The sequence below is a fragment of the Manis pentadactyla genome, chromosome 2 (assembly GCF_030020395.1).
Source record: "Manis pentadactyla isolate mManPen7 chromosome 2, mManPen7.hap1, whole genome shotgun sequence".
Classification (NCBI taxonomy): domain Eukaryota; kingdom Metazoa; phylum Chordata; class Mammalia; order Pholidota; family Manidae; genus Manis; species Manis pentadactyla.
The window spans coordinates 156,155,870-156,216,817 of NC_080020.1; the positions used below are offsets into that span (position 1 = coordinate 156,155,870).

The window sequence follows — 60,948 nt, forward strand, 5'->3', positions numbered from 1 at the left end:
TTGACTGACAAGTAAGGGGCAGACCAGGAGAAAGCCAGAGATGCGTGGGGAAAGAATAGATAGTGTGTCCACGGGGATTCTTCCCATTGCATGGTTTAGAATATCCTACTCCAACTTGAGCAGTGAAGGGAATTTATTACCTCAGGAGAATAAGAAGTCCAGAGGAATCTCACTTCAGGTGAGGCTTGATCCAGCAACTTAAACAATGCCACCTAGGACCTAGATTCCCTGTTTGTCAGCGTTGTCTGACACTGTCACTTCAGTTGGCCTCATTCTTACCCTTACTGGGTACTGCCCGCAGGGAACACACAACTCTAGCTCTTCCCTCCTGGAGCAGAATGGCTTCACATGCAGTAGCTCCAGCTCTCACCTCCCCTACTCCACTGGGCAAGGAAGGAGAGATTCTGGTGAGCAAATCCTCTGGGATGTGCTCTCTGCTTGCTATTCCCAATCCAATCACTGTGACCAGGGGAATGGGATATGCCGGTCTGCATGAGCTGATCAGAGCTGGGATAAAAGGTGTGTATGTGTCTGTGTATTTGTATAAGGGGGTTTCATCCAGAAAGGGGAAGAGAGGTGAAGCTACCAGGAGACAAGTTTCTAGATGTTGGACAGCAAAAACTCCAGATGCTCCAATATCTTTCCATTATAGAAAGAGTATTCCAGGCCCCCACTCCCACCCCTTCAGGCCACAGGGACACATACATCCCACCAGCTCTAGCCTGCTGATACAGACACAGACGGATTGTAGCAACCATCTGTACAAACCAAGCTCACTTTGATTCCCAAGTGGGGAGTTAGGACGCACACACCGACAGCTTGGGCTTGGGGGAAGGTTATGGTTGCTGCAGTTTGTGGCCATGGGGCAGAACTGGGTCTGACTCCCTGCGTCTAGGGGGTCTGGGCAGGCATAGAATGCTTCAGGGTCAAAGACAGCTGCCAGGAAAGATGAAAGACTTTGTGGGATAATGTTTGGGTCATCCAGAGATGAGAGGAGAACTCAGAAATCTTGGAGTCTTTGTTATCCTCCAAAGTGGCCTCTTTGAAAGGACAAAGTTCTGCAAAGTTAATCTTTGCTGGCAGTCAGATCTGAATGAGCAGGGTAAGGTCCAGTCTGTTACCAGAGCCTGAGAATGGGCTGAACAACAGACAAGCTATCAAAGTCCTGAGTCGAGCTGTGTCCCATTCATGATCCCTGTGTCCCATTCATGATTCCCCTGTCACATTGCGGTGCGCAGGCCTGCACGCTCTCATTCACTGTGTCACCACCCATCATCAAGACAGCCCAGCCCTCCACTCACTGTTCACTTATGGCTCCACCCAGCCCTTCCTGTCCAAATCTATATCACTACTGTGTTCAAATATCAGGGGTTCACTAGCAAGTCTGGATGTTGAGTGGTACCAGGTTATCAGTCTATGTTTTCCTGAGTTTAAGAGAGTGAATGGCTGGAGTTCAGATATGTTGAACTCTGCATGTTGATGTGACTCCAGTTGGTCCCCAGTGCTAGCGGTGGAGCTGGGGAGGGAGAGTGGGGGAGGAAGGATACAAGCACCAACCGGCTACTGAGCGTTGCTAGGCCTCCGTTCCTGTGCCCTGTAAGACAGGACAGGGGTCATGTCAGGGCTGCTCCCACTGTATCCTCAAAGCCAAAGCTGTGCCTGGAGCATAGTAGGTGCTCAATGAACACATGAAGAATAGATGAATGAATAAGCGGACAATTATAAACCTCAGATACACAGGGCCTTAGGTAAGTAGGGTCCTGAATCTTTGTTTTGAGGAAACAGAACACAAAGCAGCCAGGTGTCACCTAGCTCCGATCACCTCCATACCCCGAGAAAACCTCCCACCTTGGAATACTTCATGCAAGAGGAAGCTGAGCCAGTCCCCAGCAAAGGACAAAGCTGCAAACGGACAAAGCCCCCACCTGGTAGGTGACCCTTCTAGCTACCTCCCTCATTACTGATGGGTTTCCCAGATGCTTCTGGGCTGACAAGCCAAACCTGCTCCATTTGTATGTGGCATTTCTATATATAGTGAGTTGCTCTGGCCTCACGCCTCAGACCATAAAACCACTGAAGACAGACTGTACCTGCTTTTTAGCACACACCCTTGTCCCCTTGCCATCCAGGTCAGGGAATCAAAACATTTCTCACCTCCCACAGACCCAGAGTATATGACTCAACCAGTGAGAAGAGGCTGGGAGGCTGGGGGCAGTGGGCTGCGGAGTTACAGGCTGGAACCCTCCTGCCCCGGGCCCATGGCCCTGGTGTGGGAGTCCCCGTCCTTCTAGGTAGGCCCCGTGTATATCATCCCTCGGTGGGGGCCTGCTGGACGCCCGTTGCTGCTCCCCCGCTGTGGCTCTCACGATTAAGTCAGTGTTGCCAAGGCACACTCCTTGACACAGACCCCCCAGGGCTCATTTCCAGGATGTTTTTGGCTCCTCAACAAGCTCTTCCCGTTTTGGAAGCTAAAAAGTGGCATTTAAGAAGCCAGAGAGGTTTCTTTGTGTAAAAAAAAGAGACTCCACTGACAGAAGAGAGAAGATGGTTTCTCAATGGCAGAGACGCCCTCGCCTCCTGCTGCATGCCCCCTCCATAGAGACTCAATGCCTTCATGCCTCACTTTTTGGCCTCAGGTTTCCTGAAACTGTTTTCCCTCATGTCCCATATTTTATGCATGTGTCAGAAACTATGAAGTTTTGCCCACGTTTGTGAACCATGACACATTTCAAATGAACATGAAAAAGTCTGTGAAGACATTCTAAAGAAGGTTGCCTCTCCTCATGCTGTAGTCATTGAAAGGAATTCATCAGCAATATTTTCTGTATTCAAAATGCTCTCCCCACCCGTCACTGGCTTCATGCTAGGAATAAGCTAAATGATTTAAAAAATAAACAGGTGGAACTTAGGAATTAAAAAGTCTACAGAATAATGACCTTCACCATGGAGAGTGTCCTTCAAACAAGATTACAGGGGCTGAAGATAGTGTAACTCAGGAACTGAATGGGGAAGAGTCCCCGTATGCGCTCACCACCTCCATTTGGACAGGTGGAAGCCTTTCCTTTGGAGCAGGAGCCAGGAGGCCATGGTCCCAGAGGAAGGGGGCACTGCCCCTGGCGAAGGGGCTGGGGCAGTGGCATCATGCTGGACATACGCATGGTACCCGAACACTCGGCTTCCCACATGTCACCAAGGGCAGAGGGGATGTACAGGGAGAATTTCCAGGAATCAAGGATCGGAAACAAGAGTGGAATCTCTTTTGCAAGGCCATGTTCTCTTGTCACATTTGTGGCTGGGAGCCCTTTTGCATCATGCTGATTCTGAGATGAAGGCCCATGTTAAGTTCAGATTAAGGGTTTAGAGTAAGCTACATAAGATGTAGCCCAGCAGTTTCATAATATTATGGATGTCTAAAAGTAAATGCCTCTTTTAAGGCATGCCTTAAAAGCACCTTATGTGCAAAAATATACCTCAGTTGGTACTCTGATTATTTAAACTCTCGTTTGATCATATTTGTCTTTAAATAAGCTTCTCATGTTTTATTTTCACATGCAACTCTAAACTGCGTGTATCTTAATACATGGTACACCAATACATATGCAGTAGTTTATTAGCCATGCTACATTCTAGCTCTGACCGTAGCCAGTTCCTTAAACTGCCTGGCCCATTTCTTTAGCAGTAATATAGGAAATCCAGTACCTACCTTCTGCAGTAGCTGTGAGGGCTAACCCAGATAACAGAGCATGTGCAGTAGGCAGTAAATGCCAACTGTGCGGTTCTTATGAATAGTGAAGGGTTGGGACAATTTATCAGCAGTCACAGGTTTCCTGAAAATGCAACAAAACCACTAGTCTTTGACACAGAGTTGGGTTAACTCATTCTCCAAAGTCTGAAAGTTTTTTTGAAAGTGCACTTATGATATGGGCTTGAAGAGGCAAAACTAGATTCTGCTTTTATATCTAATTAAGATAAATCACATTATAAAATTAGACTGAATTAAGTGATTAATAACAACTTTCTCCAACTAATTACTTTGATTTTTCCTTCATTTCACAACATATTTTTTAGTAGCAATAGTCAAACATTTATATATTCTGAGTACTAGACTCTTATCAGATATATGATTTGCAAATAGCTTCTCCAATTCTAAGGATTATATTTTCACTTTCTTGAACAATCATAACTTCAGCTTTTGATAAAATCTTGCTTTTATGCAAATCTAAACTGTCAACTTTAAGTTTGTTTTTGAAAAATATTTATTGTATGATATTAAAACATTCAAATTATGAGAAGTATTTCTTATGCAATGTGGTCTGTAGAAAAAAGAGTCAAGCCTAAGTTATAATGTGAGTTACTCTTGGTTTTGTCTTTTCATTCAGGTCATCATGGAGGATTCCTCAGATTCAGTGGAAAGCTAAGGACAACCACTGTCAGGCTGCATTCTTTCTTATTTCACCCAAGAAGTCATAGGTCTGCTCCGAAATGTCAAAAGGTTCATGGATTGCATCTGGTGACAGCAGAGCCTGGAGTGCACCCTCATTGTCCCGGTTTTGCTTAAGGAAATCAGCGATGACCTTCCAGCGGGCAGCCTCAGTCTCTTCCTCTGCCCACCTGAATGGAGGCAGGACTGTAGAATGGAGCAGAGGCAGTGCGCAGTCGTGGTAAACCAGGAGAAATGCAGCCTTCAGGAACTCTCTGTCTCTCTGGGGAAACACCACCACCGCAAATGACTGTGTGACATCATTACTTTTCAGGTGTTAAATTCTATGAACTCTGTTAACTAAGAGCCATCTGTGGGGTGGGATGCAAGGTGCTATTAGCAGGTAAGCAGTTCTGAGCCAGCTACTTAGTCAGGACACGACACTGTCCAAAGTGGAAGCAAGCAAGTCTCCACGGGGGAGAGCTGAGCAGTTCTCCCTGAGAGTCTGTGAGTGGCAACTTGAGAAAGGGTGTCTCCTAAGCTCCACTGAGGGTGTGTCACACATTCCATCAAGGACATTGGGGTGTTGAAATCTAATTCTGATGACAAGGGTGTGGTTCTAGGTAAATATAACTAAAACACAATGTGAAGTCTTCTGTATCCACTTAATTCCTTACAGAGTATCAGAGATGACTGTCAAGTTGTTATGAGAGAACGGTACAAGTATCTTACATGACATCTGCAGAAGACAGGCTCAAGGAGTGAGATTTGCTGTGAGACCCTCCCCAGATAACAAGATACTGCCATGTGGATATTAGTTGTGTACCACTGACACAGCCCAGGGTGGGAGCCACAGTGGGCGCAGGAGGTGAAGGCAGAGATGTCATAGGCCGCAGGGGCTGCACACCGGCACTGCTCCCATGTGTCGGGGCAATTTCCCTGGGCCTGAGGCCCAGCTCCTTGTGCAACTGCTGTGCCTGGATAGCATTTAACCTGCCAATTTTGCAAAGGTCAAATGTGGATGGTCCTGGTCAAATGGAAGCTCAAATAAGGATATGCTATGCATACAATTTTTTTTTCAATTTTTAGGGCTCTTAATCTGCTTGTTCTCCTATATTCCTTGTAGATAATTTATTAAATTAGAAGCCCCAAAACCATGGACCATGGGCCCACTGTGGCCCGCCACCTCTTTTTATAAATAAAGTTTTATAGAAATATAGTTGTGCTCAATTGTTTACGTATTGTCTATAGTTGTTTTTGTATTACAATGGTAAAGCTGGGTACTTGTGACAAAGGCCATATGGCCTGCAAAGCCAAAAATATTCACTATCTGGCCCTTTACAGAAAAAGTCTGTCAATCCTGGATCAGAGTCAAGCCACCTCTCACTGGCTGACACATGTTTGGTGAAGGCCACGCTTCTGACGTGGTGCATGAGCTGTACATTTCTTCAGTGCATGACACCCAGGCCATTTTATTTTTCCTTCCCCTTTCCTAACAAGGACCTTGAAAACTAGAGGACTGTTTTGGAAATAAGAGAAATTTAATGGCCAACTGGGAGACTTTTGGTTTAGAAACTCCTCCCTCAAATGAAACTTAGATCTGAATGGTCACCTGGATCAAGTGTTTCTTTTCACATTAGGAATCTGTCACCCATGCTCTTCTGGGAAGGTGTCTTTGCAATCATAACGACACAGCTTAACTGGTGGAGAGAAATGCTGATGAGGGCTACTTCAGCTACAGAGAGGCATTAGGAGATGGTGCACACAGCCAGCACTGTAAATATAAGCTCAGTGTGGAGAATTACCTTCTCTGATCTCTTTAATGTGCTTTCTTTTTCAGCCCATGAACTCTAAAAAGCAAACAGAAATACTATATTAATCCCAGTATTCACAAATCTTTGCCACACTTCTGCAACCTCCTCTGTAATCAGACTTATGGACAGGTTGAAAATGCTGTACAGACCCCACAGATGTATGACATGAATGTGTAATTAGGCATCTCTTGTTCACAACCCAGAACCAGACTGACTAGACAGGACGTTATCAGTGGAAGAGACTTTGAAGCCCATGACTCTACAAGTCAAAATTAATTTAAGAAAAGAGTAAGTGAAACACTACTACATCCACGCAAACTGCACAAACACAGCATCTGAACAATAAAATACTAGTAAGCTTTTAAGGTATGACAGGAATGAAAATAGAAAACTCCGTGAAATACCGTACTTCCCTACTATTCTGTCTGCCATGATGACTGTCTGTGATCAGTGTAGTAAAATGAAGCACAGCTTTGCAAGTAAATATTTCAAATCTGTCCCCAAAGCTTCGCAAAAGCTTCTTGAAAGAAATGAACCCCACAGAAGTGTGAATCAAAGACCTGCACAGGGCCAGCTGGGGCAAACTGAGCGAGTGGCAGTGTGCCCGGTCTCCCAGCTGCTTGTTCCAGGGTCTCGCTTTTGTGCCTGTTTGCAGGCATCCTTCTGCTGATGCCTGATTTCATGGCTTCCATGAAAGTACCAGCCCTTTTTCAGCAGGGAGGCCCTGGAGTGACAATGACATATAGCACCAAGAAGGAGATTCTCCATGAAATACAGAAGTTTCCCATCAAAAGACCACAGGCTGTGCCCCTCAGGAGCTACCCTGGACTATTCAGAGTCATTACATGAAGGAGCTGCCTTACAGGGTCGTGGCCCTCCATGCTGCTTGCTGTTGCTCCTGTGGGTCCTGGAGAGTGTGAAGAGGACCTTTGCCATTATTATTATTATTGAAATGCCAAGGATACACTGGACTTAACTAGAAGGCTCACACACTTCATCATGTAAACTTTAAAAGGTGTCGGGCTTCTTCTCTCTCACTTACCAACTTTACATTTCCCTGTATGGCCCCGGAAAATGACTGGTTAGCCAGAGGCGGATAAGATTCCTTAAGGGAGGAACAACCTAAGACAGGCACAGTCGCAGGGGGGCCATCAGGTGAAAACTTGGGGATCAACAGAGGTGAGGCTTAGAACCTCATCCCCCATTTTGAGATAAATCTTCTGCATCCGTGGATGTTTTGTTGCCCTTGTCTAGCTTGGATTAATACTTAGCCTATAGGCACACACCTGATCATCTACATTTGCTTTCTTACAGCACTGAACTATGTTTTCTACCTTTATCTTGCATCTACCTACCACTTCAGCATTTTATTTAAAAAAAAAAAAATAAATAATAATAATAATAATAAGGGAGAAATGTGGGATTCACATATAAATCAAGTATAAAAATCAAATGAATATTCATATCTGACCTGATTGTTTGTAGTTCATAATGCGTGATCAAAACTGAAAGTTTCTTTGATGACTGCCCTTGCACTGTTCACCATGTAAGAACTTATTCACTATGTAAGAATTTGTTCTCCATGTAAGAACTTGTTCGTTGTGCTTCAGAAGATTGGAGACTGATGAGAATTAGGCTTGGGGTGGATTAATGATTGTGCATTGAGTCTCCTGTACAGAATTTTATTGTTGTGAACTGTTAACAACCATTTGATCAATAAATATGAGAGATGCCCTCTCAAAAAAAAAAAAAAATCAAATGAATAATCATAATTGACCTGAGTGTTTATAGTTCATGATGCATGATCAAAACTGAAAGTTTCTGTGATGACTGCCCTTGCACTGTTCACCATGTAAGAACTTTTCACTATGTAAGAACTTGTTCACCATGTAAAAACTTGTTCGTTATGCTTCAGAAGATTGGAGACTGTTGAGAATTAGGCATGGGGTTGATTAATGACTGTGCATTGAGTCCCCTATACAGAATTTTATTGTTGTTAACAACCATATGATTAATAAATATGAGAGATGCCCTCTCAAAAAAAAAGGTGTCGGGCTTAACAAGAATATTGCTTAGCAACTTCAGACTTATTGTCTGGTAAAATTTGCCAATTGTTTTTTAGTTAAGTGTTAAGGTCCCACCTCACTTTTATTATGCCTCAAATGGGTTCTTTTTCACTTAATAATATGTGTTGACAGCTTTGCCCATACACCTTTTCCTGCAGTGTGTGGCATATCTGCAGGCACCCAGAGCTGACCTGCTAACAGCCTTGGCCTGGCCTCTGCTGAGCTCCCTGGCCAGCTGGGCCGCTGAGTAGTCTGTTCATCCCGAAGTGCAGACATTAGATGGCTTAGCCTGAAGGTTCATCCTAATACTAATGTCCAGATTCTGTGGCTGGTACACACCTAGAGGAATATGCCAGCGCCCAGCCCAGTGCCTTAGCCCCATGGGTTCTTGTGAAACATTTGTTGAATGAGGCAGTGCCTGTATGCTCTGTATAATTAATAAATATCATGACATAATGACTTTATAGGGGAAGGAAGAGACATTTTGCATTATCTCACGATAGTGTCTGAAATTATGGGTAATCATATGTCATGAACATTTTAAGTGTTTTTGCTGAAAACCTTGTTGTTACTGTTGACATGCCCAGCCCAGCCACACTGGCACATGCAACCAGTTTTGAAGCCTAATAAACCCCCTGTAGATGGCTGCTCCTCCTTCCGTTTCTCCATTGGGCCAAGTCGGCTCCTGACAAGCCTGCATGTGTGTGTCCCCCTCTCTGTGCTGTCAGGAGTTTGCCTCCAGCAGTTTTCACGGATCACCCATTCCCTGCATACTCTTCACCCACAGCAAGAGACCCAGACCGACCACCTGCAGGCAACATCCAACAAGCCAAACTGGATCAGTGCTCTTCTCAAGGACACCCTCTGGTCCTCCTGCCTCGGTGCTCCCTTCTCCTCGATTGTCCTCCCTTCCCTCTCGGCGTGTCAAAACCCAACTTGGCCCCCAGCCTTTCATTAGGACCCCTTCACTCCCTCTTTCAGGAAACACGCTCTGGGTCCTCATCTGCTGTCACTTAAATGCCACAGGCAACGTATAATCCAGGTATTGCAAGGCATATGGGTCTTCCAATATTTGTTGACTCTGATAATGAAGTTGAGCTCTATGAAATTGTCATTTTTAAAGGCTAAAAAAATGGCTGAAAATGAGATTTCATATGGTTCAACCTGATATGCAGTTGCCATTTCATACAGTAGACAGTATATGCTGAATTAAAATAAAAATGATATGCATGCTCTGATTCCCCCCCAGAAACTAAGTTAGTTTATCTAACAAACCATTTTGGGTTTTTGCTCTTAGGACTACCAGTGGCCATCTTAAAAGTCAAGAAACAAACAACAGTCAAGAGATTACAATAGTGCATAGCAGGCATTCCATCTGCCTACTGGGTCAGGGAAGGCAACCATGGGGAGGTGACTTTCAAACCAAGTTAGCTAGACAGCAGACAGGGGCTGGGAGACACCACCCAAAGAAGGAAAAAGAAACGCAGAGCAGACATCAGAACTCCCTAGTGCAGTGTGTTGAGCCATGTTCAGACCCCATCAGGTTCCTATGATGATGCATGCTACTCACCCGCAGGGCATCCATCACGTCAGGCTCCTCCAAGAGCTTGGGGAAGGTGGCCAGCACTGGATTGCTAATTAAATCTGAAATACAAAACAAAAAGGATTTTATATATAAACTTCATCTGATATATTTTAATGCAATAGACATAAAAAAATTCATTCACATTAAAATTATTGTGCCACATGATTTGTTGGTAACACATTCTACACATTTTAACCTCTGGGAGCTCAAAATTGTCTCTTCAACCTACATGTGCCTCTACCTCCATACCCAGGGAGCTCTGAAATGAGTCTTGTACCAAGTAGCTAGAGCTTTTATAGTGGGAGTAAAGTGGCTCTGAACAGAATTAGACTAGAAAACTTTGTTCTTCTTCCTCTCTTTCCTCCTTATGACATAACTGTGGTGTGGTAAAAAGAATCTTCCAGTTAGGAGGCTCTTGGAAGGCTGAGCAGGAAGCGCCAGGGGGAAGGAGGCACAGGGTGGGCTGCTCGGGCATCTGGGGTCAATGGATAGGGGTGGATGAACCTGGAAGGAACCAGGAGTTGGGGATTCTGGCCACATACCTAAATACTATTTGGGGTAATACTGATATCCCACAATACATGCTGGCACATGAAAGGCCTGTGCAAAGAAGCTCACGAGAAAGGACACCTCTGAAATGTCAAGGGCAATACATGCTGTAGTCCTGTGCCTTCAGCAGAGAAAAATTCTTTCTGTAGATCTTACTAGGCTTATTCTGATGGCCAGATTCAAACGAAAGCAACAATTCTGAGCAAACTTCCCCTTACGTACAGGAAAACCAAGCTTATCCTCTTTAGGAAATCACGGCATTTATGAAGTTTTTCTAGAGTCATTAAAATAAAGTTAAAGGCAAATGATAATTAAAAGGGTTAAACTGCCCTTTCCTTAGAGTTATAATTATTCCTTGAGAAATGTTGGTGTTTCTCTGCCTTTGAATTCCATTTCTACCTACCTATCCAGGTGGTAAGTTCCCGGAGAGGACCATGAACTCTCTTTGTCTAGAGTGCTTAGACCTGGTAGGGCTCTCCCTCTTACTCACTCTGCTCCAGCTGCACTGGCCTGCCTTCAACGCAATCCCTCCCGCACCCTTAGGTCTCCTTGCCTTGGGTCTAAAACATGCCTGTCCCTCCATGCAGAGAGGACGCTCTCCCATATCTCTAACTCCTCTCTGAGGTCTTACCTTAAATATTTCTTGCCCAGAGAAAACCTCCCTCATCCTACACATCAGTTCACATCTTCCTATGCTTCTTGTTGTGTATTTTCCTTCAGAACACTTATTTTAAAAAGTTGGAAAAAATTATTCATGTGATTTTGTGTTTGAAGTCTGTCACTCCTCAGAGTAGGGAAGGCCATGCCTGTCTCATTCATCCCTGAGCCTGGCATATAGTAGGTACTCAATACATATCTGCTTACTGATTTATTGAATTCAAGGAATATCCAATAAAATAAAACTTTTTTGGGAGGCAATTCTTGTAATACAAGCATATGTCTTTGCAAGTTCAACATGTGTCACAATTCACTGATATCTTAAAATTTTTTTTTTAACATTTTACTTGGAAAAAATTTCAAGCTTACAAAAAAGTTGCAAGAATAAAAATGGAACATGTGAACCTCTTACCTGGATTCATCAGTTTTAAATAGTGCTTTGATATTTAAACTTCATGCATTAAAAACCAGTTATTTTGGGTGATTTTGGTCTCATCCCAAAAAAGATGATGTACACACCAAACACACAGTTAAAAACAAGTTACTCATTAAGGGAAAATACGATTATATCTGAGTTTTAGGATTGCAAGCTATAGAATTTGAAATGTGAAAATACATATATTATAAAGAACTGAATACACACTGAGCTCACAGAGGATACATGCTAAGCACAGCTTTGCATCTGAAGTAACTTATTGACAATGATGCTATTCTAGATATTTTATTCCAAATGTCACTTTCAGAAGCAGAAGATGAAGGTTCACATAGATTACATTTACGCAAAGCATGATGCATTCTTTTTTTTTTTTTTTTTAAATAATTATTTTTTATTGAGGGGTAGTTGACACACAGTATTACATTACATGAGTTTCAAGTGTACAACACAGTGGTAGAACATTTATATACATAATTCTAGGTTCCAGCTATCACCCTACCAAGCTGTTACAATATCTTGACTATATTCCTTATGCTATACATTACATCCCGGTTACTTATTTATTTTACCATTGGAAGTCTGTCCTTTTTTTTTTTTTTTTTTTTTTTTTTTTTTTGTGAGGGCATCTCTCATATTTATTGATCAAATGGTTGTTAACGACAATAAAATTCTGTATAGGGGAGTCAATGCTCAATGCACAATCATTAATCCACCCCAAGCCTAATTTTTGTCAGTCTCCAATCTTCTGAGGCATAACAAACAAGTTTTTACATGTAGAACAAATTCTTACATAATGAATAAGTTACATAGTGAACAGTACAAGGGCAGTCATCACAGAAACTTTCGGTTTTGCTCATGCATTATGAACTATAAACAGTCAGTTCAAATATGAATACTCATTTGGTTTTTATACTTGATTTATATGTGGATACCACATTTCTCTCTTTATTATTATTATTTTTAATAAAATGCTGAAGTGGTAGGTAGATACGTGTGATGCATTCTTATACATAGGAAATTGCAAAGACACCTTACCAGCACTTTGCATGCTTGGTCTGTCTTTCAGGAGTACATCTCCAAGAATTTGGCGATAAAAGATCAACAAATGAATACAGGACATACTTCCAATTAATGTTTCGGGCAGTAGACTATTAAAGAAGAAAAACATGTACTCATTAAACAGTCCCCTACAATGCAATCTACAGTGTTTTTTAAATGTATACTTATTATCCTAATGAAGAATTCAAATTGCTTCAATATTGGAAAAAATTTCACATTTTAAGGAAAATTTACACTCTAAGTTGGCCCCATTAAACTTCAGAAAATTTATATTTTTATGTGTATACTTTCAAGTCTCATTCTGTGTGTTGTCATTCCTATGTTTCCATTTTAGCATATATAACCATGTTAGTCAAATGAAAAAGAAAAGTTATCAATCACGTATTTTAGAAAGAAAGGGACTGGTCAGCTACAAGTTCTAACAAAGCCATATGGCCACCCAACCTGTGACAAACACAGAGGAAACATGAGTTCAGACTGTTCATGGTGGGTGGAACTTGACTTCCTAGATTTATAACTTCAGATTAACTAATTATTCTCCTTGTGCTTTGGTTTCTTCATTTGTAGAATGCAAATACTAACATCTGCATTTGAAAAGGTTATTAAAAGGATTAAAACAGGGTACATGTGGAATGCTTGATGAAATGCCTGGTACATAGTATGGGCTTAAAAATCAGAAAAATGTTTCAGTATTGAGGTTAAGTTGGTATCAATTTAAAATAGGCTATTATAACTTTAGGATGTTATATGTAATCCCCATGGTAACCACAAAGAAAAAATCTATAGAATACACATAAAAGAAAATAATAAGGGAATAAAAGTGTGTCACTACAAAAAAGTAAACACAAAGGAAGAGAGTAAGGAAGGAAATGAGGGACAAAAGAAATCTGTAAGACATACAGAAACAAATAAAAAAATGGCAATAACAAGTCCTTCCCTATCAGTAATTACTTTAAATATAAAAGGGTTAAACTCACCAATCAAAAGATAACAGATTGGCAGCAGAATGGTAAAAAAACAAGATCCAACCATATTCTATGTACAAGAGATTCACTTTAGGTCTAAGGACACTTTTTGGTTGAAAATGAAAGGACAAAGATAATCCATGCAAATAATGAACAAAAGAGAGCAGGATGGCTAAACTACTATCAGACAAAATAGACTTTAAGCCAAAAAACCGTTATAAGAGACAAAAAAAATATTATATAGTGATTTAAAAAATGGGTCAGCAAGAAGATATAACAATTAGAAACGTGTGCACCAAATATTAGAGCTCTTAATTATATGAAAGAAACATCAGCAATAATACAAGTAGGGGACTTCACTATCCCACTTTCAGTAAGGACAGAACAAGCAGACAGATCAATAAGGAAATAGAAGATTTGAGCATCACTGTAGACCAACTGTAACTAACAGACATATACAGAACACTGTCCAATAATAGTGGAATACGCATTTTTCTCAAGTGCATGTGGGACAGTCTCCAGGATAGACTACAGGTTAGCCACAGAACAATTTAATAATTTAGAAGACTGAAACCATACAAAGTGCTTTTTCTAGTCACAATGGAATGAGACTATTAATCAATAGCAGAAGGAAAACTGGAAAATTCACAAATATGTGGAGTTTAAACAATATGTTTTTAAATAACCAATGGCTCAAAGAAGAACTCACAAGGGAAATCAGAAGATATTTTGAGATAAATAAAATGAAAACACAAGGTACCAAAACATAAGGGATGCAGTGAAGGCAGTGTCAAGAGGGAACATTTACAATTGTAAATGCTTACATTAAAAAAAGAAGTACGCTCTCAAATTAGCAACCTAACTTTATACCTTAAGGAATTAGAAAAGAAAAACAAATGAAACCCAAAGGTATCAGAAGGAAGGAAATAATAAGGATTAGAGCAGTAATGAATTAAACACAGAATAGAAAAACAACAGAGAAAAATCAATGAAAGCAAAGATGGTTCTTTGTAAAGATCAACATATTTACAAAACTTTAGCTAGATTAAGAAAAAAAGAAGATTCAAGTTACTAAAGTCAGAAGTGAAGGGAGATCTTACTACTGATTTTACAAAAATAAAGGATCAGAGAGTACTATGAATAATTGTATGCCAACAAATTGGATAATCTAGATGAAATAGACAGAATTCTTAGAAACATACAACCTACCAAGACTGAAGCATGAATAAACAGAAAATATGAACAGACTTATAGTTAGTAAGGAGATTGAATTAGTAATCAGAACCCTCCCAACTAAAAACCCTAGGACCAAATGGCTTCACTGGTGAATTATTTAAAGAAGAATCAATACCAATCCTTCCCAAACTCATCCAAGACATTTAAAAGGAATGAAGAACAACAAATGCTGGATGTGGAGAAAGGGGAACCCTCCTACACTGCTGGTAGGAATGTAAACTAGCTCAACCATTGTGGAAAGTAATATGGAGGTTCCTCAAAATGCTTAAAATAGAAATAGTATTATGCTCAGTGAAATAAGCGAGGCAGAGAAAGACAAGTACCAAATGATTTCCCTCATTTGTGGAGTATAACAACGAAGCAAAACTGAAGGAACAAAACAGCAGCAGACTCACAAACTCCAAGAAGGGACTAGTGGTTACTAAAGGGGAGGGGTTGGGGAGGGCAGGTGGGGAGGGAGGGAGAAGGGATTGAAGGGTATTATGATTAGTATACATGGTGTGGGTGGGATCATGGGGAAGACATTGCAGCACAGAGAAGACAAGTAGTGACTCTGTGGCATCTTACTATACTGATGGACAGTGACTGCAATGGGGTATATTGGGCGGGGGGGACTCGAAAATATGGGTGAATGTAGTAATCACATTGTTTTTCATGTGAAATCTTCATAAGAGTATATATCAATAATACTTTAATAAAAATTTTGTATAATAAAAAAATAAATAAAAGGAACGAATACTTCCCAATTCTGGAAGGCCAGTATTATCCTATACCAAAGCCAGACAAAGACATAAGAAGAGAAAACTATCTTATCATTATGACTACTGATGAAAAAATCCTCAGCAAAATACCAGCAAACAGAACTCAATAACACATTAAAAGGTTTATATACTATGACCATGAGTTTATATGTAGAAAACCCTGAAGAGTCCACAAATATATTGTTAGAACTAATACACTCAGCAAAGTTGTAGGTATAAAATTAGCATACAAAATCCATCTTGCTTTTATACACTAACAATGAACAATTTGAAAAGGAAATTAAAACAATTCCACATACATTAGCATCAAAGACAAGAAAACATTTAGGAATAAAAACATAGAATCACGACTTCAATATTGAGATATCAAAATAATGAGCTGCAGATATACAAATGAGTTGAGTACTTTAAAATCCTGACACTTGACCCACACTAAATACTTACTGGGAATACACTGAGCACAAGAGTTAACCTTAGAAGATACTCAAGAACATGTCTTGAATCATTCTAAATTTACATTTTCTCAATGCTAGTTTTAGAAATATATGAACTCTGTCATTAAGCATGAAGAAGGACCACACAGGAAATCTTAAAGACCTTGTAAACAATGTCCTCCATCAAAGAGGAAAAATGTCTTTGGGTTCCTGAAAGTGCAGGAGCAATGGATCCACATGGTAGTTTCAAGGAATTTAGATAAGTATCCTTGATCACTCACTAACCCTGCATTTCTAGAAACATACAAAAATGTAAGACAGGTTTTCTTACCACACTTTTAAGCATTTGGTACACAGAGTCAGAAACCATCATTTTCCAACCTTGCTAAAATTCTAATGCTGTATACATCCGAACGAGATTTCAAAGACTGACTATAGGGGGTCCTTTAAGCTACCTTGATGCCACCACTTGCCTTCTCAGGGTTCACGCTCTGATTCATAAGGGTTGTTCTACATCCTGTCCTCTGGTTTATAGCCCATGTGGGCAGTTTCAGTGCGTAGCTCAACTCATGTCTCATGCTGAAGAATAGCCATTGATTTTGCTAGGGGAAAGGGTAGATCCTTCCTTCCCTTTTCCCCTCTGCTAAACCCGCCCACTCTGTCTGTCTGGCAGGCATGGCTTCCAGCCTCAGAAGAGGCCATCCATCCTCCCACAATGCAGCACCTCTTTCTTTCTGGCACCTCCCAACAGGGACAATGCTGCTTGCTCTCTATTAGAGTTTTCTTTAGGGAAATCCTCTGATTTTCCCAAACCCAAGATGACCAGAAAGGTCTGAGCTACTAAAGGTAGGCTGAGCTGAAGAAGTAAAAATATACTTCTTTCTGATTTCATAGATAGACCATTTAACTCTGGTGGCAAAAGTGCAATGGATGTAACAATGGGCCCCAGGTAAGTAGCACTAGTGCCTCATTTACTTTTAGCAAAAGTACAGTGGAAGTAAAAAAGAAAAAAAAAAGATGGAATACATCAAAAAGGCAAAGGAAAATAAACAAGTTCACAGCAAATTTATATATATGCACACAGCCTACTCTACGGACCAGGGTTTCTTGATGTTCAGAACTCCTGTACTGGAAATCTGCATCTAAATTCAGGGCTTTCCCTCCTCAGGGGCTTATAAGCATGTCTTTGGCCAAATCACATCAAGTTAAACCCCACCGGAAGACAGCCCAAAGTTAGGAGGGCAAGTCTTGGTGAAACTGAAGGATCAATTGGCTCCCTCTTTTGTCTCATGCTGAGGGGGTCAACATGATCACAGCTGTTTCCACAAAAGGGAACCCACAGCAGGATTCTGGTGCTGTTGGGTAAAGGAGATAGATGAGTCTACATGGATTCATTCACATTTTCACAGGTCTTCTAACAGCCAAAGGGCACACACACGTAAGACTGCTGGCTGGTGAAAGGGGAGTATTAAGCCAACTAGCAAGGACGCTGGGTAAAAGTGGACACTGATGCAGCTCTAACTGGGCCTCCTGCCCAGGGCCCTGCCTGCACTGTTGTACATCCCTGGGTATATCGGAAGGAGCCTCTGTCCTTTCTTCTTTAAGCAGAGAAGTTTGGCTAAACAAAGGTGAAATTTTCAAGCAAGGGAGAGTAGGGCTAGAGGTGGGGCTAGAGGTGGGACTTACTTTAGAAGGAGAGGAGGGCTGTTGGTACCAACTGTTTGCCTCCCTCTCCCATCCAGTGAAGGGGGCAGGTCAGGGGATGAGAGGCGCCAGGAACGGATCAGCGCGGCCGCAGTCTTCACCTCCAGGTACACAGGCTTGGAGCAGTTATGACCCAAAGCACCCCTGCGGGTGCCCAAGGCCTCACTCCAGGGCCCCACACCAGGGCCCACGGCTCTGCAGTTAAGCCTGGGGCCTCTGGCTTCATCAGGCCCGTGGCCTGGGCTCTGTGAGAGGCCCTGAGCTGGGGCTGCACCAGCGGGTTGCTCCAACCCACACTTGACACTACTGGGAGTACATATTTCCAGATGATACAAAGTGGAGTGGCAATTCCAAGACAGTGGCCAGGTCCCTCTCTGGGCTCTGGGACACACCAAGACAAGCCAGGGGGAAGCTAGACGACAGGCGCAGAGCAGAGCTCCTGGGAAACACACTTTTACACCAGCAGGAAGATCTCTATTTTGAAATTATTTAACAAACATTTTGGGTGTCTACTATGTGCTGTAACCAAACAAGTGCCTCAGTTTCTGACTATCTGACCTCTGCCCCACCCACTCAGATTTGATCTCTAGATTGTGAAAAATATCTGCAAACCAGTGTTTGGGGCCAAAGACACATTATTAAGAGCTGTACCTAAAGGACATGCTTGGGAGTGATTTGGGACTCCTGGAGGCTAGTCAGCGAGATGAGTGGTGGGAGGCTGAGAAGCAGGAAGAATGAAGCCAAACAGGATTTTGGCTTTCTTTGACAAAGACTGCTACTGTGCTTTTTTTTTTTTAATCTTGAAAAATAACAATTTTCTAAGGAAATATTGACCAGGAAAGGGAATTTGCAGGCTCTATGAACATCCAGGGAGAAAAAAGCCAAGAGAATGAATAACTATTACTATTAATGGTTGCTGAAAGATTTCACTGCTAATACTATTTTATTAGATAAAAGAACAAGGGATATTAAATCACAAGCATGACTTAGAATGAGAAAAGCAACCGCTGAGAGCAATGTGCCAAGCCTTCATTTATTACCCTACTACCTGATAATCTGCAAGCAAGGTGCAGGTCACAGTGAGACAGTTCAACTGCGTCAGTCCCTGCCTGCTTCCCCCTCTTGTCCACTGTGTGCCCTCTCGGGACAGTTCCTCTCTGACACATCTTCACATCCTCTCCAATCCTTTAAAGCCTACTTCAAATACCCCCCAGTCTGATCAGCTACATAGCACAGTTTCATTTGAACAAATTATATGACATATAGTACCATCTACATATTTGCATTTATTTATGCATGTAACAATAATTTTGTAAATAATTATAGCTAACTCTTAACTGTGTTTTACAGTGTGTCATGCTCTATAACTACAAGGCTAAGAGTTTTATATGCTTTCTTTTCATTAAACTTCATTGCAGCTTTAAGAGGGTGATATTATTATTATTATTATTATTATGCCCATTTTAAACATGTGGACATTGTGACCCTGAGCAAGCTGGTTAAATGACTTGTCCAAGAGATTACTGAGTTAGAAATTGATAGAACTGGGATTCTACTCATGCAAAAGCTCCCTGAAGAAACTGCAAATTAAAACCACCATGTGACACTCCCTTAATAAAATGGCCAAACAGAAAAAACTGATTATAGCTAGTGTTGTCAAAAATATAGAGCAATTGGAACTTTCATATATTGCTGGTAAAAGAGTAAAATGGCATAGTCATTTTGGAAAACAGTTTGGCAGTTTCTTATAAAGTTAAAAAAATACCAGACGACCCAGTGATCCCATTTGTACCCACAAAAAATGGACACCCACAAAGATCTCATGTGCAAATATTTAGAGCAGCTTTATTCATAACTGCCCAAACTTGGAACAACTCAGATGCCCCTCAACTAGTGAGTGTATAAACACATTCCAGTATATCCATCAAATGGAATACTATTTAGAACAAAAAAGAACAAACTGCTAACACATGCAGCACACATGACTCTCTAATGCATTATGCTGAGTGAAAGAAGCCAGATACAAAAGGTAGGTACTGCATGAATTCTATCTGCATGACATTCTGGAGAAGGGATAAACTGTTGGGAAAAAAACTCAAAAGAGTTGTTGCCTGAGGCTGAAGCCGGGGAGCTGACTGTAAAGGGAAGAGAGAGCTGTTCAAAGTGGTGGAAATAAGGTCTATCTTGATTGTGGAGGTAGTCACATGACTGTATACATTTGTCAAGACTCAAAGAACTGTAAGCCAAAAAGAGTAAATTTTTTTGCATGTAGATTACACCTCAACAAACTTGACATTAATATAAAGTTCCCTGAAGATAGGATCACGGATGGTAAGCCCCTTTTAGTCAAAAGTTTTCATAATATTTCTGACTAAATCTATCAGTCAAGCTAAACTAGTAAGCAGTAGAGTAAGCTAATTTGAACCTCATTACTTCCCTATTTCTCTCCTGATCTTTGCCAGATGAATGAATGAGGAATAAAATAACTCACAAAAGATTACAAAACAGGGGAAGAAGCCAGAAGCAGAGATGGTTCACAGATGCTGAGTGACCTCAGGTTCACTGGACAGGTAAAAGCGGGCACCACCAACCTTAGTATGTTTCTTGATCCTCTGTTCAAAGATCTCAGTTTCACTAAAAGTTGAGGCTGCCTTCTCATTATCATAATCTGCTGGAAAACACTCCCATGTGCTTTAAAAAAAAAGTCAAAAAGCTAAGTACTTGGGACAGTGAGCATTTTTTTATAATAAAACAATCTCTTTATAATTTTTTTAAAGCAGGAAAAGCAGGAGTCACTCACACATGCTAAATGAGCTGATAGAGACATAAAGTCAGACATTAATGCCTATTGACTTTCCTAAGGGCACCAAATTGGGCCGTGAAGCTGCCACTCCACCAAGTGCTTTGACAGCATCAACCTTACCAATTAGGAAGGAAAACAGGGAGTTGAGAAAGCACATCTGACTCCAGGAAGAGCCGGCTGCTCACTTCCCAGACCCTAGACACATCCTGCTACAAGAAGGAACCACTGGCACAGCAGCGGCGTGTGCCCTAAGCCATGGGCAAGGGCAGGGACTAAGGGGAAAGGAGAGCTTCAGAGCTGTCAGGCTCTGTGCTCCGTGAGGCAAGGACCGTATCTGTCTTAACCCCATTTTCCCATCATCTAGCACAGTGCCTGATCAGTGAAGATATTAAAAGATGCTCAATATTTTTGGAAGGCAAAGTGGCAAGTTTATCACAATTTGAAATGTTGACACCCTTTAACCTAGCAATAGGCGACCTCTGAATCAGTCTACTGGATTAATCCTGTGGTGGTCACGGTATCAGCCTAGAGAGCAGTGAAAAGGAACCAAGGCAGTGTCCTCAGGCTTCCTGATTCCCTACCTTAGAGTCCATATGTACCAAGAAAATAAACACTTAGATAACAATGATCAGACTTTAATCTCAAATGACATATTTTACAAAATGTGAATTCATGGGAAAAACGTTATGCTTACTGGAATATACAATCTTCTCATGCACTTTCTGTTTGTTTACTTGTAAAGGGAAGGAAGGCAACACATAAGAGCTGTACCTCTTCTGGATACTGCAGGGTCCACTTCCACACCTTTCTCATAAGGGGTGCCACCATTCAAGAGGAGTTCATAAGTTCTACAGAGACCAATACACATGATGATATAGATTAAGGACATTTTGAAACACTGGAGCCAGTAGTGGAATTATTTTTAACACATACATTCCCAGTCATTTTACTTTTGTGTCATTGGTAAATGAGAATGAAAGCTGATTCCTCCATGAGGTTTTATCTCAGTAAGTAAAGTCTCTTTCTCAACTGTGAAATGCAGAAAATACATTTTTCCATATTAAAATGAGAAAGATTAACTGATATCATTAAAGTGTTTTGATTTTAATGACTTGTGTTAATGAGTTTATTACTGATATATTTTTTAATATATTTTTCAAATGTTTTGAATAATCTGAAATACAGCTATTATGAATTTACACTATTTTTAAAATATAAATAATATGTAGATTGTTATAAAAAGTTTGAATGGCATAGAAAAGTTAAGTAAAAAAATGAATACTCCCTCCCTATCCCATCTCTCCTTAGTTTCTTGCCCTATCCTTTTCTATGAAAATGCAAAGAAATATTTATATACACAGTAAATCTCAAAACTAACACATGTTTTCTTTTAAAGTTCCATGCTATCCAAGTGTTGAAAGTAGAAGGTAAAAAGGTCACCTCTTTACCAGTTTTGCTAGAGGCAAGCTCTGGGAACTGTTTACATAGACCCACCCACATACGCACACACATACAGTTTTTCATGAACAGAAGTGTAATTACCATATATATACTATTCTGCAACTTGCTTTTTTCATATAGTAATATACATTGGAAAGGTTTCTGTGTCAATACATATGTTTCCACCTCATTAAAAAATAGCTATGACTCCACTTTTGGAGAGATGGAGCAGACATACTTTTCCCTCTTACTGGGTACAACTTAAAAACCCTGAACATATTTAAAAAACAAGGAAACCCCAAAGCACAAGAAGCCTGGGCTTCTACATCCCTGGGAGAGGTGGGGGAATGAGGTGCCCCTCCTTCCTCCTATGGGGTAGCATCAGAGGACAAGTGGAGATAGGACTTTCACCTTGGCCCTGTGTGAGGATGCCACACCACCCCTGGGATCTAAGGTGACGTCACAGAAGGCAGGGAACATTCTCTGAATTAATCCTCACAATAACCCTCTGAGGTACGAACTATTTTAATCTCCCATTTTAAAAATGGGGGCAACTGAGGCTTGGAGACATTAAGGAACCTGCTTAGAGTTATACAGACAGAGCCAAGACTAGAGCCTAGAATCTGAGAATTCCAAAACAAACAATATCATTAACCACCATCCTGCTGACTGCCTGTTTGTAGCGCTTCTGTGAATTTCTTATTTATATTCTAGACTTAGATGTGTATGAGTGTGCGCCCACTTAAAAATTTGGATGGTCATCTTCTTATTCATGTTTGAAACCTTTTTATGGTAGGGATAATAATCTTCTATTATGTATATATTGCAAATATTTGCTACCAGTCTGCTTTTGGGCCTTAAACTGGTTTACAGTGGCTTCCACTATGATTTCAAAGTATCACCTATAGAAGAAAGGTGGAGTCACAGAAGACCCAGGGACCCAGACTTAGCTTTCCCACTCTTTGGAGAGAATTAGGCTCTGTTTTAGCACTGTGACATGTGCTAATACCACAGAAAATTACTGAAAGAATATTCTCAGCAGACAGCTTGTGTGAACACCTTTTAAAATACCTATTCTATATGTGGCAGTTCTTCCTCCCTAGGATGAGACTGTGCATGTTGTTTTCATATTCCACCCCTTTAAAGAATATTAAAATCAACATTAAAAGCTCTCTCCCACAAGTCATTTAAATGCTAGAACATACACTCTGGTGCAAACCTGAGGTAACCAGACTCTAAAAAATGAATCTCCACAAAAATACTCATCTGGAAGGAATATATAGCTGGCTTACTTTGCTGGGATAGGAATTCCACTGGCATCAAAAAGTTTAAGAAACACCCAGCCACAGCTTAATTCTCCTCTTTCACCGGTTGACTAGGGAATAAAAAGGTATATGAAACTTAATGTCTAAACCAGTTGAATTTATAAACACATACCAAGTCCTTTTAAAAGAGAAAGTTAGTATTCACCTTTAGAACTAAACGATTCTTCACAAGAAAATCAAGCTCAACAGTGGCACCCCATTTTGTTTGTGGGCTGGAGTAAAGGTGGTATAGAATGTGACAACCCCGTCCTGTCAGTTGCTCTGAGAATCCCCCAACCTGGTGATGTGGCAACCGCTGCTATTGTTTCCTAAGTGATATGTTTTGTGGAATCATTTCAAACCACACCAGTTCTACATGGGATTAAGAAGCTTTGTGCCAATGAAAGATGGACTACACGAATGAAATACTTCAAGGGTCTTCTTGCTCAGAACTTTTCCTCCACTGTCAATTGCCAAAGGCCACTGGAGCTTGCCTGGGCGACCTGCTCCCCTCTCCTGTCCTACCCACTCAGAACACAAATGGATGAGTTTGCCTTAAAGAAATTAAAGAAGAGTGTAATATCATTAATGTAATAACAACTGGTTCTCTGGGTTACCTTGAGGACAAGGATACTCACTACACCCATCCAGGTACTATTAAAATGTGGAGACAGTTAATTACTGTCACAGACCCATACCCACTGGCTCAATAGTTTATATTAGATAAGTTAACTCAGGTTTCTGGTGTTTCCTTTATAAAAATTACCCCTCTAACGGGTCCCTTAAATAGAACCCTCAGCCACAGGGTTGAGTGTACTCTGTCCACTAGGACACAGGTAAACCATGTTGGAGGGCCACTCAGCACCTTTTATCACTTTCTGCAAGTCCCGTCCTTTTCAAATACTCATTCTTTCAAAGCACTGGAGTTCAATCAAGCCTTAAATATAAAAATATAAAATTGGTTTTATATTTTATTTTAAATGCTACCAAAAAAACAGCAGTATATATAAATGTAGAATCACTGCCATTCTCATTCAAGAGACTAAAATTCATTACAAAGAAAAACCTCAATCATTTTACTTAAGTACAGACTTTTACAAAAACAACTTCCCTTTGAACTGAAACATTAGAAAGTTTTATCTTTCACTTGACATACATTGCGAATGTAAGAAATTCCAAGTTCAAATAATATTCCAAGATCTGGAGATGAAGAGTTAGACCTGATAAAACAATCACCATCAAGCAAGCATGGCAGGATGCCAGTAACCTGAAACAAAAAAAAGAACTAAAGTTACTAAGAAAAGTAAAAAATGGGAGGGAGGTTTTCAGCTCTCTTCATCTGTAAATGGTTTATACCTTTGCATCATAATTAAGGTCTTTTAAAGGAACATAAGAAGATGGGTTGGACTCGTCTATACCAATAATTCTGAATATAACACTTTAACTTTTGTGTGACAGAGAAATAACCTTTCCCCTTAGAAGTAGAGTAGAGGCTTAGAGTAGAGGCTAATGTGAGAAAGCACTGTACCTGGTCCCAGAGGTGTCACAGAAACAGTTTGCATATACAGTAACATATTTATATTAACCATTGCTCTTTGTAAACAGAATTAAAATTAAAGACTTCATGCGCACATTTGCTTGGCTTTCCTGAAGCTTGCCTGCTAAATTTCCCCTTCCCTCTCCCTGACATCCACATCCCTCTTTTTTTACCTGTAAAATCCTACCCATCCTTCAAGGTCTATTTTCTCTTCTGTAAAACCTTCCCTGAGCTTAAAGACAAGGGTTAACTTCACCTGTCTCTGTGCTTCTATAGCACTTGGGGCCCCATACGCATTACATCCTGCCTTGGTGACAGTAATCAACAGTACGCAACCCACTGGGCCACCAAGGACAGAAGAGGCAACGCACAAGGACCCACACCATAGTGCCTGGTGCACGGTTAGAGCTCCATAAAGAGAGGCTATGGCTATACATGTATATGTTTCTTCTCTACTAATCTGTAGTTCCCACAATACCTAGGAAGAACACCTCACACCTGACACAGAGGCTTAATTTCACCCAACAAGATGACATTTTCTTATTATTCATCCTTCCAAGCAGTTCATCTTTATATCTGGGGAGACATTAGCAAATCTACCCTAAACACTTCCCATGCACCTAGATGCAATGTCAGAATTGTTCAGTGTTGTGTCACAAGAGAAGCAGTGGTGCTCAGGACACCAAAATGGACTTGAGGGAACTGTGCTCTAGACATGGGTGGAGGCGTGCACACACACGAGGTGGCTGGTCCACTGCACACCCCATGCGCTTTCACTGACCCTCTCTCTTGTTTGAAGATCTTTTGGTGCAGTAAGAGGATGGCTCCTGAAGGGCCCTAGGGTGCAGTGACACAGGAGTCAGCTGTGCGGGCAAGTAAGTGCTAAAGTCATGTCACTCTGGAGGCAGAGAAAAAGTAAAGTAAAATCAACTATAGATGATTAAAGTCATGAAGAGAACATAAAGCCATCTTCCTCTTCACTGGCATCTAGGTAAAATCACTCAGGGGTCTGAAACCACTGGACCTCATGCCAGTCTTTCTGTTCCGATCTTGACAGCACCAGGCTATTAATGTACCAGTTTCCTAGGCGTCATCCTTCATTTTATCTGAAGAAAGCACAGCTCTTATTAGCACAGTTAGAGATTTCATTTTTGAAAAACACTTCCTAAATTAATCCTTTTGTTTTCATTTTTCATCAGAGGGCATTTCCTAGAATTGAACCCTGAAATCCATTGAGTGAGATGATTCATAGGAATTACAACTTTGGTGAGTCAGAAGCATGAGTCATTTTTATAAGTCCTACAAGAACATTAAATAATCTAAAGATTCAAATCTGGCCCCATATAGTCTGTGCTAAACCTAAATATATTATTTCAGAGATACACTTGGACAGCCTCGCCTTAGAACTTAATTGTGTAACACTTAACAGGTAAAGAACTTCATGTTTCATTCCTTCACACAGCAGCTTCCTTACCTGGGGAGAAAAGGTCCATGTTTTGGGTTGTTTAGGTTGCCATGTGGCTCTGACTGTATGAACGTTGCTCAGAACCTGAAATGAGATTCTCCCATTTGAAATCATGTTGTGGAAAGCTCCCTGAGCTATCAGCACTTCCAGGCCCCAGCAAGTTAACAGTTAAGTGAGGAGCAGAAGGAGAGGGGGAGCTTTCACGTCTTACTTTGTGCCACTCTGTAACATTTTTTCTTTTTACATCAAGTACATACCTAATTTCAAAACGATTAACAAACAAGTTTTATAGCAGTTACTTTGAAAGCACTGATAAAATGAACTCAGAATCAGACCTTGGTGCTTGTAGTACATTATTTTAAATGAAATACTTCATTTCTGAGATAGGTTTACCAGACAAGAAAGTGAAATTTCAGGCACAAATGACCTTTTAAGAAATGGGCCCTATAAGAGCATTTGTGTGTAGTCCATTACCCTGCCACTAAGACAGACATGCAGATAATATTAGTAGCGCAGACACATGCTTAACAGTTTTCTTTAAGATCTCTAGGCCCATAAATTATACTCTTCTTGCAATTGAAAATCTTATAAAATGCTTCACAAGAAGTTAATCCCACAACACACATAAAGCAGTGAAATACACAAGGAGCAAAACTGTGACGAGGAGTTCAGATTCTGTAAAGTTATGGCCAAACCAACATCATCCAAAGGAAGAGGTAAGAAACCATTTTTACTTTAGACACAAATATGTCCACACAGCACTTCTAGAACTAAGCTTTGAGAATATTTAGAAATTAACCCAAACCTGTCATGTTAGGTCAAATTCCCTTCGCTGCCCTCTGGGTCCCTAGTGGTAGGCAACTAGGAGTACCTTCTGGGCAGCCGCGCTGTTTTTCACATGGAAAAACTCATTTCCTTTAACAACTAGTACATTTGAATTTATTTAAACTCTTTCTAAGATAATAATACTCTCAGCCTGGACTCTTGGAGTACAAACTCCTTTCGATTATTACCTGCTATTTAATCTAAGACTGCTTTTTATTTATTTGAAAGTCTTTCTTGGTTTTTCAAGAAGTGGTAACTGCTCTTAATGTCCCAGAAGTTCTTGGCAATCATCAAAATTGAGATCTCATATTATCTCTGCTTTTATCTTTTCAACTTGGAGAATCTTGACTTTGACAAGTAACTTCTGCTTGATAATTTTACATCTTTCTTGATTTATAGACTCTGGGGGCTAAAAAGGATTTAATCTAAACATCTCATTATACATATGAGAAAATTGCACCTATGGAGATAAATGATGGGCTCAGAATCATTCTGTCTTCTGCACATAACCAGGACACAAGGGGTGAAGTAATCAAGGATTCGAAAAGTTTATAGAGATCTTTCTACTTACCAGACCACATTAAGAATGCATAAGGACATCTGCTCAATATGGCACACTAGATTTACACTTCAACAAAGCTGCTGCTCCAAACATAAAGCAGGTTAGTGAAAACACAGAGTAGGATTCAAAAGTAAGATGAATATTTTAATGGACTATAAATAGAACAGGAAAGCAAAGGAGGATTAGAGTAAAACCAGGTGTCTCCTGAGCTCTGAATCTAGTAGTAGGATGTGTTGGCAAAGAGTTGGATTTGTATGTTACAGGCTAATGGTACCCAATACATGATAGAGGAACAGAAACAGCCTTGCTGCTTGAAGACAGGAGGATGAAAAAAAATGGTGTCCAACCTTCCTCCTCATTGTAAGTGGTGAGCTGAAGCAGGTAGGACAAAGATGGAGCCATGACACCAGATCGGAGCCAAGTCAACAAACAGATGGGCCTTGTAGTGAATCAGTGACATCCCTGACATCACCTTGGATCAAACCTCTAAACTCTGTAAAGTCTAGCTCTAGACAAAGGTTTGGTAGGAGATGAAACTGGGTAGCAGCCACAACACTATTAGATAGTAGGGGGAAGAGAGTAATATTATCAACCACATGTAATGTGTCTTTAAAGATTGAAGAAGAAATCAAATCCTAATAACAGAAGAAACAAACCTGAGCATAGAAATTAATAAAATATGTGTATATGAAATTAAATATTGTTTTAAAAAAAGCCAAATTTGATTGCATAAAAATAAAGCCTTCTAGACAACAATAATAAGATGGGAGCAGGGTATTCAGCTGGTTGCTAAAGCGCATTGGCATCTTTGGTGTGTTAAAGAGGAAGATAGAATTATTTTAGATTTATGAGAATAATTTATACCTAAATAGGTATGTTAAAAATTTAAAGGTAACAAATAATGGAAATATATTCTATAGATTCCAAGCCAATAGTAGGAAAAAAGTGGAATGCAGACAACAGTATTTCAACAAACAGCTGAGAGAAACAAAAGCAGCAAAAAAAAAAAAGGTGATAAAGAAAATAAACATGCACACACATACAAATGGGGGAAATAAGTCCAAATGTATGGGTAATTATAATAAATGAGGCTTATCTAATATTATTTATTCAATCCAGATTTGGACAATACAAAAAGAAAATTATAAGCCTATTTCACTCATGAATAGAAATGTAAAATCGCAAATAGGTATTAGTGAATCTAATTAAGCAATATTTTGCTTTTAAACAAAATAAAAATATATAATCAAGAAGAGATTATTTCAGAAATATTAAGGTTGTTTCACTATCAGAAAATTATTGTGGAACACCACATCAACAAATTAAAGGGGAAAAAATCTTAGGACCATCTCAATAGATACAGAAAAGAATGTGCTAAAATTCAACATTCACTTGTAATAATCTTGGAGCAGAAGAAAACCTAAGTGTCTATCAAAACTTGCAACTATCATCTCAATAGTGAACCTTTAGAAGCAATCACATTTAAATTAGGAAGAAGACAAGGCCATCTCTCCTGGCAGTGCTTGCCAAAACAGTAAGACAAAGAAAAGACATGTGGTATAGAAATGGGAGAGATGAAACAGTATTTTTTGCAATACAACTATATACATAAAAAAAAATCTAAGAGGCTTTATATAAAAGGTCTGAATACAAAAAATACTACATTCAAGAAGTATTAGAAATAATAGGCAATTTCAGTAAAGTTTTGGGATATAAGATCAACTTCCAAAGAGTAACTTTCTATTTATCGATCATAACCAATCAGAAAATAAAAGAGGAAAAAGATTCCAATGCATTATACCTACCAGAGCTAGCTAATTTCAGGAAATAATGTGGTGTGGGGAGAGTACACCGAGAAATTAAATGATAATATGAAGATCTGAATAGACATATCCCCAAGAACTATAGTATCCAATTCAGTAGTCACTGGACACATGCAGCTATCTAAATTTCACTTTAAATCACTTGAATAAAATTTTAGTTCTTCAGTCATAGTAGCCATGCTTCAGGTGCTCAACAGCCACGTGGGGAGAGTGGCTACCATAGTGGACAGCACAGAGGTAGGATATTCCCATTACCCCAACAGTTCTACTGACAGTGCTACTCTAGACTGTGAGACATCCCATGTGACAACTGACCCAGGTTCTCCAACAAGTCAGGGGCACAGAAATTAAAAGGCAGGAGAAGGGGGACTTCTAGATTAAAAGAGATGTAAGACACATGCCAACCAAATGCAACATGTATGGATCCTGACTTCAACACAACAACTACAAAAAGAAATCCTTGAAGCAACAGGAAAAGCTGAATATGGACTGGGTATGAAATGAAAACATGGACTCATTCTTAATATTGCAGGATGGGATAATGGTCCCTATGTAAGAAAATGTTGATACTTGAATACAAAGTACAAATATCAATGCATATATAGAAGAGTGAAATGAAATGTCAAAGTTTTCATTACAACCCTTATATAAAAAACAAAGAAAACATTGGGGCTACATTAACCTGTTCAGCAAAATCTTGAAAATTATACCTTTTTTCTCTACTTCTGTGAATGTTTGAAAAGTTTCATGATAAAAATTTGATTCTGAAATAAAAAAGGTCAAGGGCAGACTAGAAATAATCATGTTAGTCTATTGTCAATGTGAATTCATGTCTTACTACCTTTTAGAGTCATGATTTCAGAAGTGTCACGCAGTAATATTCATGATGTAGTGACCCAGTGCTGTCCAGCAGGACTCCCATAAAACCTCCTACGCTGATGGGTGTGCTCTGTGTGCTGTCTGATGTGGCAGCTGTCAGCTGCATATGGCAACTGAGCACTTGAAATGTAGTTAGTGACATCCAAGAACTGAATTTTAAATTTTATTTAATCTTAATTAAGTTTTAAATTAATAGTAATTTAATACTATTTTAAATTTAATTTAAATAACTTACAGTTGCTATAAATAACAGTAGTGACTATAAAGTAGCTGGTGGCTACTGCATTTCAGTTTGGTTCAATTTGCAATAAATATGAGTGCACATTTATTTAAAAATGAATTTTAAAAAACTAAGGTATGTATGTTTAAATTGAACAAAAGTCTTTTATGGAGAAAATTATGAAACCTTACGATAAAATAAAAATGATGATGAGAATAAATGGATAGATCATACTATATATTAAAGGGCTATAAAGACTTAATACTATAAAGATTCTAGTAAAATCAATCTATAAATTCAATACAATTTTACTAAAAATTCCAAAAGGTTTTTCAAGTAATTTAACAAGCAGATACTAAAAATCATGTGGAAGAGCAAAAATATGTAGATAAGTTAAGAATAAAGAAAGCAAACCGAGGGGACCTTCCATATTATAAAGCCATAGTGATTTAGACCGCATTGGTCCAGGGAAAAACAGATACACCAACTGACCAGAACAGAGAGACCAGACCAGATCACACACAGATGATCATTTGTCTCATGACAAATAAACATATACAAATAAGTATGTGCAATAATATTCAATGAAAGACTATGTAAAAATGTTTCTCAACTGAATAATGGGTAAATAGACTGTGACATATTCATACAATGGAATACCATTCAACAGTTAAAAAGAACGACCAAGAGCAAAATCCATCAACTTGGATAAATCTCAAAAACGTAATGTTCAGGAGAAAAAGTTAATTGCAGAAAGATACATGGATATTATACTATTTTATGAAACATGGGAATATTAAAAAATAGGCTATATAAAATTAATAAATCAAAATTTAGGATAGTGATTTACCTATATGGGAGAAAGGAGAGGAATAGGATGGGGGAGTGCTTCAATCATATTTGCAGCATTTATTTTTAAATTAATAGATTTATTTTTTAAGATAACACTTTTTTATGAACTTTTAAAATTTTTGTTTAGATTTCTAGAAAAATTAGGCAGAAAGTACTTATTTTTATTTTTCAAAAAGTCAGATGTACTATATATATATATATATATACACACACACACACTTCCAATTGTAAAATAAATAAGTAACCGGGATGTAATGTATAGCATAAGGAATATAGTCAAAATATTGTAACAACTTGGTATGGTGATAGCTGGTACCTAGAATTATCATGTATATAAATGTTGAATCACTGTGTTGTACACCTGAAACTAATGTAATACTGTGTGTCAACTACCCTTCAATAAAAAATAATTATCTAAAAAAAAAAAGTCAGATGTACATACTGCAAACTAGAAGTGTTCAATAGAACTAGGTGATAAAGCCATAGGTATCTGTTATGCTATTCCCTGGATGTTTCTGTACATTTGAAATAGTTCATAATTTTGAAAACTTTGCTAATTCCAGTAAAAATCACATTGGGCTATAAAACAGACATAAAAGGAAAAAAGTTGGAAAACTGTAATGTTCCAAAACAACAAAGCATCTATATGTGAGATATGGCTTACCTTCTATTTCTCTTATTATTAGCTATTAGTTGATATATCATTTCCTAATGAGTACGAGTTTTCAATTAATTTATAAAAGGGTGAAACATACAACAGTGGTTAATTATGAAACGTGCCAAACATATCAGACAGGTTAAAAGAAACAGTGAACTCCTATATGCATATCACCTAGATTCTACTAGTAGTATTTTACTACCCATTCTTTATCATATATATCATCTATCAGCTCACCTTATGTTTTGATGCATTGCCAGCTTGCAGACATTAGTAAACTTCTCCCTAAATACATTAGCATGCATGTCATTAACTAGAGTTGCTTGCTTACAGCTCTTCTGGATGTAAAATTTAATGTAATGACATTTACAAACTTTACTTTTATTCTATATATAACCTCCAGCATGGAGAGAGGAAAATGGACTGGCTCGCCATCATAGGCCCTGAGGAATGACACAGTGAGTGCCGTCAAGGGAGGCCCCCATGAGGAGCCTAAACTTACATCGGGCCCCAAAGTCAGGAAGCATACTTTCCCCCAGGATCATGAATAGAGGCCAGGTGGGAAACCTGGACTTCCATTCCCACCGGGGGTAGTGAGGCCGCACTCACCTTCCCCTGCCATCATCGTGCCAGACGTCTGCCAAAACAGAGGCTAAATAAGATCCAGAGACCCATAACACCCAAAATATCCAGGATACAAAAAAAAACACTCATCACACCAAGAACCAGGAGAATCTCAACTTGAATGAGAAAAGACAATCAACAGACACCGATACTGAGATGACACAGATGTTGGAATTATCTGACAAGCATTTTAAACCAGACTCCTAAAAATGCTTCAGTAAGCACCATGGACATGCTTAAATCAAATTTAAAATGTAGAAAGAAATACAAAGTTTCAAGAAAGGAATCACAACAAAGACGTGGAAGATACAAAGAGCCTGTTGGAAATTCTAAAACAGAAAAATACAATAATCAAGATACACACACACCCCCCTCACTGGATAGACTAAACTGCAGAATAGAAAAGAGAGTGAGAACCAGTGAACTTAAAGATAGGAAAACAGAAACCTCGCAATCTGAATAACTGAGATAAAAGAGATGAGACAGAATGAACAGAGCCCCAGGAACTTTTGGGATTTTAACGAAGGATTTCACATCCATGCCATGAGAGTCCCAGAGGAGAGTTTGGAGCTGGGAAAGTATTCAAGAAAACAATGGTGGAGATGCCACCCAAGTTGGCAAAAGACAAAAACCTACAGTTGAAGAAGCTGAGCACACCCACACAGGGTAAGCCCAGTGAATTCACGCCAAAGGGCAGCATCAACTTCTAAAAACTAAACACGAATCTCTTGACAGCAGTGAGGGAGGAATAACACCTAGATTTACTGACGGGGAAAATCAATCCCAATGACAGTAGATTTCTCATCAGAGTGCTAAAGGCCAGAAAGAAGTGGCACAGTTTTTGTCAAGTGTTGAAAGAAAGTAGTAGCCACCCAGAATTCTCTACCTAGGGAAAATATGCTTCAGGAATGCAGGGGAAGCAAAGACATTCTCAGATGAAGAAAAACTAAGAGAATCTGTAGCCAGCAGGCCTACCCTTAAAGAATGGCTAAAGGAAGTTATGCAAACAGAAAGGATATGATAAAAGAAGGAATCTTTGAACATCAGGAAGGAAGGAAAGAAGAACAATGAAAAGAGTAAAAATAGGGCAATACGATAGGTTTTCTCTTGAGTTTCCTAAATTATGCTTGATGGTTGAAGTAAAAGTTATAACACTGTATGATGTGGTTCTTGATGTATGTAGAGTTTTGGTAGTAATAGTTTTTCATTTATAACTAGTCTTAGATTTATTAAAGAAGCACTCTTAAGTAAACAGTATCAGCATTTGTATAACTATTAAATATGTTCTGGAACTCTCGATTGGAAATTTGGCATATATTACTTACATAAACTAACTTCTATTATTTTTATGTAAAATAACTTCTGTTATTTTGATACGTTATTCAAAATAAAGTTCCAATCTTTTTTTTATGTTCTCATATACAAGAATAGGGAGAGGTCTAGGAAAACGTATCAAACCAGATCTAAGGAAAAGACAATTCATCCCTTCTTGGTCGCTGATGACACCTACTGGTGCATGTGTGGTACTGGTTTTGTGCAGCGTACACAGAAGCGAGGGAGGATCCCTCCAACACAAGCTCATTCCTTCACTCCCAGTTCAGAGGAAGAAAGGCACTTTCCCCCTGCTGGCAATGGAAGCACGCTCGGCTCCCTTGCCTCCCTTAGAGAGCAGCAGCAGCTGTTCTTTTAAGGCACTAACCAGATGTTCCCTTGACACACTGCTCTGAGGTGCTGATCAAGTAACCTCTTCCTGGTGCGTATCCTGTTATTAAAAGGCATAGAAGCTGTTTCCAGACAAAGCTGTGAAGCAGTTTACCCAAACTCTCCCAGGTCATGCCCCCAGTAAGACTCTGAATAAAATATATTTCCTTAAAAAAACAGTTTACACCGAGAGAATAAAGCTAAACCAACCAACTCCTCTAACCTGATCAGCTATTGGTGTTCCCTACGTCACTGAATGTCACCAACATGCACCCACATGTGGAAGTCAGACACTTGGTGCATACCTGACACCCCGCTCTCCCCCACCCTCCATATCCAGTCTGTCACTCAGTGGGGTTGGTTTTCACCTCCTTAGTATCCCTCTAGCCATAGCTCTCCCCTGCAGCCCACTTCCCTGCTCTAAGTTATCACCATCTCATCTAGTCACATTTACTATGTTCTATGTACTGTTCTAAGTGCTTCACTGACATTCACTCATTTAATCCTCACATCAACCCTAAGAGACATATACCAGATGAGAAAGCAGAGAGACAAGGTCATGTAATTTGGTCCGCGTCTCACACCTGGCTGGTGGAGCCATGGTTGATTTTAGGCAAACTGGCTGCAGGTTTTGTTACCTTGAGGGGGACACTTGCTGCCCTTTGACCACCACATTGTGCTATAGCCCCCAAATGGTCTACTCATGCCCCTTCTGGCTCCCTCACCCATCTCCAGAGAGGGGCCAGAGATCTTCCCAAAACATAAATCTAAATTGCATCACTTCCTCCAGTGACTTTCCCTATTTTAGGATAAAAACAAAACTCCCTGCATCATGGCTTACAGCATCTAGTGCTGCATTCCTGGCTTCCTGACGTCTCCCCTTTCATCCCATCCTGCTTGCTCTTGCTCTCTGCACTCAGACGCCCTGGCCTCCCATTTCCTGAGTCCTTTCCCCCCAAGGCCTTTGACTGTGCTAGTGCCTCAGCCAGGCACACCCTTCCCTTTTCTCTTTGCCTTGTTAAGGCCTATTCACCGCTGAGATCTCAACTCAACCACCCTTCCTCAGGAGGAAACTAAGACAATCCATTTGAGAATTCTTTCCTACTTTATCCAGTGCTATGAATTAAAACTATAAATCTCCATGTAAGTACTGTTTAAGCTGTATCTCACAAACAAATCAATTTTTAAAGTCATTCAAATTCTTTATTTGGTACTGGGTAAAAAGTATTCTCTGGGGAGGGGCAGAAGATGGTGGCGTGAGTAGAGCAGCGGAAATCTCCTCCCAAAACCACATATATCTATGAAAATATAACAAAGACAACCCTTCCTAGAATAAAGACCAGAGGACACAGGACAATATCCAGACCACATCCGCACCTGAGAGAACCCAGCGCCTCGCGAAGGGGGAATTTACCCTAAGAATGCAGCAATCAAGTATGAGAAAGATCAGTGCACCCCTATGTTTATCGCAGCACTATTTACAATAGCCAAGAATTGGAAGCAACCTAAATGTCCATCGATAGATGAATGGATAAAGAAGATGTGGTACATATACACAATGGAATACTACTCAGCCATAAGAAAAGGGCAAATCCAACCATTTGCAGCAACATGGATGGAGCTGGAGGGTATTATGCTCAGTGAAACAAGCCAAGCGGAGAAAGAGAAATACCAAATGATTTCACTTATCTATGGAATATAAGAACAAAGGAAAAACTGAAGGAACAAAACAGCAGCAGAATCACAGAACTCAAGAATGGACTAACAGGTACCAAAGGGAAAGGGACTGGGGAGGATGGGTGAGTAGGGAGGGATAAGGGGGGGAGAAGTAGGGGGGTATTAAGATTAGCATGCATGGGGGGTAGGAGAAAAGGGAGGGCTGTACAACACAGAGAAGGCAAGTAGTGATTCTACAACATTTTGCTATGCTGATGGACAGTGACTGTAAAGGGGTTTATAGGGGGGACCTGGTATAGGGGAGAGCCTAGTAAACATAATATTCGTCATGTAAGTGTAGATTAGTGATCCCCCCCCAAAAAAAAAAAAGGGCAGTTCCTGTGTGGTAACCTCCAATGAGTTCTACACAAGAGTATAAAGGGCATATAAAAGTGTAGGCAAAGGGTCTGTTTGTGTTTATATAGAGGATCAAAGCCTAATTGGGCTACCCCGAAAATGAACTAAGATACGATATGAAAAAGAACTTCCAACATCAGCACTCTCTGGAAGACTCACGCCAGAAGATCATCATCAAAAAACCCCAACAAAGATCCACGCACTGCTACAGGTGTAGATGCACTCATCCCACCACTTCCTGGACTTGCCATGGGAATGAGGAAGGAGATATCTAAGCTGGCCTGTGCATACAGTAAAACAACAAATTTGACTGGATCTATACTGTTGGAACTCAATCAAGAATTAGGAGAAGTGCAAATTGTAGCGCTCCAAAATCTTACAACTACAGACTATTTACTGTTAAAAGAACATATGGGATGTGAACAGTCCCCAGGAATGGGTTGTTTTAATTTGTCTGATTTCTCTCAGACTGTTCAAGTTCAGTTGGATAATATCCACCATATCATAGATAAGTTTTCACAAATGCCTAAGGTGCCTAACTGGTTTTCTTGGTTTCACTGGCGATGGCTGGTAATTACAGGTATGCTTTGGTTATGTAACTATACTCCTATTATGTTAATGTGTGTGTGCAATTTAAGTAGTAGCTTAAAACCTATACATGCTGAAGTTACTCTACAAGAAGATATGTCAAAGAAATAATCAATCTTCCCATGTTTTCTTCCGCCTGCTACTTCTATAGCTTTTCTTCTTCCTTCCTAATTACAACCCTTAAATAGAATACGTGCCTCATATCAAATTTACCGAGTATCATAATTCTTCTAAGTGGTAAAGACACCTCAAGACAAATGCTGGGCATAGAAGCTACAGGGCATAAATATGCAAAGAAATAAAAAGCTAACCATTTCAAACAATAAGGCTTCTCTCTCACTTACCAACTTTACATTTCCCTGTATGGCCCCGTAAGATGACTGGTTAGCCAGAGACGGGTAAGATTCCTCAAGGGAGGAACAACCTAAGACAGGCACAGTCGCAGGGGGGCCATCAGGTGAGAAATTGGGGATCAAGAGAGGTGAGGCTTACAACCTCACCCTCCCTGTTCTGAGAGAAATCTTCTGCATACGTGGATGTTTTATTGCCCTTGTCTAGCTTGGATTAACACATAGTCTACAGGCACACACCTGATCATCTACATTTGCTCTCTTACAACACTAAACTATGTTTTCTACCTTTATCTTGTATCTACCTACCACTTCAGCATTTTATTAAAAATAATAGTAAAGAGAGAAATGTGGTATCCACATATAAATCAAGTATAAAAACCAAATGAGTATTCATATTTGAACTGACTGTTTAGAGTTCATAATGCATGAGCAAAACCGAAAGTTTCTGTGATGACTGCCCTTGTACTGTTCACTATGTAACTTATTCATTATGTAAGAATTCGTTCTACATGTAAGAACTTGTTTGTTATGCCTCAGAAGATTGGAGACTGACGAAAATTAGGCTTGGGGTGGATTAATGATTGTGCATTGAGCATTGACTCCCCTATACAGAATTTTATTGTCGTTAACAACCATTTGATCAATAAATATGAGAGATGCCCTCACAAAAAAAAAAAAAAAGTACACACTTCCAATGGTAAAATAATAAGTAACCGGGATGTAATGAATATAGTCAAGATATTGTAACAGCTTGGTATGGTGATAGCTGGTACCTAGAATTGTCATGTATATAAATGTTGAATCACTATGTTGTACACCTGAAACTAATGTAATGTAATACTGTGTGTCAACTACCCTTCAATAAAAAATAATTATCTACAAAAAAAAAAAAAAAGTATTCTCTTAGGAATCAGGGATGAATAAAATGGAAAAGGACACTAGTAAACTTTGTAAGGTGATGATAATGCTCTGTATCTTGATTGAGGTGTTGGTTATACAGGTGTGTACATTTGTCAAAAATGCAATACTCCATGCACTTAAGACCTGAACTATATATAATACTAGAAGACAGGCATCAGAACCTTTTTGTAAGTGGAAAACCTAAGGGTCAGAGGAGCTAACTGTGATACATATATAAACATCACACTTAGCAACTGGAAGAGCTGGGGGTTAAGCCTATGTCATCAGAACTGGTGTGGTTTGCACTGTACCACATATTATCTTATACATATACTTATACATATTCACATACTTATATAAAAAAGAGAGATTGAGAGAGAGACAAAGAGACAGATCTCATGCAGTACATGTTTACCACATGGTATTAACAAAATGCTTTCCATACTGATGTGAATGGATGTACATCATTTAAAATCAGCTCACCTTATTACCATCAAAAAGACAGAGGCGCACATGTCTGCTGAGAACCTGGATGCTTGTTCCTGGAGGAGGAATCATTTTACAGCTCCAGAGGGTCAGAATGAATGAAACACGACTTGGTCTTGACTTAATCTAAGAGAAAAATTGGTTATGAGAAAAGTTTACTTCTATGACATATAAGATGAATTCATTTTCAAAGCACCTTTTATAAATACTTAAGAAAACATGCATAGAATAAAAAATAATAAAAGGAAAAATTTTACACACAAAAGTACACAAGGCAAGTTTCAGTAATCTGTTCAATTTAAAACAAAACTTTAGGCAAAATTTTCAGGTAAATTTTCCACAAATATTTATATTTGAAATACTTGTATTTTGGAAGTAAGTACATAAAAATTGTGATGAAAAGCATAGTCAGAACAATCAAGTAAAATGTGTGACCTGATCATGCAGTCACAGTATCCCAGGTTCATTCTTACAGTTCACTTCTGCAAAATGTGGGTAGGTGTAGGTCACCACCACACAAAAAATAGTGACACCAGGAATTAACATGATTCAGCCAGTTCCTCCTTGATTTAGTTCCAAACATTTATCCACATTGTCCTTGGGTTCTTACATGGATGCTTTAATTACAGACAGAATGCACTGACCATTGGCTGTGATTATTCAGTTCTGCTTCACAAGAATAGTTCAGAATGTCAATAAATAAACTGGCATTCTAGTTTCTTATTTAAGAACATCTTTAACTCTTAACATTCTGTTTTATAGTCATGGGCCTTCCCATTTAAATAACATATCTTTGAAAAAATAAGACATTATCTAACAGCTTGTCACCTTTTCAATTTAAGGAACGAGAGTTGGAATACTTAGTTCTCTAGGTACAAGTTCATTAAATTAAATGCCATTTATTCAAACACTAGTACACTAAATAGACCAACTACCAAAACTTCTGTCGACCTGCAACGGAAGATACTTGATACTGAGAAGGTTCCAGGAAATGCTCAGGTTGAGAGGAAAAAGGAACTAAAATCTGCACCACCCCTCCCCACAAAGCCTGACCCCACTGGGTCCTCTTACTCTTCCCTTAAGGCTCTGTGGGGAGGGAAAAAAAGTAGAAGGTAAATAGGAAGAGGAATGATGTGCTGTACTTGGTTCATATCTGCTAAAAAGGAGGACAATAGAATTAAATATCAAGAGTATTTCCTACTTCATATACTGTGATACCAGGAACATTTACTCTGAGCTCTCCTGCAAAATGGATAATCATAGAGTACTGCCAACTTCCTCAGTCCTACTTAATCAAAACAATATTCCTCCTCCTCCTCCTGATACTGGCTAACACTGAATGAGTTATCATCATGTCCCAGGCCCTGTTCTAAGCCCTTTGCGCACATAATGTAATTCTCACCATAACCTTATGTTGGAAGTATTCTTTGTCTTCCCTTTGTAAAGATGAAGAAATTGGGGCAAAGAATAATTATGATAGATACCCAGTATTATTTCTTTGTAACAGTGGGAGAAGAGAGCAATGGAGGAGAGAAGCAAAATAAAGTAATAAATCTGAGTTTTGTCTTAGCTATGTGTTTCAAAATTGCAATACAGAAGCAATTTTTGGTTTCTATAATGCATTAATCAAATTACATGTTATTTGTATACTTACAACCATGATAAAATCTGGAAAAGCTATAATTTTATTAATAGTAACCATACTTACAGTGCCTGTTTTAGCATCCCACATTAGATCTCTGAAGGCCAGTTGTGAAGGAGTAAGCGCTGGTTGTAAGAAGTAACTTGCTCGAAATTGAGTCCCTGCAAAAATAATTTTTCCTCTATTTTCTTACAAAGAATGGAATGAGATTCAAAACCCAAAATTCATGATGTTATGCTACAAACTTAGGAAAAAGACATCTAAAATGCTGAAACTTGCTTTCTAAGACAGATGTTCCAGGAGAAATTTAAACATAAAAACAATAGTAGGAAACAAAGAAGCACATAACAGCTCATCTTAAAGCAGCTTTAAGAAAGATCTTAAAGACTTTAAGGCCAATAACATGTCCCATGACGAAGATGATCCATTCAAATATTTCTGGAAAATACAGAAAAACTACAAATACTTTTTAGGGATTTTAGAAAATATATATAATTATTAATTTCACTTAACACAAAACTATTTTTACACTGTTCTCCCATACTTTAGTCATGAAGAATACTTACTACAAAATCATTTATTCATTCGAGAAATCATTATTGAGTTTTTACTCTGTGCTAGGTACTATGCCAGGACATGGAAATACAAATGAGACCTAAAGAGAAATATGACCCCTGCCCTCATTAGTTTACAGTTGAATGGGGAAACAACTGTTTAAAAAATAAATAGACAAGAAAATAAATAAAATAACTAGAAGCTGACATAAGCCCATCAAGGGGGCTCATGTGGATGGGAGTAGGGGGAACCTACGTTACTCCAGGAAGGCATTTCTGGGAAGGTGGGATTTACCCTGAAACTCAAAGGATGAGAAGGTGCTGGGTATTCAGGGCAGGATGAGAAGAGCTTTCCCGGCCCAGCAGAGGGACCTCAAAGTAGCTCTTCTAGAGATAATTCGACAACTCAGGGTATGTAGGAGACCCTCCCAATATTCATCTTAAAAATGAGCTTATGGATAAATGTTGTCAAGTACAGGGAAATCCAAGAATGAGTACGAAAACAGAAATGGAGAATGCAGGTAAGTCTTTGGAAAAGTCTGCTCTGAAGAGGAGAGAAAGGGAGGCTCCAGCTAGAATGGGTAGGGATGGAGGGGCTGGCTCTTAAAGGTGGGAAACTTAGGCGTGTGAGCACTACTGATGAGGGTAGGAGTTGGGGGGTGGGCGGGAGGTAAGAGGAAGATACAGGAAAGGGTCATGTTTGAAATGAAGAAAAGGGGCTGGTCCCAGAGCCCAGGTATACAGACTAGCCTCTGACAGGACCAGGGGCCCCTCCTCCACTGCCATAGGGAAGACAAGGGAAAGATGAGCACCAAAGAGATGTGAGAGTCAACCACTTTTTCAAGAACTTGTTTTGGCAAAATAAGCAAATAAGATGTAAACCTTGCCTACTTAACTAAGAGTCTGTGGTGGCTGACAAACACTGTTACCTTCCTCTAGAAGCTGGAAAAGCGTGGAAGGTCTGAACCCAGCAGGAATAGTTCCCATTGTGGTTAACACATCCACAGTGTTCACCTGCTGAAAATAGTAAAAAAAAAAAAATCATTTGCTTGTTTTCATTCATGTTTCCTCACCTCTATGTTTTCTCTTTATCACTACAGCAACTACAACCCAGAAAAGGAAAATACAAGAATCTAACTACAGATTTCTGAGCTGATGCCACCACTGAATCCTGCCTCTTCCAAGGACCTAAGCCCCATGTAGTACCCAGTAGGCAGAACTCTGTGCCCCAAACCCGTTGCTTCCTGCCCAGCCCTCATCAAAATGTCCCTGCTGTCTTGCACCACAGCGTACTGCCACCTGACAGTTGCTTTTTTTTTACTGAAAGAAAAACAAATTTTTAAAATTTAAGTTAATTGGGAAGCTTTGTCAGAGCCCTACCCCTAAGGAGAAGAGACAACAGCTGCCTTTATTCTTGTTGGTTTGCTTTGCAATCTGCTTTGTGTAAAAGCTGACTCTCTCGGTCATGGGTGTCTGGTTTATATCATAATGGACACGGAGTGCAGGATTAATGGATGCTTTGTATATGCACACACACACACACACACGCGCGCGCGCACGCACACACACAAGCATGTCCATGTATGTGATAAGTAGGGTACAAGGTCAGAAAGGATATTTATTTGAACTGTTAATCATGATTACTTAAGGGGGAGTAGATTTTTCATTTTGTTATACAATTTTTTCAAATGATAGGATTATGAATAATTCTTACTTCTTTTAGCATTTGGGGATTTTTCATATTTACTGAATTTTTTGAATTAAAGTATCATTGCTATACAATCTTATGAAGGTTTTACATGAACAACACTGTGGTTTCAACATTCACCCATATTATCAAGTCCCCCCCCATTGCAGTCACTGTCCATCAGCATAGTAAGATGCTATAGAGTCATACTTATCTTCTCTGTGCTGTACTGAGTTCCCTGTGACCTGCCTATATCGTTGATTGTTAATTATAGTGCCCCTTAATCCCCTTCTCTCTCCCTCCTCACCCACCCTCCCCAAGCCCTTCCTTTTGGTAATCACTATTCCCTTTTGGAGTCTGTGAGTCTGCTGCTGTTTTGATCCTTCAGTTTTGCTTTGCTGTTATACTCCACAAATGAGTGAAATCATTTGGTACTTGTCTTTCTCCACCTGGCTTATTTCACTGAGCATAATACCCTCTAGCTCCATCCATGTTGCAGAAAATGGTAGGATTTCTTTTCTTTTTATGGCTGAATAATATTCCACTGTGTATATGTACCACATCTTCTTTATCCATTCATCTACTGATGGACACTTAGGTTGCTTTTATATCTTGGCTATTGCAAATAGTGCAGCAATAGACATAGGGGTGCATAAGTCTTTTCAAATCAGGGATCTTGTTTTCTTTGGGTAAATTCCTAGGCCAAATAATATTTCTATTTTTAGTTTTTTGAGAAGCCTCCATACTGCTTTCCCATATTAACTGAAATGCAACATCAGTCTTTTATCCAAATGACAGAAAATTCAGGCAGAATTAGAGATATTTCCAAGCCCTCAAACCTACTCTTCTTACAGAAAAACTTCATGAAAATGTTACTTGGAGCATGGCCTTGCTAAAGCAGAAGTGTATGTTTTATGCTCTATATATTCCAAGCCCTGAACCCTGTTTAAGATCCAGTGCTGTCTTCCAAAGTCTCCCTTACAGTTTGCATCTGAACTCTGTCAGAACTATTCGGTAACAAAAGGAGACATCATTAACAAGACAGGCGATACCAACCTCTGAGATAGCTTTTCGGACAGCACTCCAGTGAGAATCAGTTCTGGAGAAGCAAAACAGCAAGGGGAGGGCACAGACAGGTCATGCCTATTCACTCAATAAGGGAACTTCACCAATCAAAAAACAAAGTATGCAATTGTTAGTCAGTTTTGAAAACCTAACAATCTCTAGATGAAACCAGGATAGAATATCATGCACTAAAAATAGTCACAAAATTAAAGTAGCAAACATCTTTAAGCAAATAGTAGTATGAAAAGCATTGTTCTCAAACTGCGTTATTTCCACTTCAAGAAATTCCTGATTTATAATAGTAAAAATAAACACAAAGTTTCCTAAACCTTTTGATATCCTCTCATGTCTTCTTACCTTTGTTTAACTTCTGCTCCCTCTGCTGTTTCATCCCCCACCTTTACATCTCCTTCACTGCTTTCTTCACTTGATTCTTGGCTTTCTTCTTTATCATATGGCTGAAAAATTATTGAAATATGAAGTGCTTTTTATGTAAGCGAAATTCAACCAATAAAAATACTTTCAGGAAGACTTAAGTGTACGTGGGAATTTACAAACAGGTATAACAAAAATCAATGGGATAAAGATTTCAACACACAGTTGATAACATTACTATTTGAAAAAATTACAAGACTAGAGCAAATCTAATAAAAATAACTTCCAGATATAATTTACTCCAATGAAAAAAAGTAAAGATAGAAATAAAATAATTATAAAAGTGTTCGAAGAAAACAATATTGAGATGGGACAGCCGTTTCCAATTATAATACCAAACCAAAAGTCATAAATGGAAACACTTACAGACTTAGCTATGTAACAAAATAAACATGGTTGAAAATCAACAAGAACCTATTTGTCACAAGTTTGCAAGGGTTAATATCCTTATTATTAAAATATTACTCAAACTCTTATACATTAATAAGATTTTTAAAAATCTCTTAGAAAAATGGTTGAAAGAACTGAAAAGGCAATTTACACAGAAGAAATAGAAATGGTCCTAATGCATATGAAATGATGCTCAACCTCATTAGCAGTATAATAATGCAAATAAGAACAACAAGGAGCCTTTTTCTGCCTATCATATTGGCAGGGATATTGATGACAGCCATCACTGGCAGGTGTGGGAAACAAGTAGTCTCAGGTGCTGGGGATGGAAGTACAAATAGGCATAACTTTGCTGAAAGGCAAAATGGCAAATCAAATCAAAACATTAGGTCTAAACCCTTTGAGCCAGCAATGAGTATCTAAGAACTTACATAAGGGGAATAATCAGACAAGTCTACAAAGATGTCTGTGCAGACTGAGCACAACACAGGTTGCTGGTTGTCTACCAGTCAATCTCCACTTCTTCTTTGCCAACAGAATCCCTGCTCTTAGCCAAGAGCCAGCAAAAAGACTACATTTTTGTAGCCCTCCTTGCAGCTAGGTGTTGCCAAGGAACTACATTCCAAACAAGGAGATGTAATTGGAAGTTTTGGTGTAACTTCCAGGAAACCTTCTTAGAAAGTTAGCATCTGTGCCTTTGGACTTCTTGTTCCCTTTCTTCTTTTGCTGCTTGGCATCATTAAACAACCTAGCAGTCAATTTAAACTAAAGAGATAACCCTCAGAAGAGCTGCCTCCCGCCTAACAGCAAAGTAAAATATTAGATGGGACCTTACCATCCTTTGATTGCCTACCTCCACACTTGTTCCATGTGCAAGAGATATATGCTTCTATATTATTTAAGCCACAAAATGCATGTAAGTAACTTATACTCACTATAGGTTGGAAACAACCTAATTGTCCATCTATATGAAATTGGAATACTATAGTACCATTGAAAAAGATTATCTACAGCTACACTGTGTAATATGCAGCCACTTGCCACAGGTGGCTACTGACACTGGAAATGTGACTAGTCCAAAATGAGATGTGCTACTTAAATGTAACATACACACTGGAATTTGAAGACTTAGATTGAAAAGAAGAAAGTATTTTAAATTACTGATTATATGTTGAAATTATACTATTTTTTATATACTGGATAACAAAATATTAAAAATAATGTCATCTGCTTCTTTTTACTTCTTTTAAAATGTGTATGGTATAATGAAAAATATATAGTTGGTCTTTATTCCCAGTTCTTAGCAACAATTTTTTTCTAAACCCTTGGAATTTCCTAATACAAGTGCCTTTTGGTATTCATTAGGAACCTCTTTCAACCATATCTGAATTTAGGCTAAGGTGATGGGGTGGGGCTGGCTGCCAGAGAACCAACCATGTGATTAGAGGGCTGATGTGAGCACACTGCTAACCGCCTCACATTCTGGGAAGGGAAAGGAGCTAGAGATTGATGCAGTCACCATAGCCAATGGTTTAATCAATCTGCCTACATAATGAAACCCCCATAAAATCCCCTAAGAGATGGAGTTTAGGGAACTGCCAGGTTGGTGACCACTTTGAAGTTCTGAGAGGGTGGTGCTCAGAGAGGACATGGAAGGTCCAGGTCCAATTCCTCCATCTCCCAGTTTGCCCTATGCACCTCTGCCACTTGGCTGTTCTGAGTTGTACCTTCATATCATAGAAATAAGGTGTTTTCCTGATTCTGTGAGTCCCTTTAGCAAATTATGTATGGGAACCTCAGAATTTATAGTTGGTCATTCGAAAGTACAGGTGGCCCCTAGGACTTGTGATTGGCATCTGAAATAGGGTAGTTTGTAGGACTAAGCCTTTAAATTGTGCAGTCTGTGCTAACTCCAGGAATTAGTGTCAGAATTGAAGTGTTGGTTACCTGGTTGGTTTCAGAGAATTGGTGTGGAAAAACAACAGGTATTTGGTGTCAGAGAAAAACCACATAGTTGGTGTTAGAAGTGGTATCAGAAAAAAGACATCTCAGGGTGGTTACTAGAAAATTTTAAATTACATTTGTAGTTCGTATGATATTTCTACTGGACTACACTGATCCAGACAGGTATCTATATATATTGGCACATAAAATGATCATGCTATACTATAACATATAAAATAAATAGCCTGCAATATGCATTTTGGTTACATTTATATCCTAGTAAGAGATCATGTATTTGTAGCGTTAGCAAAAAATTTTCTGTGGTTTTGTTTAACAACAAACAGCAAATGCCTATTAATTTTTATGATGAGCATTAATCGACAAAGCACCTTCATTTTAGGATAACACTCTAGGGTTCATCTGCATAAGAGTACTTCACAGGTCCCCAGGACTACTGGTACACAATATTTTTCCCATACCCTATCCCTCTAAAATTAAAGCAAACTCTATATCTCAGGTCATTTGCTAGTCAGTTAATTAAAGAATATACAGCTTACTATTTTATTAAAACTGAAAAAGTTTTGAAAAAGAAAAAGTAAAAAATAAACAAAGACTAACCTCCAAGTAGGTTCTGGGAATGAGACCTTTGTTTCCTTTGGCATCCTTAGCCATCCACCAACCATCAGGTTTTTTTTCAATTATATGGAGAATTTCCCCTTTCTTAAAGCAAAATAAAGTAAAACTTTTTCAATTAAATTTTACCTCTAAAGTAGGAATTAGCAACATCAAAACTATTATAACTAAATAGAAGACATTAAATCTTTTTCTATTTTACTATCAGGTAACTCTGATAACAGAATTTCATATGACTACTGACTATAAATCATAATTAATACTTATTTTACTTTAACAAATTGAGTCTTAAAAAACTTAGTATCAGGAATATGTAGTACTATCCATTTATATATCTATACAGGTAAGTTTTCTTATTCTGTAAGGTACGCAAGTTTATCATTAGGTTAGGCTCCAGTCTTGTTTCTACCTACCTTAAATGTAAGATCCCCAACTTGCTGAGCAGTAAAATCTCCAAGAGCAATGTATTCTTCACCTGTAGCCTGTTGGTGGGATTTACTTTCCTGTTTCTCTTCCTCTTCCTCTTCTGTTTCTTCTTCCTCTCCCCCACTTTCTTCACTTTCTTCTTCATCATCGTCTTCCTCGTCTTCTTCAGCAGAATCGCCATCTTCCTCTTTTTTAGTAAGTGTCCCAATTCTGCACAAAAAATTCTATGATCAGGATCACTTGAAATAATGTATAAGATCAGATCAAGTATAACTTCTATATAGAGAAGGTCTGGTTGTCATTGAGTATTAATGTAATTCCAGTCATCAAAGATTACACTGCAGGATTTCTATTCTCTGAAGTTTGTTGAAAATGCCTTTATGGTAAAATATGGTTCATTTTGATTAAAGTTACATGGCACATGGAAAGAATGTGTATTACCTAGTTGAAGGCAGTTTTCCACAAATATATATGTAATTACGTAAAGGTGGTTAAGGATCCTGGATTATATAGCTCTCCTTCAGTTCTGGCAACTTTTGCTTAATACATGTTGGAGTTATGTTATTAGGTGTCTACACATTTATATATCTTCCTATGTATTGATCCTTTTATTATAAAATGTCTTTTTAAAATTACTTTTGACCTTAAAGCCTACTTTCCCTGATATTAATATAACTGTATCACCTTTGTTTTGGTTAGGGTTTACATGGAATTATTTTATTCCAGTCTTTTACTTTCAACCTATCTATAATTTTATACTAAATATATTTCTTCTAAACAGTATATATTTTGGGTTTTAAAAAATCCATTCTACAATCTCGTTCTTTTAATTGGAGTACTATCCCATTTACATTTAATGTAACAGTCTATATGGCTGCATTCAAACCATGTTGCTATTTAGTTTCTATTTGCCTCATCTGTTTTTTTGTTTCTCCTTCCTTGTCTTTTTTGGGGTAACTAAATCATTTTTCATATTCTATTTTATTGTTTGTGCTGTTTTTTTATTTACTTCTTTATTTTATTTTGTTAGTGATTATTCTAGGCATTATAATATGCATCACTAACTTATCAAAGTCTAACCTAAATTACATAAAAGAACTTTAAGATAATATCATTCCACCGTTTACCCTGCCAGCTCTTTTGCTATCGCTGTGCCATTGTTGTCATGTATTTTACTTGTACATGTAGCTGATCTTTATTATTTGCAGATTCCCTATTTGAAAAAAATTCTGTATTTAGTAAGTAAAATGCTCAAATGTACCTGTAATCCCAATCAAAATGGTGCAGTGCTTTCGTGGTCATCCACGGTCATGTGTAAAGCAGCAACAAAATCTGAGTCGTCTAATATGCACACTCCCAGCTAAGGCTGAATAAGGTGGCACTCTTGACTTTTATCCCCCCAGCTCTCTTACTGTAAATAAGCATCCTTTTAAACAGTCTTTTAGTGCTACATTTTTTTGCATTTTTGTGCTTTTCGTTGGTGATTTTGCCAGTTAAAATGACCCTCAAACATACTGCTGAAGTGCTGTATAGTATTTCAGAGCACAAGAAGGCTGTGATATGCCTAATGGAGAAAATAAGTGTGTTAGATTTGTAAGTTCAATGTTAATGAATCAATAATATATATTTAAGTAAGGTATCTTTAAATAGAAACACACATGAAACAAAGGTATGCATTACCCAGTTGACAAAAGTGTGACTGGAGCCTCACAGGAACCTAACTCTGTATCCCACCTAGAAGCAATGATTTAGTATTTACTAATTAAGTGTTCACATTTTATAGTTGTTTATGCTAGGAAAGTTAAGTCCAAAGCAGCTACTTGTCATTCTCAGTATTGGAATTCAGTGGAAATTCTAGAATCCTTGCATCTATATCCTTTAGGATTTTCCCCAGGATACAGTGAAAAAGTATGGGAACAGCATTTGAAGAGTCTGAATAGTTGATTTTTTCCTTTTTGCTTCCCACAAAATGGGTTTGTTTATACCATCAAGTTTTCTTTCCACTCTGCAAAGGCTATTATTAACATACACTACAGCAAAAAACCATGCATGTTTCTACCTCCAATTTCTAAAAAATATTTATGATGAGGGGAAATATGCAAGTAGACAATCCAAACATTGGATTGAAAAATCCGAATTTTCTTTTTATATATCAACACTGATATTAAAGGCATCATCCTTGTTTTCTAACATTTGTTTATTTAGCTTTTCAGATCTCTGTTTTGTTTCCCCAGCTGGATTATAGATTACCTGAGGGTAGAGATTATGACTTCCACTTCTTTACATGTCTCAAGGGATCTAATATTTTCTACTATATACAATAAATGATATCAATTGATTATACTGTTGCCATTTGTTTATATCTATACTGTTATATGTCTTTATTCTGAGTCAAACATTAAAACTGTTGGTGACATAATATCTGAGGAAAGAAAGGAAGGAAAAAACATACTCAGTTTTATTTTCTCTACTTATGGACCCAGCGAGTTCTTGCAGTTGGTGGGTAAGCTTATCCAAAAGACGGTTCTGCTCCTCTTTTTTCTGATTATAGTTCCCGACAGGTGCAGGTTCATCAGCCTATGAGAGAATGTAAGCCTATTTCACTGAAAAATTTGTTTCCTATTATATTTATTTTAAAAGGAAAAAAAGCTCCAGTAAGTGCTAGAAGACAAAGTAAGTATCAGTATTTAGATTATTAGAATTATTAGAAATATGTAGATTATTACGTTGGAATGCAAACCAAAAGAAAAAATAAAATTATACTACTTGGCTTTTTGTTTGGCTGGGTATTGCAGACCCTCTGATAGTTTCCAGACAGAAGACTGGCTTTATAGTCAAAAAGAGAGATGCCAATCCCAAGTTCTGTCACTTACTGCAGAGAGACATTGGGAACCGCTTTCCCTCTGGGAGCCTCAGTTTCCTCGTTTGTGAAATAGGAATAAGTAGATATTCAAATTTAGGGTCTGTCTGCCTCCTAAATTAAAGTTTTGTCACTGGAGACATTTGAAAGAGACACTCAGCAACCACTTGTTTCAGATACAGTAAAAGAGATTCATTCATAGGCAGGGAGAGGATACCTTCCATTCTAATGCTCTCTGAATCTCTAGCCTAGGACACCTAGCAGAAGCTCAAGCTCAAATAAAAGGACACATCCGAAGGGACTACCAAGAGTAAATTCTAGTTGCTCCTCTTTCTGCAGAGTCACTAATATTAGAGCTACTATGTGAAACAAGGAGCTTCTTTACCACTTACCCTCAGGGCCAGACTACACACTCTCTCCCCACAATGTAATTAAAATGAAAACAATTACAAACTGCAAAACATAAAACTCATATATGCAAATTGAAAATAGTTTCTTCCTGATTTTCTGAGTCCTCAAGGCTGGGTGAGTTCATCAGAGCTGAACTCACAGGGGTATTTGAAGCCCTGGCTCTACTGCTCCACCCCACATGCTCAGTAAGCTTGTCGGAAAGTCAGCACCCACTGCAGTTAGACTTCATCTCTCATGCAAACCAGGAAATTACCCCCTCTATGAACTCCCACTTAATGAAAATCTTTGCATGAAAACAGATTTTTTTTTGAAATATGATTAACCATATACTTACCTTGCTTAATTTTTGAAGAGCATTTTTATTTTCATCTATTGCCTGTTTTAATTGGATACATCTAAATTTTTAAAAAGAAAGAAAAAAAGTAACAGATTTTCTATTATCAGAACCACAAAGTTATTTTATAAAATCATACATAAATCTTTAGGCAGTCAAGACAATTAGCTATTGTATGAATGATGTTAAAAAATTCACCTCTAAGGGGGCGGAGCCAACATGGCGGCGTGAGTAGGACAGTGGGAATCTCCTCCCAAAAACATATATACTTTTGAAAATACAACAAACACAACTAGCCCTAAAAGAGAGACCAGAAGACGCAGGACAGTGGCCAGACTGCAGCTACACCAGCGAGAACCCAGCGACTGGTGAAAGGGGTAAGATACAAGCCCCGGCCCGGCGGGACCCGAGCGCCCCTCCCCCCAGCTCCCAGCGGGAGAACAATAGGCAGAGCGGGAGGGAGACGGAGCCCAGGACTGCCGAACACCCAGCCCCAGCCATCCGGGCCAGAGCGCAGACACAGTATATGCCCAGGGGGCTCTGGATACTGGGAGAACAGGGGGTAAGACCTCAGAGCGGGTGCTGAAGCTGATGCCCCTGTGACAAAGAAAAGCGGGGGCTTTTTGAAAGTCTTAAAGGGACAGGGACTTAACAGCTTGACGGAAACAACCCAGGTCACAGTACAGCAGCTGGAAATTACAGGGAAAACCGGGTGCACTAACCCCCTGGGCAACAGCTCTGAGACCCCTCACGGAGGCAAACAGTCAGCCCCCCCATCCATCACCCCACCGGGCGCTGCGAAAGCAGAGAAGCAGCCTGAGACAAATTCCGCCCACAGAAAGGGAAATTTCTCCCTCCCGGCCAGGCAAGACACAAAGACCCACTCTACACGCAATTACCCAACACAAGCCACTAGGGGTCGCAGTTGCCCCAGTAAAGAAAGGCCAGTAGTAAGTGAAAATTTTGGCCCTCCCAGCTGACAGTCAATAGCACCTGTCAACATGAAAAGGGAAAAAAATATGATCCAGACAAGACTAACCCAGACAGCTTCGGCATCTGCTACATCTTCCCCTGAGAAGGAATCTGGGGAGATAGATTTAGCCAGTCTACCTGAAAAAGAATTCAAAACAAAAGTCATAACCATGCTGATGGACTTGCAGAGAAATATGCAAGAACTAAGGAAGGAGAATTCAGAAATAAAACAAGCTCTGGAAGGACTTCAAAACAGAATGGACGAGATGCAAGAGACCATTAATGGACTAGAAAACAGAGAACAGGAATGCAGAGAAGCTGATGCAGAGAGAGATAAAAGGATCTCCAGGAATGAAAGAATTTTAAGAGAGCTGAGTGATCAATATAAAAGAAATAATATAAGAATCATAGGCATTCCAGAAGAAGTAGAGAGAGAAAAGGGGATAGAAAATGTCTTTGAAGAAATAATTGCTGAAAATTTCCCCAAACTAGGGGAAGAAATGGCCTCTCAGACCACAGAGGTACACAGAACTCCCATGACAAGGGATCCAAGGAGAGCAACACCAAGACACATAATAATTAAAATGGCAAAGATCAAAGACAAGGACAAAGTATTACAAGCAGCCAGAGAGAAAAAAAAAAAAGGTTACCTACAAAAAAAATTCACCTCTAGGTGGATTAAAGACGGTGGTGTGAGAGGTGAGACAGAGAACTCCTACCAAAATTACATGTAATACAAAAATACAGTTAACACAACTAATCCTAAAGGAGCAAGAGGAAAGAAAGCTGCGCCAGACTGCATACACCAGGAGAAAAGAGCAAGCCTCACGAACAGGGCATCGTACCAAAACCTTGATCCAGCGGGACCCAAACCCTTCCCCCACCCCAGGTAACCAGAGGGAGGAAGAGAAATGGAGCAGGGAGGGGGTGGAAACCTAGGACTGCTGAACACCCAGCCCTGGAGATCTGCTTTGGGAGCAGGAACCTACATTGCATGGTGCTCTGGTGATTAGTGGGGTTGGAAAGCTAAACAGGTGGAATACTTCAAGAGACTGAGATTCCAGCCGTTTGTGGAAAAGAGAGATCCACATCTGGCTGCTCTGGGACAAAAGAAAGGCAGGCAGTCTAAGAGACTTCCTAATAGCAAAAGGGCAGCTAAAGGAGAAAGATTGCACAGAGCATGCTGCTCAAGAGAAAGGATAGGTGGACAAAATTGTCTGGTGCACTCTGCCCAGCAGGTTTAGAAGTTTCAGGAGCTTCAGGCGCTCCATCCCCCTGGCTGGCTACACAGCTCCCAGGCTCCCCACCATGATATGCAGCCTGCTGTGCCTTCCTCCTGGCCCGCCGGGACCAGCTCACAAACTGGCAGTCCCTGCCCTGGCGTCAGGCCAGCCAGAGGGAAGCCCTGCCTACAGAAACTACAAATGCAAAGCCACTGATCCACCCTGGGAGAGCCTACCTCCCAACTTTTTGGGGAGTGAGACTGACAGTACAGTCACTAGTTGTAACAGGTGCCCTGTTACTTGACCAAAAGATCCTAACTGAAACTTTGACTCAGAAATTTCATGTAACAGCCGGAACAGAAAACTATCTTTATATAATACACAAATAAGCAAATTATTTATTATAATTATCTCCTTCCTATCTGTAAAACTTAAAATCCTCAAACTGTTCACATATTTTAAGACTTCTGGATCAGAATAAAAACTAAAGCATGTATTTTGCTTCATTGCCTCCTGAAACCCCACAAAAAATAGTAAAACATTTTAAAAGGCTATGAACCCTGAACACAAGAGAATAAAAAAATCGACCACCTGTCAACTAGACATTTCAACAAATTTCTGCTGCATGGAAAAAAGACAGAAGCATGGTCTTCTATAAAGAGAGGAAGAAGCCATACAAGCAGAAAAGGGACAGAATCTGCCAGGCAGAGACCACCATGATTTGCGTCAGCAGGCCTGAAGAACAGAGGGTTAATTAAAGTGTGTCTAAGGAAGTGTATTATAGTTGTACAGATGAAAAGACATGCACAATGGCTGGGATTTGCTGTATATATTAACTGTATATTGTACTGTGTTTATTATATTATACTATATCACATTATATAAATTAAATCATATCTATAACATCTAAGCTATAAAAAGGGAATCAGTCTTAAGGCAATGTGAGGGCTTTATATAATTCAGGGAGGGAGTAAAGATATTCAATTTAGATTTGGTTAAGACCTTTCTATATTGTCTTTGATTTTTTAAAAAAGTTTATTTACAGAAAACTTGAGCTCCCCTTTCTCTTAATTCACCTCTCTCTGCTCTCCTTCCAGACCAGAGAACTGTCTCCTTAAAAAAAACAATGAATGATCTGGGGTGAATTACAGCTGCCAAAGAAGTTTGCTGTACACCAAGGTTAAAGCATTTCTGGCATTGGGTGCTCCTCAGACCACAGGCTGGTCCCAGCCCCATAAAAATCTGTACCATGTAGAAAGAACTTCATTCTCATTCAGGGGATAGTACCAGTAGGAAAGAGCCCACATATACAACAGAAGAATCCATGATAGCTCTCTAGATTAATCAACCTAGTTCCTCATTCTTAAATAAAAATGGATAACCCAAGGACCACCAGACTTAATAATGAAAACTAGCAACATGGAAAATAAAATTTAAGATGAACCAAAACTAAAAAAACAAATAATCTGAGCCCAGAGAAAATGAAGACAACTTGGAGAACAGAAGAGAACTTAAAAAAAAAATATTCTAGTCACGGAAGGAGATAATCTGAAAACAAACATGATGATAGAAAGAGACCAATTAGAGAACAAGAAAAAACGTGTGCAAGTTGACAATATGGCTGTTGAGATAAAATATCACACAGCAAAATTAAAAGTCAAGAGAACCTCCCAGATGCAAACAAAAAGACAAACAACTATCACCGGGGAGATAAGAGAGAAGAGGAATAGTCCAGAAGATTCAACACCTGACTCAAAAGTGTTTCAGGAAGAAACAAACAATAGCAAATAAACAAATATATACATATCTTTTAGTAAAAGAAAATCTCCTAGAGCTCATGAGAGACAAGAGTTTTCAAACTGAAAAGGTTCACTGAATGTGAGCAGGATAAAAACAACACTGGATGTTATATACATAATGATGGAATTTCAAAACACCACAGCTGAAGGGAGAAGCTTCAAATAGGTCAGTCATAAAGGAATGCTCATCAACTGATCCCCATCACTGGGTGCAAAGAAACCTGACAATGTCTTCAGAGGTTTGTTTAAATAGAAATTATTTTTACTCTATATCTAGCCAACTATTAATTGAACATAAATGTTATATGATGTTTTCAGACATGCAAATGTCAATGTGAATGTCTGAATGACAGTGAGGGGATCTCTTTTATACATAGAAGACTAATTTGATTACTCGGGTTTAAAAATGATTATTAGTTTATTAAAATAAAACTTAAAAACCTAGTTTTCACTGGGACTTCAAATTCAGCCTATAAATCTTACACTATTTTAAAATCTAGTAAAGCAAGTACAATCACCTTCACTTTTTTTCAGTTAGAATTCAACTTGAACTAAATTCCTTAAACAATCCTACTAATAAATGTAGATAAATTCCCTTCGATGTTTTAAAATTCTTTTTAATTTTACTATGCTCTTTGTATGTACGCTCTTTTACTAAGCACTTTGAGTGTTTGAATTAAGTAGAACTTTTTCAAATGACTCTAATGAATCATTTCAACCAACAGAATGAATCTCATGTTCTTTTGAATGTCATAGACTCTTTAAATACCCAAAACATACAGATTATCTTAATGATATTCTAAACTAATACAAAAGTATTAATAGCCTAATTCCATTTAGTTCATCATGTCTATGTAATTTTAAACTCTGTTTAATGTTAAACTCTCCCAGGCATTTAGAAGAAAGAAGTCAAAACAAAACAAAACACACACTTCAAGAGAACAGTTTTCCCATCTCAAGGGAGTTAAGGTCAGCATCCCAAGTGAGATGGAATTGCTAACAGAAAATTTCTGACCAATCACAGGGTCTGGAGCTACCCAGGCCAAGGACCTACTGTAATTCTGCCTAAGCCGTTGACATTGACTCTGAGCTGTTTTTACAGTTGCTGTCACAACAAGTAAGTCCATGACCTTCAGGTTGAGGCTGGTGTCTGTTAGCCCCAAGTCACACCACTGTAATTCCTCCACTTGACTCAAAAGGACCACAGCCTGCAACTCCACTGAGAGTGCAGTGAGGTTCCTCTGTGGCTTGACTGATCTCTGCATTTCTCATAGGTTTTAAAACATTTTTATTGCCTTCCCGCTTCAATGTCTTATAGCAAAGTAATGTTAGACCTATTAACCAACCACTGTGAATTTTAATTTTCTTATCTATGTTAGTAAGCATCTCATGATGTTATTGTGAAAATTAACTAAGAAAGTTTTGAGAGTGTAGACCACACTGCTTGGTACATACAGAGTCAAAAATAAATGTAAGTTGCATCTTGTTAACATTTGTAATTTTCTATTCAATCTTATCATTCTAATATTTAGGCCTGGTAGATAATCACAAGGAATATTTTTAAATACATCTGGTAATTTTCATTCATTGTTACCTCAAAATTATTTCCCCATTATTGTCTCTTTAGAAATTGTACTAATAAAAAAAAGGAAAGAAAAAATGCCTCAAACAATTTTTTTATGCTGTAAATACTGCTCATTGAGATTTAAGAACAGTTTCTGAAAAGCTTATATAAATAAGAATGCTTTACCTCTGGTAAATATCACGCCTCTTACTGGCTTCTAGAGCACCTTTCAATTGACTCTCAGAAAACACACTGTCAACCTACAATAAATAGAGACTGTTTAAAATATCATATTGTTAAATACCATATAATCTTAAGAAATAAAATTTTAATTCTCTTTTCCCAATAATTTATAATGAATACTTGTAGACATACAATGAAGTTGAAAGAATTTTACAGTGAACACCCATATACCCACCACTTAGATTTTACCATTAACATTTTACTATACTTATTTGATCCTTCTATTCATTGATCCATCTTGTATTTTATGTATTTCAAAGTAACCACAGTCATCAACACATTTCCCCCTACATAATGCATATGGGTATGACTAGAGTTCAATATTTGATATAAAACTTACACACAATGAAATGCATAAATCTTAAGTATCTATTTGCTGAGTTTCAGGAAATATACACCACTGTAACCCTATCAATGTACAGAAAATTACCATTACCCCAGAAAGTTTCAGAAAGTATGTACTCTTCTGCAGTCCCTTCACACAGCATATTTCTTATATTCTTCCATATTGTTGTATCATTAGTTTTCTCCTTGTTTTTGCTTACTACTTGTTGCATGAATATATCACAGGTTTCTTAATCTTCATGCTTATATCTTATACCTTGACTGAGAACTTTCCAAACACCGTATGTAACATTACCAATCTACCCACAAAAGAGGTTCATCTTCTCCCTGGTTTCTTTTCTATACATGACATGGAGAAGATAAAGTGGTTGAAAAAGGAGAAATAAAAGCGCATTGGCTTCTTTATTCTTGCTGATTTGCATCTGTCTGAGTGTTATTTACAGAAGTCACATGCCTGGTAACAGAATCAGTCATCATAGGCATGACCCAGATGGGCTCCTGATCACTTGTTCCATGAACACCAAGTTGGAAATCTGTTCCATTTTTTGCTTCAGGTGTCCTCTGAGGGGACAGGGAAGAACTAGCTCATGCTCTTAAAGAGCTCTTCCCAAACATTCAAGGTGTCAAAAGGCTCCTGAACCAATTCTCCTCCAGGTTGAATAATCCCTGAAATAGTTTGCTTGCTTCATCTTTAATAACAATTTTTGTAGTTTACTTTTGAAGCTTTTCTTGGTTCTCCCAAAGTCTTCCTAAATTTAAAATTAGACACACAATTATATTAAGCATTCAAAGCTCCACTTGTCAATGCCTCATCAAGTTTTATTTTTATTTCTACCAGAAGAGTATTTTGTTTTTGTTACACCACTGTAATTTCGAGTCACTTAAAAATTTATCCATCAAACCTTTAATATTTTCTAAATGAGAGCCCCAAACTGGATAAAGTGTGAGCATTCGGTAAATCTCTTGCCTGCCAAAGATTATAAAATAATTTTATTTGGTGGAAACAGTACTTGGTAATAGATCAAATGAAAAATAAAAAGTAAAATTAAAGTGAAATAAGAATTTCAGAAAATAAATTCACAACCCATTATTATTTTTTTCTTATTTTTAAAAGTAATGTACATTTGGAATATTGGTATATAAAATTATGAAAATATTAAAAAGTATGAAGAAAAACATAATCATCATCAGACTATCACCACACAGTTACCATCCTGGCATGTTTAATTCTTTTTTCTACACGCATTTTTTAAATGAATCGAAATAGTGCATATTTTTTCTAACTTGACGTTTTATCACAATTATTTTCCCTAACACATTGAAATCTCTTTAACAAAACTTTAATCATAGTATTATATCCCATCAGAAGTTTTCCACTTGCCTATTATTGATCATTTAATTTGTATCCACTCTTTTCTAGTGTAAGTAATATTGTGCTGAACACTTTTACAATCAATTTCTGTCCCAATGCTTTTTAAAAAATTTTGGTATCATTAATATACAATCACATGAGCAACATTGTGGTTACTAGATTCCCCCCATTATCAAGTCCCCACCATGTCTCAATGCTTTTATTATTATGTATGGTAAATTGCTGGAAATGTAATTACCCAGCCTAGGCACATACATTTTTCCTACATATTGTCAAGTTTTCCAGAACTGCTGTACCTTATGCTCCGGAGAAGTGCATGTACCTGTCTCATCACACTCCCCAGTACTGAGCAACTGTGATTTTTTAAATGTTTCTGGTATCTTATTTCCTTTGCAATTACTTGATTATCTTTAAAGTTAACATTTCTCATGTTTATGAGCTACCCGTATTTCTTCTTTAGTTCATGCCCTTTGCTCGTTTGTCGGATCTTAATATTTTCTCCCACATTAGGCCTATTCCTTGAGCCCGTTTCGCTTGAGTTCCTTCGAAGCAATAACGGATAGCCTCCACTGGCAGAAGGCTCAAAGGAAAGGGGGGCGTGGAGGGTAGGACAGGGACGTTAGGACGCAGGCATGGTTGAAAATGGTCGTTGTTAAAAGTTCAGATTTGGAGATAAGGTGTGTTAAGGGAGTTGTTAGGAGGGAGACTGAGATGTTAGGGCGGGGGTGGGGATGGGGTGGGTGAGGCAGTGGTGGAAGGTCACGGTTTTCGGGAAGTTTAGCTTCGGCAGGAGGCGTTGAGCGCATACAGGGTTAGAATCGGGGTTTGGCGCTGGGATATTAAGGGTGACGGAGCGCTGAGCTCGCAAAGGTAAGTGGGTTGGGGAAGGCTCCCCGGATTTGGATGCGCCCCAAACCTCGCCCCTTGCTGGAGCCCAGGCCACCGCAAAGTGCCCAAGTCCCCACTGGACATCCAGACCTTACCTGCTGCTTCAGTTCCCGAGTGCGGCGCTGCAAGGCCTGCAGGGAATCGCGCGGCCGCCGGATCAGCATCTCCCAGGCTGTGGCGCCCAGCGCAAGCCCGTCGTCAGGGGAACCAGGCTGCGCGGCCGGAAAGTGACGCCATCATCGCGCGCCCGCCTCGCGGCCTGGCGCCCGGCCGACTGGACGGACCGGGCTGCGGATCCATCCTCCTCCGCTGCCGCCGCCACCCGCCGGTCCTGAGCTTTCAGCCAGGGCGCGGCGCACGACCCTGGTAGTCATCGTTTCGCCGCCAATTCCAAAGGATGGGATGGAGGTTAGGGAGAATGCCCCGGCGTCCGAAACTACACGTCCCACAGTACCGCGGTACTAGCACGACATCCTGTGGGTACTCAGTATTATGGCATTTGTCTTCTAATACCAGTTTTGCTAAACTAATCTTAGGGTACAACTTAAGCATCTTAAACATAATTAACTGCAAGGTTAGCTTTTATATATGGCCTTAATGGGACGCATGGTTCTGTTGCATACTCTCATTTCAAAAGGCAGTTGTTAATTTTTTGCCACCTGGAATATTGCTTTAGTTTCCTTTCACTCCAGTGGTGCTTTCTCATCCCGAGTTCTGTGAGGATAGTGATTCTGTCTATTCTACAAGTCTGTGTGCAAATAATTAGGATTTGCACTTTACATCTCCTTTTTGGGAGACTAATAACATTTACCCAAATGGTGCTGAATTCTACAGATCCCATTCCCAAACTTTCCACTGCAGTGAGTAAGAATGATGATATGAGCTCCCATTTCAAATGATGAATCAACACACAAGTTGATTCCACAAGCCCAACTGCTATGCTTAGTGTACTTTTTTCTTCAAGTATAATACACATAGTGACAAGCATCCACCTCACTGAATTTTCGCTGAACACGCCCCTGTGTGACATTATCCATTAGGACAGAACATTACAAGCTCCTTAGTAGTCTTCCCTTCCTTCTAGTCTCTACCCACTCCCAGCACTGCACCAAAAGTAAACATTAGCCTAACTTCCAACAGCAAAAACTGTTTTGACTCTTTTAAAACTGTACGGTGGAACCATGCAATGTGTACTGGCATCTTGTTGGGCTTCTTTCACTCAATATATTTCTAAGAGGCATCTGTATCATTGTGTATGTTGTTTGTTCAATCTAGAAGCATAAGTTCATCAGACTAGAATCATTTAGTTCTATCACCTACAGAAGATTGCCATAGAAGTGTCACCTGGTGTACAGAATTTCCTGCCAAGTGAACTGTAGACA

The 60,948-nt window shown here is 39.0% G+C and overlaps 1 protein-coding gene across 3 annotated transcripts; it reads right to left on the bottom strand.

The window, feature by feature from the left end:
* Positions 1 to 4,238: 4,238 nt before the first annotated feature.
* Positions 4,239 to 59,777, bottom strand: NPHP1 (nephrocystin 1). 3 transcript variants are annotated; one of them, XM_036924124.2, is made up of 20 exons: positions 59,662 to 59,777; positions 56,905 to 56,978; positions 51,161 to 51,221; positions 50,008 to 50,132; positions 47,543 to 47,765; positions 47,115 to 47,216; positions 44,085 to 44,185; positions 43,719 to 43,761; positions 41,905 to 41,989; positions 40,488 to 40,582; positions 38,777 to 38,905; positions 26,245 to 26,319; positions 24,390 to 24,500; positions 23,222 to 23,304; positions 21,261 to 21,337; positions 20,278 to 20,377; positions 12,563 to 12,675; positions 9,871 to 9,944; positions 6,226 to 6,270; positions 4,239 to 4,703 (listed from the first exon to the last, which is right to left on the bottom strand). In XM_036924124.2, exons 1-20 carry the CDS (start codon positions 59,728 to 59,730, stop codon positions 4,431 to 4,433), a joined length of 2,058 nt encoding a protein of 685 aa, XP_036780019.2. In that variant the 5' UTR covers positions 59,731 to 59,777; the 3' UTR covers positions 4,239 to 4,430. The 3 variants fall into 3 exon arrangements, with proteins under 3 accessions (XP_036780019.2, XP_036780018.2, XP_036780020.2); XM_036924123.2 differs by having other exon boundaries at positions 41,905 to 41,992; XM_036924125.2 differs by lacking the exon at positions 26,245 to 26,319 and having other exon boundaries at positions 41,905 to 41,992.
* Between the last annotated feature and the right edge of the window lie 1,171 nt (positions 59,778 to 60,948).

Bases quoted from the DNA above. Each gene is read 5' to 3' on its own strand.
- NPHP1 (XM_036924123.2), bottom strand. From the start codon at position 59,730: ATGCTGATCCGGCGGCCGCGCGATTCCCTGCAGGCCTTGCAGCGCCGC. The intron at 51,222-56,904 runs GTAAAGCATTCT...TTAAAAATTTAG, and splicing joins AGGCGTGATATTTACCAGAG to ATGTATCCAATTAAAACAGG. The intron at 9,945-12,562 runs GTAAGGTGTCTT...TTTGTATTTCAG, and splicing joins ACCAAGCATGCAAAGTGCTG to ATTTAATTAGCAATCCAGTG.